This window comes from Salmo salar, chromosome 02, assembly GCF_965601325.2.
Source record: "Salmo salar chromosome 02, fSalSal1, whole genome shotgun sequence".
Taxonomy (NCBI): domain Eukaryota; kingdom Metazoa; phylum Chordata; class Actinopteri; order Salmoniformes; family Salmonidae; genus Salmo; species Salmo salar.
The window spans coordinates 47,307,836-47,379,924 of record NC_138292.1 but is presented as its reverse complement, the minus strand read 5'-3'; the positions used below and the strand labels follow the sequence as shown (position 1 = coordinate 47,379,924).

Below are 72,089 nucleotides of genomic sequence, written 5' to 3'. Positions count from 1 at the left end.
ATCCATGTGTAATATCTGCATACGAACATTGTAATTACAAGGTGTTACACTTCATTTTAACTAGCTAAATCCTGTGTATCTTGAGGGGTACTCACTCGTAATCATTATATACCTACAAAATATGTTACCCATCCTGACAATCTAATCGTCAGCTTCTGAAAGGGCCATCCAAGTGAGAAAATAAACGTACTAACACATTAGAGTACATATCTGTAATATCTGCATAAGTACAAGGTCGTCACTAGTTTTAAAACAGGATTTAGCTATTTGAAGTTAAGTGTAACTTTAAAGTTACTTATAAGCAATTTCTATATAATTACTTACCAAGTAAAATACCTACAAATATGAGCTTCTCCTTTAGTCAACTTTATTGCAACATGTAAAAAGACTACATTTCTTAGAAAATAACAAGGATTTTTATTGTTATGTTAATCAGATTAAACAAAGACATAGGCCTACTCAATAACATAAAAATAACTATTCTAGTGGTGGTGAGTAGTAGTCTCAATAACTACTTTAGAAAAACGGGACTGTCTTTTTCTTCCCTTTTTAACATTACAAGTAACAATCGAAATCGACAACTCTGTCTCTGTCTTCATCTGTTTCTTTGTTGTAAGCATTTCCCATCCTGACTTCTGAGACCTTGTGGGAATCTGTGATAGAAAAGAAGAATGTAGCTATGACAATTAACATTACCCTATACTAGTTATCATCATCATGATTTCTATAGTTTAGGCCTGCTACCTAGCTAGTTGTTGTGTTATTCAGCCAGCAATAATAGTGCTTGCTAACACTAATATATTAGCTAGTGTTTAGCTACATTGAAAAGGAACTAATGTTACTCATAGTGTGTTGACACAAGTGGCTAGCTAGCTAGCTAGCTAATGTTAACATGCTGGGTGTGTCTCACGTAATACCCTTGGGGTAGGCTGGACAATGGAACAAGTAAAAATTCACCCAAGGGTGAAAAACTGCCGAAGAACGTTGGCTGAGCTGGAATACTAGTGCGAGGCCATAGCAAATTAATTGAAACAAACTTTCGCTAAGCCTATTCTGACTGAAGTGATGCTTAGAATTCCATTTTCCGTAAATGGCAACAAAAATGTATTCCTTTATATTTTACCACTACAATCTGTACTTAGGATAAAACGGAAAAATAGCAACTCTTGTAGAAAGCAAACATCCGCACCTCGATACTGTCAAGTGTGCTTACATTTGCGTAATGAGGAAGTAGGAAAACAATTGCACCTTCTGACTATTTACGGTTGTAACGGGTGTCGTAAGGAGTGGACCAAAATGCAGCGGGTATATTTATCACCTTCTTTACTTTATTAAAGAGAAGACACTTAATGCAATCGCTATGTCAGATTTTAAAATAGCTTTTCGGCGAAAGCACATTTTGCAATATTCTGAGTACATAGCTCAGCCATCACGGCTAGCTATTTTGACACCCGCCAAGTTCGGGGCTCACTAAACTCAGAATTACTATTAGAAAAATTTGATTACCTTTGCTGATCTTCATCAGAATGCACTCCCAGACTGCTACTTCCACAAGAAATGTCAAACGCTGTTTAAAATCAATTTTTATGGTATTTTTCTCGTACAATAGCGATAATATTCCAACCGGACAATAGTGTATTCATTCAAAGAGGAAAAGAAAAAACAGCGTGGTCTCTTGAACGCGCATATCTAATCTCTTAGTCACCAGGCAGACCACTGACAAACTGAGCTACAAAACTCTGCCCAGAGACAGGAGACGCTTCAATCTGCTTTCTGAAGGCTTTAGAGAGCCAATGGAAGCCTTAGCCTCTCTAGGGTAGGTGGCACCAAATCGTCCCACCTACGTAACAGCCAGTCTAATCCCGTGGCGCGATATTCAAATACCTTAAAAATGCTATTACTTCAATTTCTCAAACATATAACTATTTTACACCATTTTAACCTCTATGGGCTAGGTGGGACGCTAGCGTGCCACCCGTGGTGCACTCCATCAACAGCAGGTGCATTTCAAGAGCGGCAAATTTGAATCCAAATAAATGTCAAAATTCAAATTTTTCAAACATACAACTATTTTACACCCTTTGAAAGATAAACATCTCCTTAACCTCTATGGGCTAGGTGGGACGCTAGCGTGCCACCCGTGGTGCACTCCATCAACAGCAGGTGCATTTCAAGAGCGGCAAATTTGAATCCAAATAAATGTCAAAATTCAAATTTTTCAAAAATACAACTATTTTACACCATTTGAAAGATAAACATCTGCTTAATCTAACCACGTTTTACGATTTCAAAAAGGTTTTACGGCGAAAGCATAAATTTAGAGTATGTTAGGACAGTACATTTACAAGAGTTGTGTGTAATGTTTTGTCAAGTCAAAGACAGGGTCACCAAAACCATAAAACCAGCTAAAATGATGCACTAACCTTTTACAATCTCCATCAGATGACACTCCTAGGACATTATGTTAGACAATGCATGCATTTTTAGTTCTATCAAGTTCATATTTATATCCAAAAACAGCGTTTTACTATGGCATTGATGTTGAGGAAATCGTTTCCCTCCAATAACCGGCAGTCAAGTCAGCGTCACAAATTAAATAATTAAAATTAGAAAACATTGGTAAAATATTATATTGTCATTTAAAGAATTATAGATTTACATCTCTTGAACGCAATCAACTTGCCAGATTTAAAAATAACCTTACTGGGAAATCACACTTTGCAATAATCTGAGCACTGCGCCCAGAAAAATACGCGTTGCGATACAGACTAGACGTCATGTTGGGGAGATCTAAAATCGAAAATACTATGTAAATAATCCATTACCTTTGATTCTCTTCATCAGATGTCACTTCCAGGTATCACAGGTCCATAACGAATGTAGTTTTGTTCAAAAAAGCTCATCATTTATGTCCAAAAATCTCCGTCTTGTTCGCACATGATCTAAGCCAGCCGGACTTCTCGTCATGAACGAGGGGAAAAAATATATTTCCGTTCGTTCAAACATGTCAAACGTTGTATAGCATAAATCATTAGGGCCTTTTTTAACCAGAACATGAATAATATTCAAGGTGGACGAATGCATACTCTTTTATAACGTATTGGAACGAGGGTACCCAACATGAACTCGCGCGCCAGGTGTCTAATGGGACATCATCGTTCCATGGCTCTTGTTCGGTCAGATCTCCCTCCAGAAGACTCAAAACACTTTGTAAAGGCTGGTGACATCTAGTGGAAGCAATAGGAAGTGCCAAAATATTCCTAAACCCCTGTGTTTTTCAATGGGATAGGTTTAAAGTCAATACAACACATCAGGTATCCACTTCCTGTCAGAAAATGTCTCAGGGTTTTGCCTGCCAAATGAGTTCTGTTATACTCACAGACACCATTCAAACAGTTTTAGAAACTTTAGAGTGTTTTCTATCCATATATAATAAGTATATGCATATTCTAGTTACTGGGTAGGATTAGTAACCAGATTAAATCGGGTACATTTTTTTTATCCAGACGTGCAAATGCTGCCCCCTAGCCCTAACAGGTTAAAGACAAGACTCTCCTTTATCTAACCACACTGTCCGATTTCAAAAAGGCTTTACAACGAAAGCAAAACATTAGATTATGTCAGCAGAGTACCCAGCCAGAAATAATCAGACACCCATTTTTCAAGCTAGCATATAATGTCACATAAACCCAAACCACAGCTAAATGCAGCACTAACCTTTGATGATCTTCATCAGATGACAACCCTAGGACATTATGTTATACAATACATGCATGTTTTGTTCAATCAAGTTCATATTTATATCAAAAAACAGCTTTTTACATTAGCATGTGACGTTCAGAACTAGCATACCCCCTGCAAACGTCCGGGGAATTTACTAACAATTTACTAAATTACTCACGATAAACGTTCACAAAAAGCATAACAATTATTTTAAGAATTATAGATACAGACCTCCTCTATGCACTCGATATGTCCGATTTTAAAATAGCTTTTTGGTGAAAGCACATTTTGCAATATTCTAAGTACATAGCCCAGCCATCACGGGCTAGCTATTTAGACACCCAGCAAGTTTAGCCTTCACCAAAATCAGATTTACTATAACAAAAATGTTATTACCTTTGCTGTTCTTCGTCAGAATGCACTCCCAGGACTTCTACTTCAATAACAAATGTTGGTTTCGTCCCAAATAATCCATTGTTATATCCAAATAGCGGCGTTTTGTTCGTGCGTTCAAGACACTATCCGAAAGGGTAAAGAAGGGTGACGAGCATTTCGTGACAAAAAATGTCTAAATATTCCATTACCGTACTTCGAAGCATGTCAACCGCTGTTTAAAATCAATTTTTATGCCATTTTTCGCGTAAAAAAGCGATAATATTCCGACCGGGAATCTGCATTTAGGTAAACAGACGAAAGAAAATAAAGCATGGGGTCGACTCGGGCACGAGCCTAAGCCCATTGTCCTCTGATCGGCCACTTGCCAAAAGCGATAATGTGTTTCAGCCAGAGGCTGCCTCGATATCATTCAGCTTTTTCCCAGGCTCTGAGAGCCTATGGGAGCCGTAGGAAGTGTCACGTTACAGCAAAGATTCCCAGTCTTCAATAAAAAGAGCCAAGATGAACAACAACTTGTCAGACAGGCCATTTCCTGTTCAGAATCCTCTCAGGTTTTTGCCTGCCATATGAGTTCTGTTATACTCACAGACACCATTCAAACAGTTTTAGAAACTTTAGGGTGTTTTACTTAGGGCTAGTAGAAGTTCTGGGAGTGCATTCTGACGAAGAACACCAAAGGTAATAACATTTTTCTTATAGTAAATCTGACTTTGGTGAGTGCTAAACTTGCTGGGTGTCTAAATAGCTAGCCCTGTGATGCCGGGCTATCTACTCAGAATATTGCAAAATGTGCTTTCACCAAAAAGCTATTTTAAAATCGGACATATCGAGTGCATAGAGGAGCTCTGTATCTATAATTCTTAAAATAATTGTTATGCTTTTTGTGAACAATTTAGTAAATTCACCGGAAGTTTGCGGGGAGTATGCTAGTTCTGAACGTCACATGCTAATGTAAAAAGCTGGTTTTTGATATAAATATGAACTTGATTGAACAAAACATGCATGTATTGTATAACATAATGTCCTAGGTGTGTCATCTGATGAAGATCAAAGGTTAGTGCTGCATTTAGCTGTCTTCTGGGTTTTTGTGACATTATATGCTAGCTTGAAAAATGGGTGTCTGATTATTTCTGGCTGGGTACTCTGCTGACAATCTAATGTTTTGCTTTTGTTGTAAAGCCTTTTTGAAATCGGACAGTGTGGTTAGATTAACGAGAGTCTTGTCTTTAAAATGGTGTAAAATAGTCATATGTTTGAGAAATTGAAGTAATAGCATTTCTAAGGTATTTTAATAACGCGCCACAGGATTCCACTGGCTGTTACGTAGGTGGGACGATTTCGTCCCGCCGGCCCTAGAGAAGTTAATGACAAATCCAATACAACACATTACTGAGTACCACCGGTCCTGGCAACCGTCATTACGCACATTTGTCATCAATTATTACGCGCACTTGCGCTTCCTCATGAGGGACACCTGGACTCCAGCAGGGAAACTCCTTCCCGTGCCTCAGCATCCCTGGTGTCATCTATCCATTGACTTTGTCCCTGGTCTTCCCTCCTCTGACAGTTTCAACACCATTTTGGTGGTTGTGGATTGATTTTCCAAATCCTGTTGTTTCATCCCTCTCTCTGGTCTCCCTACTGCTCTCCAGGTCGCTGAGGCACTATTCCAGCAGGTTTTCTGGCATTTTGGCCTTCTGGAGGACATCGTCTCTGACCGTGGCCCCCAATTCATATCACGGGTATGGAGAGCCTTTATGGAGAAGCTCGGGGTCACTGTCAGCCTCACTTCCGGGTATAGGCCTCAGTCTAAGGGGAGAGGATGAACCAAGAGCTAGGGAGGTTCCTGAGGAGTCACTTCCAGGACCGGAAGGGAGAGTGGGCCCGATTCCATCCATGGCAGAGTACGCCCAGTATTCGTTATGTCACTCCTCCACCGTGCTGACTCCCTTCCAGTGTGTCCTGGGTTTTCAACCAGCCATGGCTACGTGGACCCCAGGCCAGACCGAAGCTCCTGCGGTGGAGAAGTGTGGAGCGACGCTCACGTGAGACTCCAGTGCGCCATCCACTGTCAGAAGGAGCAGGCAGACTGCCACCGCAGTGAGACAACCGTGTTCCATCCTGGGGATTCTGTCTGGCTCTCTGCCAGGAACCTCCCACTCCGCCTTCCCAGCAAGAAGCTGAGCCCCCAGTTTGTGGGGCCGTTCAAGGTTCTCCGCAGGGTCAACGAGGTGACGTATAGGTTACAGCTTCCCAGTGAGTACTGTATCTCGCCTTCTTTTAATGTCTCCCTTCTCAGGCCGGTGGTTCCTGGTCCCCTGGCTGATGCTGTCCCCCACGACACCCCTCTGCCCCCCCTGGATGTATCGAGAGAGGTACCGTCTATGCCGTAAGATCCCTATTGGACTCCCTATTAGATGTCGTTGGGATCGGCTACAGTACCTGGTGGACTGGGAGGGGTGAGACACGGTGTTGGGTTCCGTTAGAGGACATTCTGGATCCCAACATCATCCGTGATTTCCATCTTTGCCGCCTGAACCGGCCCGCTCCTCGTCCTCGGGGCCGTCCCTTTGGCCGGCATCGTCCTGTGGCTGGAGCCATGCGTCAGGGGGGTTACTGTCACATCTACTCCCGCTCCTCCCCTCCGGCGTTCGACGTAGCTGGTTTACCAACCATCGGTCCTGGCAACCATCATTACGCACACCTGCGCTTCGAGGCACTCCTGGACTCCATGACCTCCCCTTTATCTGGCACTACCTTAGGTTCATTCCCCAGGCAGTATTGTTTCTGTGTTTCATGTCAAGACGCTACTCCTATGTTGTATCGTTACATGTTCTTTGTTGTATTAAACGTACCACCTGCTTCTCGACTCCCAGCGTCTACGTTACAACTCTCCATATTTTCAAGCATAGTGGTGGATCACATCAAATTTTATTGGTCACATGCAGATGTTATTTCGAGTGTAGTGAAATGTGAGTAACAAAATGCTTGTGCGTCATGTTATGGGTTTGCCTGTTATCATTAAGTACTGGGGAGTTTAGGATAAAAAATATAAATGGTTTGGAGCTAAGCACAGGCAAAATCCTAGAGAAAAACCTGGTTTAGTCTGCTTTCCACCAGACACTGGGAGATGAATTCACCTTTCATATCAAATCAGATTTTATTAGTCACATAAATATATTTAGCAGATGCTTGTGTTTAAAGATCCAACGGTGCAGTAATATCTAACAATACACACATGTAAAAGCATGGAATTAAGTAATATATACATTTTAGGATGAGCAATGCCGGGATGTAAATATATACAGTTGAATTCGGAAGTTTACATGCACTTAGGTTGGAGTCATTAAAATTCGTTTTTCATCCACTCCACAAATGTATTGTTAACAAACCATAGTTTTGGCAAGTCGGTTAGGACATCTACTTTGTGCATGACACAAGTAATTTTTCCAACAATTGTTTACAGACAGATTATTTCACTTATAATTCACGATATCACAATTCCAGTGGGTCAGAAGTTTACATACACTAAGTTGACTGTGCCTTTAAACAGCTTGGAATATTCCATAAAATGATGTCATGGCTTCTGATAAACTAATTGACATAATTTGAGTCAATTGGAGGTGTACCTCTGGATGTATTTCAAGGCCTACCTTCAAACTCAGTGCCTCTTTGCTTGACATCATGGGAAAATCAAAGAAATCAGCAAAGACCTCAGAAAAAAATTGTAGACCTCCACAAGTCTGGTTCATCCTTGGGAGCAATTTCCAAACGCCTGAAGGTACCACGTTCATCTGTACAAACAATAGTACACAAGTATAAACACCATAGGACCACGCTGCCGTCATACCACTCAGGAAGAACACGTCTCCTTCCTGAGCGGTATGACGGCTGCGTGGTCCTATGGTGTTTATACTTGCGTACTATTGTTTGTACAGATGAACGATTATTTACAACGTTTTAGAATTTGGCTGTAATGTAACAATGTGGAAAAAGTCAAGGGGTCTGAATACTTTCCGAATGCACTGTATTATTGATCGATTGACTACGACTTTTTCAATCATCCAGTAGTGCTATTTGCAGAGTTAGCACCAGGTAAATGTTACAATTCTTCAGACATTCCTGAACCTGCAACCAAAAACAAGCGACATATGGACAGTATCAAAACAAATGATCCAATTAGATTTTTTATTTAACCTTTATTTAACTTTGCAAGTTAGTTAAAAACAAATTCCTATTTACAATAATGGCCTACCCCGGCCAAACCCTCACCTAACCCGGATGATGCTGGGCCAATTGTGCACCGCCCTATGGGACTCCCGATCAAGGCCAGTTGTGATACAGCCCTGGATCGAACAAGGGTCTGTAGTGATGCCTCTAGCACTGCGATGCAGTGTCTTAGACTGCTGCGCCACTTGGGAGCCCTAATGATTCGGTCTCTTCGAAGCAAAATCTGCAGAGCTGGGATGGTTGCATCCCCCATTTATTTATTTATTTATTTATTTATTTATTTATATATATATATATATATATATATATATATATATACACAGAAACATTCTATTCGTTGCAAGAATTTTGTATAATTTAAATTCTAAACTCTAAGTTTTGAAATCCGCACCGTTTTTGTGTATCAATTCATAAACAATGTGCCATGGAATCGGTACAACAAAAATCTCTTCCCAACTATTTTGCGATCTATGCCACACAGCGGTCAATTTTTGGGTTATTAAATGAAACTGGTATACTTTTTTATTCATCACAATTTTCCTTAACCAATTTTGGTCTTTAATGCAGGGCCAACAGACATGTTCCTTACTTAATCCCATTTTCACTTGCCTCATCCATTTTTGCGGTAAAGCTGCAATTATTTAGTTGCAGTTTTGAGTAGAGCAAACATTTCCATACATTTTTGTTAGCTGCATCTGTGATATAACTCCATCAGTCCTATTTATGACATAATTTACAATGATTATACTGTTTGAAAACCCCCCAAAATATTGTATATCTGTATATTAGTATATTTGAGTTTAACCATAATATTTTTTCTGTCTTTTCTGGTGGATTAAACTGAAATTGCAAACAACTTTCTATGGCTTGTTTTAAAAATAGCTATATTTTAGAATGGATTTCATTTTCAAATAACTGAAAGTGAGAGGTAATCTGAATAAAGGGAAAAAGTCCATTCTTGAACATTGGGTGAGACATTCTTACTAATCTGCTAGAGAGCCAGTTTGGATTTAAGTATAACTTTTTATGACTGAAGCCATTAGTGCGCGGTCTAATGCGTTAATATTTAATTTCTGCTCTCCGAATTCATATTCATTATATAAATAGGCCCATTTAATTTTGTCTGGCTTGCCATTCCAAATAAAATTGCCAGGGGTTTTTGCTCCAGCTTGAGCTGTACCTGGCCACCGTTAGACCTGCTCCCACGGGGAGGAGAGCGTGAGTGCCCTCGTTTCCTGCCTGACAGGCAGAGCTCTGGAGTGGGCTAATGCAGTCTGGAACGGTCCAGACTCGGCGAGGGACCACTACCCGGAGTTCACCCGCCGCTTTCGGGCCGTGTTCGACCACCCTCCGGAAGGAAGATCGGCGGGTGAACGGCTGTTCCACCTCAGGCAGGAGACGAGGAGTGCCCAGGACTTCGCGCTGGACTTCAGGACCTTGGCTGCTGGGGCGGGGTGGAATGACAGGGCCCTCATAGACCACTACCGCTGCAGTCTCCGGGCGGACGTCCGCAGGGAGCTGGCCTGTCGGGACACAGCTCTGTCCCTGGACGAACTGATAGATATGTCCATACGACTGGACAACTTGCTGGCTGCCCGCGGGCGTTCGGAGAGGGTCCTGCCCGTTCCACCCCCGTGCACCCCCGCCCCTACCCCTATGGAGGTAGGGGGGGCCGTGCCAAGGGGCACCGGAGGAGGTGGCTCCTCCTGCACCAGCTGTGGTCGGAGAGGACACACGGCCGACCGGTGCCGGAGGAGCCAGTCTGGGAGTCGAGATGGTAGGCAGAACACTTCTCGGTTACCTCAGGTGAGTCAGCACCAGATTCACCCAGAACCCCCTGTTGGTCATGTGTTTTTACCTGTTTTGTTTACTAAATTTTTTCCCTCTTCCCAGCATAGGGCGCTAGTCGATTCAGGCGCAGCTGGGAATTTTATGGACCGTGGACTTGCCATTAAGCTGGGCATTCCGCGGGTGCCGATAGATTCTCCTTTCCCCGTGCACTCCCTAGATAGCCGACCATTAGGGTCAGGGCTAGTCAGGGAGTCTACGGTGCCACTGGACATGGTAACGCTGGGGAATCATAAGGAACGCATTCGTTTTTTCCTTATTGACTCGCCTGCGTTTCCGGTGGTGCTGGGGGTCCCCTGGCTGGCTGGTCACAATCCCCGTATTTCGTGGAAACAGGGGGTTCTCCAGGGGTGGTCAGAGGAGTGTTCAGGTAGGTGTCTAGGAGTTTCCATAGGTGCCACGTCGGTGGAGAGTCCAGACCAGGTGTCCACCGTGCGCATTCCCCCCGAATACGCCGATTTGGCGATCGCTTTTTGTAAAAAGAGGGCGACTAAATTACCACCTCATCGACAGGGGGATTGTGCGATAGATCTCCAGGTTAACGCTGCGCTTCCCAGGAGTCACGTGTACCCCTTGTCACAGGAGGAGACGGCGGCTATGGAGACATATGTCACGGAATCCCTGGGACAGGGGTACATTCGGCCCTCCATCTCACCCGCTTCCTCGAGTTTCTTTTTTGTGAAGAAAAAGGAGGGAGGTCTGCGTCCGTGCATTGATTACCGAGGTCTAAACGCTATTACGGTGGGGTTTAGTTACCCACTACCTCTCATCGCTACGGCGGTGGAATCATTTCACGGAGCGCAGTTCTTCACAAAACTGGATCTCAGGAGCGCGTATAACCTGGTGCGTATCAAGAAGGGAGACGAGTGGAAAACCGCCTTTAGTACCACATCGGGCCATTATGAGTACCTCGTCATGCCGTATGGGTTGAAAAATGGTCCAGCCGTCTTTCAATCCTTTGTTGACGAGATTCTCAGGGACCTGCACGGGCAGGGCGTGATTGTATATATCGATGACATTCTGATATATTCCGCCACCCGCTCTGCGCATGTGTCCCTGGTGCGCAAGGTGCTTGGTAGACTGCTGAAGCATGACCTATATGTTAAGGCTGAGAAGTGTGAGTTTTCCAAACGAGCCGTCTCCTTTCTGGGTTATCGCATTTCCACCACGGGGGTCGTGATGGAGTGTGACCGCGTTAAGGCCGTGCGTAATTGGCCGACTCCAACCACGGTGAAGGAGGTGCAGCGGTTTTTAGGCTTTGCCAATTACTACCGGAGGTTTATCCGGGGTTTTGGCCAGGTAGCGGCTCCCATTACCTCACTGCTGAAGGGGGGGCCGGTGCGTTTGCGATGGTCGACGGAGGCGGACGGAGCCTTCAAGAAATTGAAGACGCTGTTCACCGACGCACCCGTGTTGGCGCACCCGGACCCGTCTTTAGCGTTCGTAGTGGAGGTGGACGCATCCGAGGCTGGGGTGGGTGCCGTGCTATCACAGCGCTCGGGTGCGCCATTGAAACTCCGCCCCTGCGCTTTCTTTTCGAAGAAGCTCAGTTCGGCGGAGCGTAACTACGATGTGGGGGACAGGGAGTTGCTAGCAGTGGTTAAAGCTTTGAGGGTGTGGCGGCACTGGCTTGAGGGGGCTAAACACCCCTTTCTCATCTGGACCGACCACCGAAACCTGGAGTACATCCGGGCAGCGAGGAGACTGAATCCACGTCAGGCGAGGTGGGCCATGTTCTTCGCCCGGTTTAGGTTTACCATCTCCTATAGACCGGGTTCCCTAAATACTAAGGCCGACGCGCTGTCCCGTCTCTATGACACGGAGGACCGGCCCATCGATCCAACTCCCATCATTCCAGCGTCTAGGCTGGTGGCACCTGTGGTATGGGAGGTGGACGCGGACATCGAGCGGGCATTGGTGTTGGAACCTGCGCCTGCGCAGGTGCCCGTGGGGCGCATGTATGTGCCGCTCGGTGTTCGTGATCGTTTGATTCGGTGGGCGCACACGCTACCTACTGCGGGTCATCCTGGTGAGGCGAGGACAGTGGGGAGTCTAAGGGGGAAGTACTGGTGGCCCACCTTAGCTAAGGACGTGAGGGCCTATGTCTCTTCCTGTTCGGTGTGTGCCCAGAGTAAGGCTCCTAGGCATCTACCAAGAGGGAAGTTACAGCCCCTCCCCGTTCCACAACGACCATGGTCGCACCTGTCCATTGACTTCCTGACAGATCTTCCCCCCTCTCAGGGGAACACGGCGATTCTGGTGGTTGTGGATCGGTTCTCTAAGTCCTGCCGTCTCCTCCCATTGCCCGGTCTCCCTACGGCCCTGCAGACTGCGGAGGCCCTATTTACCCACGTCTTCCGGCACTACGGGGTGCCGGAGGACATTGTCTCTGATCGAGGTTCCCAGTTCACATCCAGGGTCTGGAGAGCGTTTATGGAGCGGCTGGGGGTCTCGGTCAGTTTGACCTCCGGTTATCACCCCGAGAGCAATGGGCAGGCGGAGAGGGTGAACCAGGAGGTGGGCAGGTTCCTGAGGTCGTATTGCCAGGACCGGCCAGGGGAGTGGGCGAGGTATATTCCCTGGGCTGAGTTAGCCCAGAACTCACTTCGCCACTCCTCTACTAACATATCACCCTTTCAGTGTGTGTTAGGTTACCAGCCGGTCCTGGCACCATGGCACCGGAGTCAGACCGAGGCTCCTGCGGTGGAGGACTGGGTCCAGCACTCCAAGGAGACCTGGAGAGCCGTCCAGGACTCACTAAAGGAGGCCAGTGCGCGGCAGAAGAGGAGTGCTGACCGCCACCGCAGTGAGGCGCCCGTGTTCGCACCGGGAGACAGGGTCTGGCTCTCGACCCGGAACCTGCCCCTCCGCGTGCCCTGCCGGAAGCTGGGGCCGCAGTGTGTGGGGCCCTTCAAAGTCCTGAGGAGGATAAACGAGGTGTGTTATCGGTTGCAACTCCCTTCCTATTACCGTATTAACCCCTCGTTTCATGTGTCTCTCCTCAGGCTGGTGGTAGCTGGTCCCCTTCACGAAGATGAGGTGCCGGAGGTCCCTCCGCCCCCTCTGGACATCGGGGGGTCCCCGGCGTACAGCGTAAGGGCCATTCTGGACTCGCGACGCCGGGCGAGGGGCCTACAGTACCTCGTGGACTGGGAGGGGTACGGCCCGGAGGAGAGGTGCTGGGTGCCGGCGGCGGACGTCCTGGACCCATCTATGTTGAGGGAGTTCCACCACCTCCGTCCGGATCGCCCTGCCCCTCGCCCTCCGGGTCGACCTCGAGGCCGGTGTCGGCGCGCTGCGGGAGCCGCGCGTCAGGAGGGGGGTACTGTCACGATTCCCACCGACGGTGGCGCCCCCTCCTGCTCGGGTGGCGCTCGGCGGTCGTCGTCACCGGCCTATTAGCTGCCACCGATTCCCTTTTGCTTTTCCCTTTTTTTATTTTGTGACACCTGTGGTCAATTAGCCATTAAAGGGGCTATTTAGTTTAGCTGGCCCGCTCCTGTTCGTGCGGGATTAATGATTGTTTCTTGTGTGACGGCTTGTGTTCATGTCGACGTTGTTGTACGCCGCATGTATTTTCTCCCCTGTGTGTGGGAACATTTGTTTTTTTTGGTGAGTGTATATTAAAAACACCACTACCCTGTGTTCGCTGGTTCCTGCGCCTCATTCCTCCTCCACAATTACCAAGCCTTAACAGAATCCCGCACCACGATAGAAGGCATGGAATCAGCGGGAGCAGCGGCCACTCCTCTGCCCTCGATGGAGGAACGCGTACTCCACCACACGACAGTCCTCCATTGCATCGGATCGGCAATGGACCAGATGATGGAGAGGATGGACAGATGGGAGAGAAGTGGTATCCTCTCTCCACCTCCACCTGCCCCGATACAGCCATCTTCGCCTCCCATGACGTCTGGCTCTGGCACGCTTCGTCTGGCGCTCCCGAGGGAGTACGATGGGGCGGCGGCTGGGTGCCAGGGGTTTTTGCTCCAGCTTGAGCTGTACCTGGCCACCGTTAGACCTGCTCCCACGGGGGAGGAGAGCGTGAGTGCCCTCGTTTCCTGCCTGACAGGCAGAGCTCTGGAGTGGGCTAATGCAGTCTGGAACGGTCCAGACTCGGCGAGGGACCACTACCCGGAGTTCACCCGCCGCTTTCGGGCCGTGTTCGACCACCCTCCGGAAGGAAGATCGGCGGGTGAACGGCTGTTCCACCTCAGGCAGGAGACGAGGAGTGCCCAGGACTTCGCGCTGGACTTCAGGACCTTGGCTGCTGGGGCGGGGTGGAATGACAGGGCCCTCATAGACCACTACCGCTGCAGTCTCCGGGCGGACGTCCGCAGGGAGCTGGCCTGTCGGGACACAGCTCTGTCCCTGGACGAACTGATAGATATGTCCATACGACTGGACAACTTGCTGGCTGCCCGCGGGCGTTCGGAGAGGGTCCTGCCCGTTCCACCCCCGTGCACCCCCGCCCCTACCCCTATGGAGGTAGGGGGGGCCGTGCCAAGGGGCACCGGAGGAGGTGGCTCCTCCTGCACCAGCTGTGGTCGGAGAGGACACACGGCCGACCGGTGCCGGAGGAGCCAGTCTGGGAGTCGAGATGGTAGGCAGAACACTTCTCGGTTACCTCAGGTGAGTCAGCACCAGATTCACCCAGAACCCCCTGTTGGTCATGTGTTTTTACCTGTTTTGTTTACTAAATTTTTTCCCTCTTCCCAGCATAGGGCGCTAGTCGATTCAGGCGCAGCTGGGAATTTTATGGACCGTGGACTTGCCATTAAGCTGGGCATTCCGCGGGTGCCGATAGATTCTCCTTTCCCCGTGCACTCCCTAGATAGCCGACCATTAGGGTCAGGGCTAGTCAGGGAGTCTACGGTGCCACTGGACATGGTAACGCTGGGGAATCATAAGGAACGCATTCGTTTTTTCCTTATTGACTCGCCTGCGTTTCCGGTGGTGCTGGGGGTCCCCTGGCTGGCTGGTCACAATCCCCGTATTTCGTGGAAACAGGGGGTTCTCCAGGGGTGGTCAGAGGAGTGTTCAGGTAGGTGTCTAGGAGTTTCCATAGGTGCCACGTCGGTGGAGAGTCCAGACCAGGTGTCCACCGTGCGCATTCCCCCCGAATACGCCGATTTGGCGATCGCTTTTTGTAAAAAGAGGGCGACTAAATTACCACCTCATCGACAGGGGGATTGTGCGATAGATCTCCAGGTTAACGCTGCGCTTCCCAGGAGTCACGTGTACCCCTTGTCACAGGAGGAGACGGCGGCTATGGAGACATATGTCACGGAATCCCTGGGACAGGGGTACATTCGGCCCTCCATCTCACCCGCTTCCTCGAGTTTCTTTTTTGTGAAGAAAAAGGAGGGAGGTCTGCGTCCGTGCATTGATTACCGAGGTCTAAACGCTATTACGGTGGGGTTTAGTTACCCACTACCTCTCATCGCTACGGCGGTGGAATCATTTCACGGAGCGCAGTTCTTCACAAAACTGGATCTCAGGAGCGCGTATAACCTGGTGCGTATCAAGAAGGGAGACGAGTGGAAAACCGCCTTTAGTACCACATCGGGCCATTATGAGTACCTCGTCATGCCGTATGGGTTGAAAAATGGTCCAGCCGTCTTTCAATCCTTTGTTGACGAGATTCTCAGGGACCTGCACGGGCAGGGCGTGATTGTATATATCGATGACATTCTGATATATTCCGCCACCCGCTCTGCGCATGTGTCCCTGGTGCGCAAGGTGCTTGGTAGACTGCTGAAGCATGACCTATATGTTAAGGCTGAGAAGTGTGAGTTTTCCAAACGAGCCGTCTCCTTTCTGGGTTATCGCATTTCCACCACGGGGGTCGTGATGGAGTGTGACCGCGTTAAGGCCGTGCGTAATTGGCCGACTCCAACCACGGTGAAGGAGGTGCAGCGGTTTTTAGGCTTTGCCAATTACTACCGGAGGTTTATCCGGGGTTTTGGCCAGGTAGCGGCTCCCATTACCTCACTGCTGAAGGGGGGGCCGGTGCGTTTGCGATGGTCGACGGAGGCGGACGGAGCCTTCAAGAAATTGAAGACGCTGTTCACCGACGCACCCGTGTTGGCGCACCCGGACCCGTCTTTAGCGTTCGTAGTGGAGGTGGACGCATCCGAGGCTGGGGTGGGTGCCGTGCTATCACAGCGCTCGGGTGCGCCATTGAAACTCCGCCCCTGCGCTTTCTTTTCGAAGAAGCTCAGTTCGGCGGAGCGTAACTACGATGTGGGGGACAGGGAGTTGCTAGCAGTGGTTAAAGCTTTGAGGGTGTGGCGGCACTGGCTTGAGGGGGCTAAACACCCCTTTCTCATCTGGACCGACCACCGAAACCTGGAGTACATCCGGGCAGCGAGGAGACTGAATCCACGTCAGGCGAGGTGGGCCATGTTCTTCGCCCGGTTTAGGTTTACCATCTCCTATAGACCGGGTTCCCTAAATACTAAGGCCGACGCGCTGTCCCGTCTCTATGACACGGAGGACCGGCCCATCGATCCAACTCCCATCATTCCAGCGTCTAGGCTGGTGGCACCTGTGGTATGGGAGGTGGACGCGGACATCGAGCGGGCATTGGTGTTGGAACCTGCGCCTGCGCAGGTGCCCGTGGGGCGCATGTATGTGCCGCTCGGTGTTCGTGATCGTTTGATTCGGTGGGCGCACACGCTACCTACTGCGGGTCATCCTGGTGAGGCGAGGACAGTGGGGAGTCTAAGGGGGAAGTACTGGTGGCCCACCTTAGCTAAGGACGTGAGGGCCTATGTCTCTTCCTGTTCGGTGTGTGCCCAGAGTAAGGCTCCTAGGCATCTACCAAGAGGGAAGTTACAGCCCCTCCCCGTTCCACAACGACCATGGTCGCACCTGTCCATTGACTTCCTGACAGATCTTCCCCCCTCTCAGGGGAACACGGCGATTCTGGTGGTTGTGGATCGGTTCTCTAAGTCCTGCCGTCTCCTCCCATTGCCCGGTCTCCCTACGGCCCTGCAGACTGCGGAGGCCCTATTTACCCACGTCTTCCGGCACTACGGGGTGCCGGAGGACATTGTCTCTGATCGAGGTTCCCAGTTCACATCCAGGGTCTGGAGAGCGTTTATGGAGCGGCTGGGGGTCTCGGTCAGTTTGACCTCCGGTTATCACCCCGAGAGCAATGGGCAGGCGGAGAGGGTGAACCAGGAGGTGGGCAGGTTCCTGAGGTCGTATTGCCAGGACCGGCCAGGGGAGTGGGCGAGGTATATTCCCTGGGCTGAGTTAGCCCAGAACTCACTTCGCCACTCCTCTACTAACATATCACCCTTTCAGTGTGTGTTAGGTTACCAGCCGGTCCTGGCACCATGGCACCGGAGTCAGACCGAGGCTCCTGCGGTGGAGGACTGGGTCCAGCACTCCAAGGAGACCTGGAGAGCCGTCCAGGACTCACTAAAGGAGGCCAGTGCGCGGCAGAAGAGGAGTGCTGACCGCCACCGCAGTGAGGCGCCCGTGTTCGCACCGGGAGACAGGGTCTGGCTCTCGACCCGGAACCTGCCCCTCCGCGTGCCCTGCCGGAAGCTGGGGCCGCAGTGTGTGGGGCCCTTCAAAGTCCTGAGGAGGATAAACGAGGTGTGTTATCGGTTGCAACTCCCTTCCTATTACCGTATTAACCCCTCGTTTCATGTGTCTCTCCTCAGGCTGGTGGTAGCTGGTCCCCTTCACGAAGATGAGGTGCCGGAGGTCCCTCCGCCCCCTCTGGACATCGGGGGGTCCCCGGCGTACAGCGTAAGGGCCATTCTGGACTCGCGACGCCGGGCGAGGGGCCTACAGTACCTCGTGGACTGGGAGGGGTACGGCCCGGAGGAGAGGTGCTGGGTGCCGGCGGCGGACGTCCTGGACCCATCTATGTTGAGGGAGTTCCACCACCTCCGTCCGGATCGCCCTGCCCCTCGCCCTCCGGGTCGACCTCGAGGCCGGTGTCGGCGCGCTGCGGGAGCCGCGCGTCAGGAGGGGGGTACTGTCACGATTCCCACCGACGGTGGCGCCCCCTCCTGCTCGGGTGGCGCTCGGCGGTCGTCGTCACCGGCCTATTAGCTGCCACCGATTCCCTTTTGCTTTTCCCTTTTTTTATTTTGTGACACCTGTGGTCAATTAGCCATTAAAGGGGCTATTTAGTTTAGCTGGCCCGCTCCTGTTCGTGCGGGATTAATGATTGTTTCTTGTGTGACGGCTTGTGTTCATGTCGACGTTGTTGTACGCCGCATGTATTTTCTCCCCTGTGTGTGGGAACATTTGTTTTTTTTGGTGAGTGTATATTAAAAACACCACTACCCTGTGTTCGCTGGTTCCTGCGCCTCATTCCTCCTCCACAATTACCAAGCCTTAACAGAATCCCGCACCAAAATAGAAGGCATGGAATCAGCGGGAGCAGCGGCCACTCCTCTGCCCTCGATGGAGGAACGCGTACTCCACCACACGACAGTCCTCCATTGCATCGGATCGGCAATGGACCAGATGATGGAGAGGATGGACAGATGGGAGAGAAGTGGTATCCTCTCTCCACCTCCACCTGCCCCGATACAGCCATCTTCGCCTCCCATGACGTCTGGCTCTGGCACGCTTCGTCTGGCGCTCCCGAGGGAGTACGATGGGGCGGCGGCTGGGTGCCAGGGGTTTTTGCTCCAGCTTGAGCTGTACCTGGCCACCGTTAGACCTGCTCCCACGGGGGAGGAGAGCGTGAGTGCCCTCGTTTCCTGCCTGACAGGCAGAGCTCTGGAGTGGGCTAATGCAGTCTGGAACGGTCCAGACTCGGCGAGGGACCACTACCCGGAGTTCACCCGCCGCTTTCGGGCCGTGTTCGACCACCCTCCGGAAGGAAGATCGGCGGGTGAACGGCTGTTCCACCTCAGGCAGGAGACGAGGAGTGCCCAGGACTTCGCGCTGGACTTCAGGACCTTGGCTGCTGGGGCGGGGTGGAATGACAGGGCCCTCATAGACCACTACCGCTGCAGTCTCCGGGCGGACGTCCGCAGGGAGCTGGCCTGTCGGGACACAGCTCTGTCCCTGGACGAACTGATAGATATGTCCATACGACTGGACAACTTGCTGGCTGCCCGCGGGCGTTCGGAGAGGGTCCTGCCCGTTCCACCCCCGTGCACCCCCGCCCCTACCCCTATGGAGGTAGGGGGGGCCGTGCCAAGGGGCACCGGAGGAGGTGGCTCCTCCTGCACCAGCTGTGGTCGGAGAGGACACACGGCCGACCGGTGCCGGAGGAGCCAGTCTGGGAGTCGAGATGGTAGGCAGAACACTTCTCGGTTACCTCAGGTGAGTCAGCACCAGATTCACCCAGAACCCCCTGTTGGTCATGTGTTTTTACCTGTTTTGTTTACTAAATTTTTTCCCTCTTCCCAGCATAGGGCGCTAGTCGATTCAGGCGCAGCTGGGAATTTTATGGACCGTGGACTTGCCATTAAGCTGGGCATTCCGCGGGTGCCGATAGATTCTCCTTTCCCCGTGCACTCCCTAGATAGCCGACCATTAGGGTCAGGGCTAGTCAGGGAGTCTACGGTGCCACTGGACATGGTAACGCTGGGGAATCATAAGGAACGCATTCGTTTTTTCCTTATTGACTCGCCTGCGTTTCCGGTGGTGCTGGGGGTCCCCTGGCTGGCTGGTCACAATCCCCGTATTTCGTGGAAACAGGGGGTTCTCCAGGGGTGGTCAGAGGAGTGTTCAGGTAGGTGTCTAGGAGTTTCCATAGGTGCCACGTCGGTGGAGAGTCCAGACCAGGTGTCCACCGTGCGCATTCCCCCCGAATACGCCGATTTGGCGATCGCTTTTTGTAAAAAGAGGGCGACTAAATTACCACCTCATCGACAGGGGGATTGTGCGATAGATCTCCAGGTTAACGCTGCGCTTCCCAGGAGTCACGTGTACCCCTTGTCACAGGAGGAGACGGCGGCTATGGAGACATATGTCACGGAATCCCTGGGACAGGGGTACATTCGGCCCTCCATCTCACCCGCTTCCTCGAGTTTCTTTTTTGTGAAGAAAAAGGAGGGAGGTCTGCGTCCGTGCATTGATTACCGAGGTCTAAACGCTATTACGGTGGGGTTTAGTTACCCACTACCTCTCATCGCTACGGCGGTGGAATCATTTCACGGAGCGCAGTTCTTCACAAAACTGGATCTCAGGAGCGCGTATAACCTGGTGCGTATCAAGAAGGGAGACGAGTGGAAAACCGCCTTTAGTACCACATCGGGCCATTATGAGTACCTCGTCATGCCGTATGGGTTGAAAAATGGTCCAGCCGTCTTTCAATCCTTTGTTGACGAGATTCTCAGGGACCTGCACGGGCAGGGCGTGATTGTATATATCGATGACATTCTGATATATTCCGCCACCCGCTCTGCGCATGTGTCCCTGGTGCGCAAGGTGCTTGGTAGACTGCTGAAGCATGACCTATATGTTAAGGCTGAGAAGTGTGAGTTTTCCAAACGAGCCGTCTCCTTTCTGGGTTATCGCATTTCCACCACGGGGGTCGTGATGGAGTGTGACCGCGTTAAGGCCGTGCGTAATTGGCCGACTCCAACCACGGTGAAGGAGGTGCAGCGGTTTTTAGGCTTTGCCAATTACTACCGGAGGTTTATCCGGGGTTTTGGCCAGGTAGCGGCTCCCATTACCTCACTGCTGAAGGGGGGGCCGGTGCGTTTGCGATGGTCGACGGAGGCGGACGGAGCCTTCAAGAAATTGAAGACGCTGTTCACCGACGCACCCGTGTTGGCGCACCCGGACCCGTCTTTAGCGTTCGTAGTGGAGGTGGACGCATCCGAGGCTGGGGTGGGTGCCGTGCTATCACAGCGCTCGGGTGCGCCATTGAAACTCCGCCCCTGCGCTTTCTTTTCGAAGAAGCTCAGTTCGGCGGAGCGTAACTACGATGTGGGGGACAGGGAGTTGCTAGCAGTGGTTAAAGCTTTGAGGGTGTGGCGGCACTGGCTTGAGGGGGCTAAACACCCCTTTCTCATCTGGACCGACCACCGAAACCTGGAGTACATCCGGGCAGCGAGGAGACTGAATCCACGTCAGGCGAGGTGGGCCATGTTCTTCGCCCGGTTTAGGTTTACCATCTCCTATAGACCGGGTTCCCTAAATACTAAGGCCGACGCGCTGTCCCGTCTCTATGACACGGAGGACCGGCCCATCGATCCAACTCCCATCATTCCAGCGTCTAGGCTGGTGGCACCTGTGGTATGGGAGGTGGACGCGGACATCGAGCGGGCATTGGTGTTGGAACCTGCGCCTGCGCAGGTGCCCGTGGGGCGCATGTATGTGCCGCTCGGTGTTCGTGATCGTTTGATTCGGTGGGCGCACACGCTACCTACTGCGGGTCATCCTGGTGAGGCGAGGACAGTGGGGAGTCTAAGGGGGAAGTACTGGTGGCCCACCTTAGCTAAGGACGTGAGGGCCTATGTCTCTTCCTGTTCGGTGTGTGCCCAGAGTAAGGCTCCTAGGCATCTACCAAGAGGGAAGTTACAGCCCCTCCCCGTTCCACAACGACCATGGTCGCACCTGTCCATTGACTTCCTGACAGATCTTCCCCCCTCTCAGGGGAACACGGCGATTCTGGTGGTTGTGGATCGGTTCTCTAAGTCCTGCCGTCTCCTCCCATTGCCCGGTCTCCCTACGGCCCTGCAGACTGCGGAGGCCCTATTTACCCACGTCTTCCGGCACTACGGGGTGCCGGAGGACATTGTCTCTGATCGAGGTTCCCAGTTCACATCCAGGGTCTGGAGAGCGTTTATGGAGCGGCTGGGGGTCTCGGTCAGTTTGACCTCCGGTTATCACCCCGAGAGCAATGGGCAGGCGGAGAGGGTGAACCAGGAGGTGGGCAGGTTCCTGAGGTCGTATTGCCAGGACCGGCCAGGGGAGTGGGCGAGGTATATTCCCTGGGCTGAGTTAGCCCAGAACTCACTTCGCCACTCCTCTACTAACATATCACCCTTTCAGTGTGTGTTAGGTTACCAGCCGGTCCTGGCACCATGGCACCGGAGTCAGACCGAGGCTCCTGCGGTGGAGGACTGGGTCCAGCACTCCAAGGAGACCTGGAGAGCCGTCCAGGACTCACTAAAGGAGGCCAGTGCGCGGCAGAAGAGGAGTGCTGACCGCCACCGCAGTGAGGCGCCCGTGTTCGCACCGGGAGACAGGGTCTGGCTCTCGACCCGGAACCTGCCCCTCCGCGTGCCCTGCCGGAAGCTGGGGCCGCAGTGTGTGGGGCCCTTCAAAGTCCTGAGGAGGATAAACGAGGTGTGTTATCGGTTGCAACTCCCTTCCTATTACCGTATTAACCCCTCGTTTCATGTGTCTCTCCTCAGGCTGGTGGTAGCTGGTCCCCTTCACGAAGATGAGGTGCCGGAGGTCCCTCCGCCCCCTCTGGACATCGGGGGGTCCCCGGCGTACAGCGTAAGGGCCATTCTGGACTCGCGACGCCGGGCGAGGGGCCTACAGTACCTCGTGGACTGGGAGGGGTACGGCCCGGAGGAGAGGTGCTGGGTGCCGGCGGCGGACGTCCTGGACCCATCTATGTTGAGGGAGTTCCACCACCTCCGTCCGGATCGCCCTGCCCCTCGCCCTCCGGGTCGACCTCGAGGCCGGTGTCGGCGCGCTGCGGGAGCCGCGCGTCAGGAGGGGGGTACTGTCACGATTCCCACCGACGGTGGCGCCCCCTCCTGCTCGGGTGGCGCTCGGCGGTCGTCGTCACCGGCCTATTAGCTGCCACCGATTCCCTTTTGCTTTTCCCTTTTTTTATTTTGTGACACCTGTGGTCAATTAGCCATTAAAGGGGCTATTTAGTTTAGCTGGCCCGCTCCTGTTCGTGCGGGATTAATGATTGTTTCTTGTGTGACGGCTTGTGTTCATGTCGACGTTGTTGTACGCCGCATGTATTTTCTCCCCTGTGTGTGGGAACATTTGTTTTTTTTGGTGAGTGTATATTAAAAACACCACTACCCTGTGTTCGCTGGTTCCTGCGCCTCATTCCTCCTCCACAATTACCAAGCCTTAACAATCTGATTTTAATAGCTAACATTTCAATGACCATAATAAATAGATATACTGATAGTGGACAACCTTGTTTTACTCCTCTTGATAGTTTAAAACTTTCTAAGAAGAAGCCATTTAAAAAAAATCCACCTAGGTTTATTACATATAACTCTAGACCATTGTAGGAGAGATTCTCCAAAATTAAAATTTTCCAGGCATTTACAGTATATATACATTTCAGTTTATCAAAAGCCTTTTCAAAGTCAGCTATGAATACCAGGCCTGGTCTCACAGATTTTTCAGTGTTCTATTGTTTCCAGTACTTGTCATATATTATCCAATGTATCGTCCACGTAAGAAACCTTTCTGATTATTAATAGTATTAAGTATTAATAATATGAGTATTAATGAGTATTAATAATATCCAAGAATACCTTTTTAAATCTATGTACTATGCATTTTGCTAGAATTTCTGCATCCCAACACTGAAGTGTAAAGGGCCTTAAATTGTTTACATAGATTGGATCTTTATCTTTACAACTTGGGTCCTGTTCAGTAATAATGAAAGCAGACCTTGTTGAGTGTCTGATAATCAAGTTGTTTTTATAGGAGTAGTTAAAACATGCTAATAACAGTCCTCTGAGTACAGTGGTTCCTGAATTAAAAGTTTTGAGAATATGCAGCAGGACATAGAGGTAATTGTAACACTTTGGGCTTCGTGGGTGTGGAGTCAGGCGCAGGAAGCAGGAAAATGGTTGGTACAATATGTAATTTCATAAGTACTGAAAACCGAGGAAATATGTCCAAACACAACAGGGCGTAACAATAACCCCGAAGTCCAAAATACATGTACCACAAAACATATAAAGTGACGACACGTAACAAGCCCGCACACAGAACAGGTGGAGAGGCGGGCTTAAATAATAAAACTAATTACTAATGGGAAACAGGTGTAACTCATAAAGACATAACTAACAGAAAAACTAAAAAGGGATCGATGGCAGCTAGTAGGCCGGTGACGACGACCGCCACCCGAACAGGGAGAGGAACCGCCCTCGGCAGTAGTCGTGACAGTAATTTGTGGTTTAGTATGTTACCCTGCGTCACTGCTTCATTGCTCCAGATCACCGCAAGGGGGAGTTAGAGCACTGATTACGCTTTTGTGTCGCAAGGCACTAATGTGTCTCTAACTGACAACGAATGGGCGATATAAACCAAATAGAAACTGATAATTGTGCACGACTTCAAAATTGAAATTCAATGAACTGAACGATGAGGATGAAGAAGGTGATTGAATTTAGAAACTAAAATGTTCAATTATATTCCATGATATTCTTAAGATATATGTGTTGACTGAATATAAACAAGGGATGTCTGCTAAATAATCAAGTTGATGGCGCAGTCATATAGCCTCAGCACCTACATAAAGCTGAGTGACTCACTCATTCATGGCTTTGGATAAAAATAAATAAGTACCAACATTCTTTCTGATTGTCTTTAACCTCTCTAGGGTAGGTGGGACGAAATCGTCCCGCACTATTCAACAGCCAGTGACACATCAGAGCGGCAAATTTAAAACCACAAAATGTCATAATTCAAAGTTCTCAAACATAGGACTATTTTACACCATTTGAAAGACAAGACTCTCGTTAACCTGTTGGGGGTAGGGGGCAGTATTGACACGGCCGGATAAAAAACGTACCCGATTTAATCTGGTTACTACTCCTGCCCAGTAACTAGAATATGCATATAATTATTGGCTTTGGATAGAAAACACCCTAACGTTTCTAAAACTGTTTGAATGGTGTCTGTGAGTATAACAGAACTCATATGGCAGGCAAAAACCTGAGAGGATTCTGAACAGGAAATGGCCTGTCTGACAAGTTGTTGTTCATCTTGGCTCTTTTTATTGAAGACTGGGAATCTTTGCTGTAACGTGACACTTCCTACGGCTCCCATAGGCTCTCAGAGCCAAGGGAAAAAGCTGAATGATATCGAGGCAGCCTCTGGCTGAAACACATTATCGCTTTTGGCAAGTGGCCGATCAGAGGACAATGGGCTTAGGCGCGTGCCCGAGTCGACCCCATGCTTTATTTTCTTTCGTCTGTTTACCTAAATGCAGATTCCCGGTCGGAATATTATCGCTTTTTTACGAGAAAAATGGCATAAAAATGGATTTTAAACAGCGGTTGACATGCTTCGAAGTACGGTATTGGAATATTTAGAATTTTTTTTGTCACGAAATGCGCCATGCTCGTCACCCTTGTTTACCCTTTCGGATAGTGTCTTGAACGCACAAACAAAACGCTGCTATTTGGATATAACAATGGATTATTTGGGACCAAACCAACATATGTTATTGAAGTAGAAGCCCTGGGAGTGCATTCTGACGAAGAACACCAATGGTAATAACATTTTTCTTATAGTAAATCTGACTTTGGTGAGTGCTAAACTTGCTTGGTGTCTAAATAGCTAGCCCTGTGATGCCGGGCTAGCTACTTAGAATATTGCAAAATGTGCTTTCACCGAAAAGCTATTTTAAAATTGGACATATCGAGTGCATAGAGGAGTTCTGTATCTATAATTCTTAAAATATTTGTTATGCTTTTTGTGAACGTTTATCGTGAGTAATTTAGTAAATTCACCGAAAGTTTGCGGGGAGTATGCTAGTTCTGAACGTCACATGCTAATGTAAAAAAGCTGGTTTTTGATATAAATATGAACTTGATTGAACAAAAGATACAAATTGTATGACAATGTCCTAGGTGTGTCATCTGATGAAGATCATCAAAGGTTAGTGCTGCATTTAGCTGTCTTCTGGGTTTTTGTGACATTATATGCTAGCTTGAAAAATGGGTGTCTGATTATTTCTGGCTGGGTACTCTGCTGACATAATCTAATGTTTTGCTTTCATTGTAAAGCCTTTTTGAAATCGGACAGTGTGGTTAGATTAACGAGAGTCTTGTCTTTAAATAGCTGTAAAATAGTCATATGTTTGAGAAATTGAAGTAATAGCATTTCTAAGGTATTTGAATAACGCGCCACAGGATTCCACTGGCTGTTACGTAGGTGGGACGATTTCGTCCCGCCGGCCCTAGAGAAGTTAATCTAACCACATTGTCCGATTTCAAAAAGGCTTTACAGCGAAAGCAAAACATTAGATTAATATAGGAGAGTACATAGCCAGAAATAACCACACAGCCATTTTTCAAGCAAGCATATATGTCACAAAAACCAAAAACACAGCTAAATGCAGCACTAACCTTTGATGATCTTCATCAGATGACAATCCTAGGACATTATGTTATACAATACATGCATGTTTTGTTCAATCAAGTTCATATTTATATCAAAAACCAGCTTTTTACATTAGCATGTGATGTTCAGAACTAGCAACTAGCATACACACCGCAAACTTCCGGTGAATTTACTTAATTACTCAGCATAAAACGTTCACAAAATACATAACAATTATTTTAAGAATTATAGATACAGAACTCCTTTATGCAATCGCGGTGTCAGATTTTAAAATAGCTTTTCGGCGAAAGCACATTTTGTAATATTCTGAGTAGATAGCCCGGCCATCACGGCTAGCTAATTTGACACCCACCAAGTTTGGCCCTCACCAAACTCAGATTTACTATAAGAAAAATTGGATTACCTTTGCTGTTCTTCGTCAGAATGCACTCCCAGGACTTCTACTTTAACAACAAATGTTGTTTTGGTTCGAAATAATCCATAGTTATATTGAAATAGCTCCGTTTTGTTCGTGCGTTCAGGTCACAATCCGAAGGGTGACGCGCAAGCGCATTTCGTGACAAAAACATTCTAAATATTAAAGGACACCAATAATAATAAGAGACTTGCTTGGGCCAAGAAACACGACCAATGGATATTAGACTGGTGGAAATCTGTCCTTTGGTCTGATGAGTTTGTTTCCAACCACCAAGTCTTTGTGAGACACGGAGTAGGTGAACGGATGATCTCCGCACCTCTGGTTCCCACCGTGAAACATGGAGGAGGAGGTGTGACGGTGTGGGTGTGCTTTGCTGGTGACACTGCCAGTGGTTTATTTAGAATTCAAGGCACACTTAACCAGCATGGCTACCACAGCATTCTGCAGCGATACGCCATCCCATCTGGTTTGCGCTTAGTGGGATTATCATTTGTTTTTCAACAGGACAATGACCCAAAACACCTCCAGGCTGTGTAAGGGCTATTTGACCAAGATGGAGATTGATGGAGTGCTGCATCAGATGACCTGGCCTCCACAATTACCTGACCTCAACCCAATTGAGATGGTTTGGGATGAGTTGGACCGCAGAGTGAAGGAAAAGCAGCCAACAAGTGCTCAGCATATGTTGGAAAATCATTCCTCATGAAGCTGGTTGAGAGAATGCCAAGAGTGTACAAAACTATAATCAATGCAAAGGGTGGCTACTTTGAAGAATCTAAAATATATAATATATTTGGATTTGTTTAACACTTTTTTGGTTACTACATGATTCTATATGTGTTATTTCATAGTTTTGATGTCTTCATTATTATTCTACAATGTAGAAAATAGTAAAAATAAAGAAAAACCCTTGAGTGAGTAGGTCTGTCCAAAATTTTGACAGGTACAGTGTATATATATAATATCTTAATTTATTTCCACAATTAACAAATAATACACATATTAATGTAAGCTGTTCATTAGTAGGATTGTCACCTATAACCAGGCAATTATTATTTTTGCAAAGAATTATTGTGTTTCATCCAGTATTGATCCTAACATCATTACCCCATAGCAACAGATGTGGGACACACACACACATACATACAAACTCAAGAGAAGACTTGATATGCAAATGCATATACAGTTGTAGCTGTTTGAGAAGGCATGCAACAGTTTTGCAAGAATGGGGAGATTTGATTAACCACTGTCAAGTCCTAGCTAATGGAGCTCAGATACACCCCCCTACCCTGAAACACACACATGCTGGTCCCCCGCTGTGACCATTTTCCCAAGCATCTCTGTGCAGTCAGACCTTTTAATTATTTTATGCCACCAGGGCCACAATAATTTGCCCCCTCTCTGATTGTTAGAGTGTGAGCCCCTCCCCATGGGTTACTGCAGCTAGTGTTGCCAGCACTGCCTCTACCTGGGTGAAGGCACCCCACCGAAATTCCCACCGGCTAGGTACGAGGTCATCAAGGTCCTCATTAGCAGCTTTGAGAAATTCCACCCATCCAGGGGCTTTGGCTTTGTTAGACCAGCCCTGCCAGGCAGGCTGAGACTCCCGAGGAGGCAGTGCTGCCATAGTTGGTCTCTGACCATGTTTATCTTTCTGTCTTGGCTGCGTATAGGCTACTTGCAGTAGTGTATAAACTTAACCGCATGCTAGCATGCCTAAACTTAACTTCGTCCGAACCACTTGCGCATTCGTGTAAATACTACTGGTTTTACAAATCGTGAGTGTGACAGTTTCTCGGGCTGTTGCGATTTGGACAATGTTACTGTTTCTTGTGAGATCCAGTTGCAATGGACAGTTTTCTAGCAGAGGTTACATGAGATCTCTTTCCGTACAGTATGATCTGATATGTATGAATGAGTTAAATTTGGCATGCTCTGACAGCGTGCCTTTTCATCCGCAGTATAATCTAATTGCCACTGATTAAATAATGTGGGACATAACATCTGCCGTGTCTGGACAATTCACATATTTATCCTTAATATTCCTTATCACTTCTTTTAGGCCCATGTTTTCAAACTGAGGGTGAATGGATTTTAAACCAAAGGACAGGTAGTCAAGCTGACTGTTTTGATGTGTGAGACCCTACTGTACATGAAGATCAGTCATGGGTAATACGTATTAATAAAGACTTGGTTTATTGACAATGAGAAAGGACTATGCTGGAGCAGCTTATTGGATAATAATTGTATGTAAGAGCTGAGGACTTTGAAAAATGTAAGTGGCCATTGTGGTGTTCAAATCCTGATAATAGGGTTTAGTAGTTATACAAAAGGTGAAGGTGGGGTAGATTGAATTTTTTACAGGTGTTCATTGTGTGAGTTTTTGGATATTACCTGATTGACATATCTTTGGTAGGGAGTATTCACTGTTCTACTTGCTCGAGTCTCTGATGACTCTGAGGTCTAAATGCTGAATATCCCTCTGCTACTGTGAAATGTAAACTAATCAGGAAGCATGTGTGTTTAACCAGCAGACAGAATTGAACAGTACACACAAACATGCGCCTCTGTGTGTGTATGTTTTGTGTGGGTGTTACCGCTGAAGGGACAGGAAGAGAGCTCATTAGGTTTCTTGGGCCAAAACACTGAGGATATTTCGTCGAATCAGCACAAAGCAGGGAGGCTCTTATGGAGGCAAATTCACCTGCTTGTTATCTTTCAATTAAAAGACAAAGCTCCGCAAACAAAAGGAGTGACGCTCTGTGGGCACGACGAGTCCTCTCCGTCCTCCGGCTTAGGTTACATCACAGCAAAGAGGTACTCCCTATGCCTCGTTGTTCTACTCTCTCCCTCTCTTCTCCTTCCCCTGCACTCGTGGTGTGATGGGTTTCCCAGCCCTAGTTTTGATCTGCGGATGCACATGTTATCATTGTGACTCCCCTGGACGTTGGGTTCAGACTAAATATTTTAGCAGAAATCATGTGACAGGTCTTGTAGGCCTCCGACCGGCTCTCAGGATTAAGGACAGAGGTTATGGCCTAGAGTGGTGAAGTGGTTCAGCTTTGACCATCAGGCTCACAAAGTTTGGCAGGGTGAGGTTTTGATGCAATTCATTGGGTGGGGGAAGAAAACATTTTAATATCATCCTAACACCCAAACTACTTATATATTATGATTTCTATAAGCATAAACATGAGTTTATCAGTGTCTTACTCTGGTACAAATTCGTAGATTATCGAATCTCTCAAATACGTAATAAAAAGAGCAACAGACGTATAACCATGGCAGAAAATAAAAGGGGAGAAGGGACCTTGACAAACAGGTCTGAGACCGTTAGACAAGACATCTAAGATGGGACAATATGTACCCACACATAGGGGGTCAAGGCTCAGATTCCTTGTCAAAGACATATAGAAAGTTACTTTTCATAGATTCCCTCAGCAAGTGTAACATCTAATCGTATAGTGGATTAAGCATATATGAGATGTGGCTATAATGCTGATGATACAATGTGCTTACAGTGAGCATTGAGTTTGAAATGGACATGAGAGAGAGAGGAGAGCGAGAACAAGGGTTGACTTCTAGCAAATAATTACTCCCAAGCATGTGAACAGAGCGAAATGTACCTTTTCTTGCTATTGACACGTTTTGAGTGCAAATATGTTCTTGTCTGCTGTAAAATCATATTATTTCACTAATAAATGATGAGTCAAATGACTCCACAGTGTCCTCTACAGGTTAACAGTTTCAGTTCAATGAACAGAGGGTGAAAAAACATTAGCACCTGTGACTTGCCGGTCAAACCATAATCATCCCATAGAAGAGTAAATAAAACTTCACTTTTATTGAGATTCTATTTGGGTGACAAGTAATATAGCCTATTCAGACCAAATTCACATGTAACCATCACAGACAAGCACATATAATGACAACTCCCATTCACAGGAAATATAGGGGAAATTTGAGGGAAGGCAGACATGTCAAGAATATGTGTATTAGAATGAATGCAATATGCTATGGTGCCAGATACACCCTTTTTATATCGATTACATATCCTATAGGATATATCTAAACCCATGCTTCATGGGTAAATCTGTGTGTGAGTGTTTGTAAATGGTATGCATGTGGAGTATTTCCATTCGCCTCACCCTTCGCTCATTAACCATTGGTCACAAAACCTTTCTATGCTCTACAATAGTCATTTGAATGTCAGTCATACTTTGAATAACTGTACTTTCCCATAGTTGGAAATATACTATTACGTCTATTTGTTCTGTCTCCACAAATCTAAATATGATATTTTTTAAAGGTTACTTTTAAAACACTACAAACTTATCCATATATGGGAAACACTTTGCTTTGTGTATGGGTATGTGGACAGAGTTGCTATACTCTCATTAACTCGATATTTAAACTCATTTAGAAGCCTCAGGAAGCTAATCAACACAACAAGGTCCTCAGCCCTGGGGCTGTCCTCGATATGGATCCTGTCTTACGTGAGAAAGAAAGGAGAAAAGACAACAACGAGTGAGGTGAGGGATTGGAGAGGTCAGAAACCATGGAAACTATGTGGAGTGCCTCCACTAAAGCAGTGTTCGAGAGAGAGAGCAGTGACCCATCGCTGTGATGGCGTAATACTGGTACAATGTTATAGTGAATGGGGAACATGCACGCTTCTACTGGGCCACAAAGGGATGGAGTTGGTGCAGGGGAGATGGGATTTAGAGGATATGGATATTATGTGTGTATTTTGAGATTGAGTGTGTCTTAGTGAGAGTATGTTTTGGGGGGCAGTATTGGGGAAAGCGGGACTGTGTGTGTGAGAACTGAAGCAAGAGAGGATGGAGGTTCTCTGTATCTCTCTCTCTGTGTGTGTGTGTGTGTGTGTGTGTGTGTGTGTGTGTGTGTGTGTGTGTGTGTGTGTGTGTGTGTGTGTGTGTGTGTGTGTGTGTGTGTGTGTGTGAGATATCCCATCCGTACAGACTCATGCAGTCCCCCTATTAAATTAATTCCTTGTGTAACAAATATGTAGCAGGCATTCCATCTTCCCTACGCATAAAGATCAATTATCGAATATGTATGACTTGTTCTCTTCTGATTTACATGACAGATGAAAGAGGATGAATACCAAAAACAATTGTGCTTTTGGAATGCTTAAATGCTGAAACAAGACCTCCAATATCAAACAATATGTCCACGCAAGTCAAGAATCTGACATGTTTCAGTTGATTGTGTTGGCTCAGCCATGCCTAGCTAAGAGCTTCCTAAAGCGCACCTGAACACAAGTGTCTTCCTCACTTGGGAACATATAATGACATTTTCTAAAGTTTGACTTACTTTCTAATAAGGATAATTTCTTGCAACTTTCAGCACCTAGAACGTGCTATGATAATGAGGCTATGGAATGAGCCTTTTATGATTCCTGAACTCAGCATCATGTGTGTGGTACACCAAAAGCAAACCACTATACAGCCCAGGCAAGTCCCTCTCCACTCTTTCATACCTGAACATCCTCACCTACTGTACTCTGTATCCTTTTAGAGATCCAGGCATCTCTAATGTCCAATATAGGCTACAATCTCTGTTTAACTGATCAACTAAAAACATGTGTGCACCACCACCTCCAAGCGCTGGAAGTTAACTTTAGGTGCAAAAGCGATTCCTGCAATAGTATAGGCCTGGCCTGCTTCTAATTGGGTATTTTCACATTGTTTATGGTAACTCTTGCCAATACTTTAACATACAAAAACCTTTGGTTGAAAAATAAGAAGCATGTCAATTCCAATATTTCAACAAAATGGTAAATGGCTATCACAATGATGAATGATTCAAAAGCTGCAAAGAAAAAAGGCCACAAGAGACCATTAAATGCACCAACAACACAACTAACTATTGGCCATTTAATACTTACCATTTTAAACGTGTCATGTATTATATTTTTCATAAAAATTGTGACTTAAAGCACTCACCAAATCGCACAATGTGAACATCTCTGTTAAATATTTGATGGGAGCGCGCCCACCACCCCTCGCCACCAACCAGTAACGCCCACATTGGGGATCTAACCAATGAGCGCAAACGACGTCCTACAGTCGACACGTCCGATTGCTAAACGCAATAGCTGACGATCGTGGAACAGTAAACGCGCTACAACGAGCGAGAAACAGAGGTGTATGACAAGATCTCCTTATTCTGCGCCTGGACGTCCAAACCCAAAGTCAGAGTAAAACACATTTAAAAAAGCAAGACAAAGGAAAGGGAGACCGTTTCAGTGCGTTTCAAGGAGGATCGCTAACGGATCACTTTGCATAGGCAAACGCTCACCCTCACTTACTGTGATCAATGTTGTTATAACTCAGCCGCCGCTTTCACACAGTTAAGTTGCTTTCAGAAGTTGGTGAAAGTTTTCATCCTGGTGAGCAGATAGTAGGACGGTGATGTTACGTCCATTATGGGGTTTCTAATGTGGATGTAGAATAGAAATCTTGGAAGTCTCCGGATGACCGACGCATTTTGGATGTTACCATTCTTTGGGGCTATTCTCTGAGATTCCTTAGAGGCGGTTGCAATCCCCCAAAAAAAGGATTCCTCTCAGGTGGCACATCTGCTATGTTTGGATGGATTTGATTTTACTATAACCAAGTTATCAAGAAATTGTTGCGTTTTTTTGTGTTTTTTCTTTATTATTGTGTCTGATCCAAACGACAGCTGAAATTTTAGTACAACTGTACCACTCACCCTCGGAATTACAATCATGAACATTGGCAGTTTTGTACAATTATTATTTGCAGCGCTGCTTCAGCTTCATTTTTATGCAGTTAAGGTGAGAATTATATTTAAATCGGAGGGGCATCAGATGCGTTTGAATTAGGAATACAATGCTGTTCATGTTTCATTAATGAGGGGATCGCCCTTATCGCTCAACCTCGTCACTTGCTGCTAGGTGTGTAGGCCACTTACAATGTATTCACTTTCTGTAAATCATAGGCCTAATGAGAGATTTTATGTCACATTTGAATTGTTAATCCTGACGTTTGACATACATTTTGGTCCTTTTGGGAAAAAGTGCCATAGGCCTATTCCAATTAACGCTGTCTTTTCTATTATAATTAGGCTATTATTTGTATTATCATTATAACTTTTGAAAATGCACAATGCACCCGGCATTAATGTCAACAAAATAGTAGGCTAGGCAAAATCGGAATTTTGAGTGACGTAAAAGTGAAACGAGTTGCCTCATTACACTAACATCATCCAAAATCACTATTGTCGTGATTTAATTCAATTGGATTCCTATTGAATAAAATTACGACAACATAATGTCACTACACCCACTGGCCACACACTGGTTGAACCAACGTCGTTTCCATTGAACCAACGTGTAATAGAGGTAGAATTGATGTGTGTGTCCAGCGAGTTGATTCCAATATTGGCAATGTATTTGCTCTCGTTTGTAGGCTAGTCTACTGTAATGAAAAGCAAAGTCCAGACGTCCTGTCTATTGAGAGCGCAAGGACTAGTGCAAACCTGTTGGCCCCTAACCGAATAGCCTAGCTGGCTCGCAGAAAGTATAAAGTGTCAACGTGTATTTCACTCCCTACTTAAGGCTAATAATAGCCCGTTTATATTAAACTTAGGCCTTGTTAATAACAAATATTCGCTAAAAAATCTTTACGATAACCTGTAAACGCTAACAACGGGCAACCCATCTCAGTCGTTCATCTATAAAATGACATAGGCTTCTTTCTCACGCAATATTGAAGAGCTATTGCAACAGTCAACGTCCGGTGATAACGTGACTTGAAGCACTGCTGTGATGCCATTTTCCCTCTGCACTTGCCCATAGGCGGGAAAATATTCAATGAAGTCGGCTAGCTGTCATAATAAGGAGGGAATGTATTGGAGTTCTTGCTGTATAATAAGCTAATGGCTTAAGGACATACCAAAAAAATTATTGTGCATGCAGTTACATTATGGAAATGATGTATACATAATTCAGGGAGGCAACACTGCATTGCCTTTTTTTACAACGTGATGCATAGCCTGCCATATAAAAGAATGTGCATGACATAGGCTAAGACGTCAAGCTTGCTCTAATGGGCTTACCTGTTTTTTTTTTTTACAGACAGCCCACATACCCAAGGACGGGGAGAAGAGTAAAAATTATGGTAAGTGCTGAATGTACAAATGTATTACAAGTGCAATATTTTATTCTCAGTGTTTTACCCTTATTGGGGGATTTGGTGTGTGAATAGCCACCTAGTGGACATATTCTGAATCGGAATTTTCACAGAAAATACTTTTTCAAGTTTAGGCCTTCAATGAAAATACGTTTTTGACAAATTGGCTATTGCACATAACAAAATATTTACATTGTAGCAATGCTCCCTCTCTATCAGTGAGAGAAGATGGGTATCATATAGGACCCCATGGTGCTATTATGAAGTCTTAGTGGTGAGTCCCTGAGTGAAAGGCGTTACTTGGGACTTTGGAATTACAGTAAAAGTGTGTCTGATCTAAATAGGCTGGTATATGTTAACAGACAAGATTACTGCATGAATTCAAGGCCACTGCTGAATTCATGTTTTATTTAGCCTTTTTCTTCCTCTTCTGTGTGATTTGGTCACATGGCAAACATATGGTCAGATTGTACGCATGGTTATGTTTGTTTATTGACAGTGACAGAGTGTGTTTCACTTGTTAGCTGTGTTCAAGGTTAGCCATGTTGGTCAATAGTGGACACAGACAGGTTACTCACTGTCATACATCAGGGACTGGCCATCAGCAGAGAAAACACAGGAATTGAATTGTGGTTGTTTGTTATTCACAGCACAAGGGCAGCGACTCCCTTCCTCTTCTCTGACACCTGTTAGCGGCTTCTGACCTTCACTCCCCCCCCCCTCACACACACACACACACACCCCACACACACACACACACACACACTCACATTAAAACAAATGTTGCCTAGGTACTAGAACTCTGCTAGACAGAGTGTGAAGCAGCAGCTGTGCAGAGAGAGACTGTGGGGCTCCGCAGAGCCAGAACAGCACAGGGAGACGTGTTGGGCTGGTGACCTTGGGCTGTAGACGGAGACACTCCTGTCTATGGCAGCGAGCCAGACAGACAGACAAGACAGCCTTTCTCCCCCTACAGGCTGGCCTGGCCAGGGCCTGGGCTTCTCCTCTGAGAGCAGGTGCTGGGAGGGATAAAGGGAGGTATGGACACCGCATCTGCTGACAAGGCAAGTCATCCATGGGCTAGCAGCAGCGGTGCATGGTTTGAGAAGGAGTAACCGATCCCGCTACGACAGGCAGGCAGTGGTGTCTCAGGATGTTGTTGTAGCATTAGGTGGGAACTGACCAGGCCGACTGATTAAGGGGCGGGCTGCCGGGGGTCACATGTCAGAGGTGAACCCTGGCACCGCACATCCTGAGGTCATGGGCTGCTTGGATGACCTGGGGGTCAGGAGGGGGACGGTGTCGCTGGGAAACCAGTCCATAGGATGGAGGGTGGGGGATTATTCTGGGATGGAGATGGCTAGGGTTAGTCAGCATCTGATGAATTGTGGGTTGTATGTACAGTTGAAGTCGGAGGTTTACATACACTTTAGTTTGGAGTCATTAAAACTCGTTTTTCAACCACTCCAAAAAAAAATTGTTAACAAACTATAGTTTTGGCAAATCAGTTAGGACATCTACTTTGTGCATGACACAGGTAATAATTGTTTGCAGACAGATTATTTCATAATTCACTGTATCACAATTCCAGTGGGTCAGAAGTTTACATACACTAAGTTGACTGTGCCTTTAAACAGCTTGGGAAATTCCACAAAATTATGTCATGGCTTTAGAAGCTTCTGATAGGCTAATTGACATAATTTGAGTCAGTTGAAGGTGTACCTGTGTATGTATTTCATGGCCTACCTTCAAACGCAGTGCCTCTTTGCTTGACATCATGGGAAAATCAAAAGAAATCAGCCAAGACCTCAGAAAGAAGTTGTAGACCTCCACAAGTCTGGTTCATCCTCCGGAGCAATTTCCAAACACCTGAAGTTACCACGTTCATCTGTACAAACAATAGTACGCAAGTATAAACACCATGGGACGACGCAGCTGTCATACCGCTCAGGAAGGAGACGCGTTCTGTCTCCTAGAGATGAACATGCTTTGGTGCGAAAAGTTGAAATCAATCCCAGAACAACAGCAAAGGACCTTGTGAAGATGCTGGAGGAAACAGGTACAAAAGTATCTATATCCACTGTTAAACAAGTCCTATATCGACATAACCTGAAAGGCCGCTCAGCAAGGAAGAAGCCACTGCTCCAGAACCGCCATAAAAAAGCCAGACTACGGTTTGCAATTGCACATGGGGACAAAGATTGTATTTTTCGGAGAAATGTCTTCTGGTCTGATGAAACAAAAATAGAACTGTTTGGCCATAATGACCATCATTATGTTTGGAGGAAAAAGGGGGAGGCTTGCAAGCTGAAGAACACGATCCCAACCGTGAAGCACAGGAGTGGCAGTATCATGTTGTTGGGGTGCTTTGTTGCAGGAGGGACTGGTGCACTTCACAAAATAGATGGCATCATGAGGAAAGAAAATTATGTGGATATATTGAAGCAACATCTTAAGACATCAGTCAGGAAGTCAAAGCTTGGTCACAAATGGGTCTTCCACATGGAAAATGACCCCAAGCATACTTCCAAAGTTGTGGCAAAATGGCTTAAGGACAACGAAGTCAAGATATTGGAGTGGCCATCACAAATCCCTGACCTCAATCCTATAGAAAATTTGTGGGAAGAACTGAAAAAGTGTGTGTGAGCGAGGAGGCCTACAAACCTGACTCAGTTACACCAGCTCTGTCAGGAGGAATGGGCCAAAATTCACCCAACTTATTGTTGGAAGCTTGTGGAAGGCTACCTGAAACATTTGACCCAAGTTAAACAATTTCAAGGCAATGCTACCGAATACTAATTGAGTGTATGTAAACTTCTGACCCACTGGGAATGTGATGAAAGAAATAAAAGCTAAAATAAATCATTCTCTCCACTATTATTCTGATATTTCACATTCTTAAAATAAACTGGTGATCCTAACTGACCTAAGACAGGGAATTGTTACTAGGATTAAATGTTAGGAATTGTGAAAAACTGAGTTTAAATGTATTTGTCTAAGGTGTATGTAAACTTCTGACTTCAACTGTATATGGCATCTGTGAGTGCGTTTGTATCGTGTAGCTTAAACGTGTGGATGTGTTGTAATTGTACTTGTGTGTGGCTTTGAATCTGTTGTGGGCACATGAGCAGGTTTGACATTATTTTGCTGGGGGACATTAAGATCCTTGTCAGCACAATAGTCTGCTTTGTTACGTTTGAAGCCATATATATGTGGCTTTGTTTATCTGCTAAGCTGGCTTTAGCAATGGGAACCACTCAGGAAACGAATGCCTGTACCTTTTGACGACCACAAAGGCACACAAGTACTCTCTTCCACTGCCAAACGGAACCAGAGCAGATGGGATATTCTAGGAAGTAGAGGAGGCATGGAGAGTTAGGATAAAGGAGAAAAAGGGACACAACTGGGGAATGAGCGAGGAAAGGAGGATGAAAGAGAATGCATTGGAGAGTTTTACTAAGTGGAGAGGATGGATGTGCTGTTCTTTACAGTGTAGCAGTTTTGTGGTAGGTTTGCCACTGATGTTACTGTCTTCTCCTCAAGGAATCTTACTGTTACTGACAGTTATCTACGGCACAGTGAGGATGAGAAAGAAGCAGTACTGATGTTCTCCCTCTGCTCTTCCTCCTGCAGTGGTCCCGTTCATGGACGTGTATAACAAGAGCATGTGTCGGACACGGGAGATGCTGGTGGACATCTTCCAGGAGTATCCAGATGAGATTGAGCACACCTACATCCCCTCGTGTGTGGTGCTCATGCGCTGCGCCGGATGCTGCAACGACGAGGCGCTCGAGTGTGTCACCACGGAAACAAAAAATGTTACCATGGAGGTAAGCGCCAACTCCAACTCTCGCCGGGACCGGTGAACAGGGGATTTGTTCACCCCTCTCTCTCTCATTCCATCTCTCTCATATCACTTATAACCCCCTCTCTCTTCCATTGCTTTTCTCACTGGTTCTCTCTGTCTCTCTCGCTCGCTTTGCGTCTCTCACTGTCCCATGGGAAAAGTGAAGCAGCAGGGGCCTGGCATGTCAGCGATTTTGTTTACCCTTGCGAACCCTGTTTACGCCCCTGTTTATGAGGTTGAAGTCTCTCTTGGCCACGGTCAGGAGTCAGGACTTACTGTTGGCATGAGCCTAGGGTGGAAAGGAATAAGCTATAGGAATGTGATACAGCGCATGCCTGGCTATGGTGTCGCCCTGTCTTCACCGACCGGTTAGCTAGTGGCCAGACTGTGACCACTTTGTCAATGGTCAGAGCAATCACTCACTAAGAATCTCTGAGGTAGTAATGTTGCGGCAGAGGAATTTTGTTTGGGCGGGGGGGATTGACCCAAGTAAGAGACTACAAACCCTTTTTCAATGTGAATTTTAATGTTTAATATCTTATGTTTCTCTACAGGTAATACAGGTGAAACAGAGAGTATCGCAACATCATTTTCTGTTAAGTTTCACAGAACATCGAAAGTGTGAATGCAGGTAAGAATATTTCTCAGGCCTATAATGATTTCAGGCTTCAATGTTTTTTTGCTTACTGGTTAAAGGTCCAATGCAGCTGTTTTTATCTCAATATCAAATCATTTCTGGGTAATAATTAAGTACCTTACTGTGATTATTTTTCAATTAAAATGTTAAACTGAAAACTAGCTGTTATTGGTGGAGAGATTTGGAAATCTCTTTCTTATTGGTCTATTAACTAATTATTTAGGCCAAAACTCCATCCCACCAAATCAGGCTGACATTTCAGTCGGTCTTTTCAAACAGCTCTTACATTAAAAGGGCATTATCATAATTTTCACTATTTTACAGTATTATTCTAACCTCATAGTGTGGAAATATGTATAAAACATAGGAAATCATGTTTTTGACTGCACTGGGCCTTTAATATAAAGCTAAATGTTTTGTTCTCTATTTTCCTCTTAATTTCAGACCAAAGCCAGAAGTTAAAGCAAAGAAAGAAAAGTAAGTACATGTTTTGCGTTGTTATTGAGTTATTTGTGGGATGAGGGGAGGGAGCTTTCTGTGTTCCGTTTGACTCCCACTCTGATATTCAAACGGTCGAAACAGCTCTATCTGCCAGTCCCAAAATATCTCAATATATTGATTGACCAGTTTCCCAACCAATCATCATCCCTTTCTCACAGACGTTGTAACTTAACACAGAAGGCTGGGGCCTAATCCTCCCGAACCAATAAGTATTCAGTATTCCTCATGTTGTTTGGCCACTGTACATGCAGATGAGAAGCAGCCAGCTGGACACTGTGGTAGCAGCGACCATGTGGGGTAGCACTAACGCTAATGCTAATAGTAACGGTGAAGCTGCAGTATCTTTTACCCCTGCTGCACTGAGAAGTCAGCAGCTGCCCTACTTTGCTGATAGGATTGAGTCGATCATTTTAAAGAGTGGTGAGAGGAAGTGTTAGGGTGCCTTCTCTACTAGTGATTGGGATCATCAGCACCTCATAGGCTCCTACACCGCACCACATAGCCCTGTCTCTCTTTTTTACATAGTGATGGAGGGGAGGTAGAGGCCTAGTTCTCCGTGTTCCCTTCACGCCTTGTGGGAGTTAGAGGACTAGCAGCACACCTTATGGAAAAAACAGCCTCTCTCCTCTGTCTTTGCTGATAAGAGAAGTGATTTTTTTTTTTTACGGGGTTTGTTTCATTTTGTCTTCCTGCCAGGCTCTCTTTGTTTTATGGCGGTCGGTTTAGTGCTTTACTGTGCGGCTGTAACAGTTGGGTTGAGGTAGTTAGCTAGCGCCAGACCACCCGCAACTGGCCGGGCTGTCCAGCAGCCTTCTTCTTAGTTTCAGTTGCTCAAGCCTGACCCTCGGCCCTCGTGGCTACTTCCACAGTGTAATCATTGCAACAGGTGTCATTCAGTTAAACCATTTTTATTTTTAGAATTGTAAATAGTGGATGAGCCTGGAGACGGAGACGCAGTGGACGTGGTTAGTTACAGGCAGTGTGGAGGGAGGGAAACCGACTGACTGTCAGTGTTGATGCAAGTGTGTGTGTGTGTGTGTGTGTGTGTGTGTGTGTGTGTGTGTGTGTGTGTGTATATGTCTTAGCCACCTCAGCTGCAGCTGGCACGTCAGAGGATGTCCCTTGTTTTAATTGGATAAGAACCACGCAGGGTTAAAGCCCCATGGATCAGTGGAGGAGAGATGGGATCATGTTAGCTACCTGAGAGGGCTAAATCAAATCCGTTTGTAATGGGGCTGAGCTGAGCCTTGTCCTCGCGTTGTGCCACACACACCTCTGCTTGTCACCCAGCACGTAGGCAGACAGCTCACCCCAGCCAGGCCAGGGTAGGGTGCAGGAAAAAGACTGCCTATTCATGAGCTCAGACACACCCTTACTCTTTCACTCAAATGCATACTGTACATAATACTCTAGACCAACACTTGGGGCTCTATTTTAACAAACCTAACTCAATTATAAATCTAAGGGCAGGCGGTAGCGCTGTAGGTTCAAGGGTGTGTCAGAAATATTTGAGCTATTTTCACTATTACAATTATCTGCGCACTTGATGGTGTTGGCGCGAAAGGGCTGGGTGTTGATGAAGAAACTAGTTGTGGGTGTCGAGGCTTGGCCCCTCACTGGCCAATCAGAACGTGCTCCATGGCGAAATATGTTGTTGCTCAAAGTTGTGTATTTACAGTATTTTATGTTTTGACTTGGAATAAACGCCAATTCCAATGAGTGTCCGTTATGTTTTTTTAAAATGGCTTACAGAAACGAAGTAACAAAATGGAGACCTATCTTTGCTAAATACCTTAACTTTATCCCATTTGCAGTCCACATTGTTCTAAGTAATTGCAAGGCTTAAATAGCATTCCCATATAGGATAGGGGCTAGGCCTACTGTAAATTGCATTATAGCTGAGCACAGACATGACAAACATTGTCAATAAGCAATATTAAATTAATTATTGATAAGGCCTACAAAGAGAACGAATAGTTCTAATCAAATTCTAAACAAAACAAATAAAACCAGTAACATTAAAAGAAAAACAAGCAATCTTCTTATTTTTTTTTTAAACAACAACAATAAATAATTGTAACATGTAATGATATCATCAAATTGGCATGATAAAAAGAAACGCATTGCTGTTGAACCAGCCTGTTGTAGGCCTAAGGGAGGGGTTGGGTTTTGAACATATGAAACGGAAAACAGACAATTGTTACAGATACCTTCTAAATACGCGGTTCACCGGTATTCAACGAGGTTCTCATCTTTCGGTTCATGATGGGCATGACACGTGGCTTACATCATGGAGGAGGGTTTACACACATCCAAAATGGGACCGCATGACAAAAATAATGTGGGCCTACCTACAATGCATAGATCAAATGTATTTATAAAGCCCTTCTTACATCAGCTGATATCTCAAAGTGCTGTACAGAAACCCAGGTTAAAACAAACAGCAAGCAATGCAGGTGTAGAAGCACGGTGGCTAGGAAGAACACCCTAGAAAGGCCAAAACCTAGGAAGAAACCTAGAGAGGAACCAGGCTATGAGGGGTGGCCAGTCCTCTTCTGGCTGTGCCGGGTGGAGATTATATTATTCTAGATAAAAAGGGAATGTCAGCTCACTGTTTTACTCCTCTCAAACTTAATATTTGAATAAAGCTTTGGTGATTTAAGATTTATTTCCAAGCGGTGTCAGGAGCCAAACCCTGTATCGACAGTCTTGGGGGGGGAAAGCCTTCATTGAGAGGAGGGGAGGCTATACTTTGAGTCTATGTATGCGGATGACTCAACACTATTCACGTCAGCTACTACAGTGACTGAAATTACTGCAACACTCAACAAAGAGCTGTAGTTAGTTTCAGAGTGGGTGGCAAGGATTCTTTTTTCCTAAAACTTAAAGCATTGTATTTGGACAAAACACTCCCTAAACCCTAAACCTCAACTAAATCTTGTAATAAATAATGTGGGAATTGAGATGACTAAACTGCTTGGAGTAACCCTAGATTGTAAACTGTCATGGTCAAAACGTATTGCTGCTGTAGTAGCTAAGATGGGGAGAAGTCTGTCTATAATAAAGCAATCCTCTGCCTTCTTAACAACACTATCAACAAGGCAGGTCTTACAGGCCCTAGTTTTGTCGCACCTTGACTACTGTTCAGTCGTGTGGTCAGGTGCCACAAAAAAGGACTTAGGAAAATTGCAATTGGCTCAGAACAGGGCAGCACGGCTGGCCATTGGATGTACACAAAGAGCTAATAATAATAATATGCATGTCAATCTCTCCTGTCTCAAAGTGGAGGATAGATTGACTTCATCACTACTTTTGTTTATGACATGTTGAATGCACCGAGCTGTCTGTCTAAACTACTGGCACACAGCTTGGACACCCATGCATACCCCACAAGACATGCCACAAGAGGTCTCTTCACTGTCCCCAAGTCCAGAACAGACTATGGGAGGCACACGGTACTAAACTCAGCAAAAAAATAAATGTCCTCTCACTGTCAACTGCGTTTGCTGAAAATAAACTTAGCATGTGTAAATATTTGTATGAACATAAGATTCAACAACTGAAACATAAACTGAACAAGTTCCACAGACATGTGACTAACAGAAATGGAATGATGTGTCCCTGAACAAAGGTGGAGGTCAAAAGTAACAGTCAGTATCTGGTGTGGCCACCAGCTGCATTAAGTACTGCAGTGCAACTCCTCCTCATGGACTGCACCAGATTTTCCAGTTCTTGCTGTGAGATATTACCCCACTCTTCCACCAAGCACATGCAAGTTCCCGGACATTTCTGTGGTGAATGGCCCTAGCCCTCACCCTCCGATCCAACAGGTCCCAGACGTGCTCAATGGGATTGAGATCCGGGCTCTTCGCTGGCCATGGCAGAACACTGACATTCCTGTCTTGAAGGAAATCACACACAGAACGAGCAGTATGGCTGGTGGCATTGTCATGCTGGAGGGTCATGTCAGGATGAGCCTGCAGGAAGGTTACCACATGAGTGAGGAGGATGTCTTCCCTGTAATGCACAGCGTTGAGATTGCCTGCAATGACAACAAGCTCAGTCCGATGATGCTGTGACACACTGCCCCAGACCATGATGGACCCTCCACCTCCAAATCGATCCCGCTACAGAGTACAGGCCTTGGTGTAACACTCATCCGACCATCACCCCTGGTGAGACAAAACCGCGACTCGTCAGTGAAGAGCACTTTTTGCCAGTCCTGTCTGGTCCAGCGACGGTGGGTTTGTGCCCATAGGCAACGTTGTTGCCGGTGATGTCTGGTGAGGACCTGCCTTACAACAGGCCTACAAGCCCTCAGTCCATCCTCTCTCATCCTATTGTGGACAGTCTGAGCACTGATAGAGGAATTGTGCATTCCTGGTGTAACTCGGGCAGTTGTTGTTGCCATCCTGTACCTGTCCCGCAGGTGTGATGTTCGGATGTACCGATCCTGTGCAGATGTTGTTACACGTGGTCTGCCACTGCGAGGACGATCAGCTGTCCATCCTGTCTCCCTGTAGCGCTGTCTTAGGCGTCTCACAGTACGGACATTGCAATTTAATGCCCTGGTCACATCTGCTGTCCTCATTCCTCCTTGCAGCTTGCCTAAGGCACGTTCACACAGATGAGCAGGGACCCTGGGCATCTTTCGTTTGGTGTTTTTCAGAGTCAGTAGAAAGACCTCTCTAGTGTCCTAAGTTTTCAGAACTGAGACCTTAATTGCCTACCGTCTGTAAGTTGTTAGTGCCTTCACGACCTTTCCACAAGTGCATGTTCATTAATTGTTTTTTTGCTGAGTTTACATAGAGCCATGACTACATGGAACTCTATTCCATATCAAGTAACTCATGCCAGCAGTAAAACTAGATTTAAAAAAACGGATAAAAAAACACCTTATGGAACAGCAGGGACTGTGAAGCAACACAAACATTGGCACAAACACATGCATACACACACACGATAACATACTGTGTGTGTACTAATACATACACATGGTTGTAGTACTGTAGATATGTGGTAGTGGTGGAGTAGGGGCCTCAGGGCACACAGTGTGTTGTGAAATCTGTGAATGTATTGTAATGTTTTTTAAATTGTATAAACTGCCTTAATTTTGCTGGACCCCAGCAAAGTATACAGGCACCAAAAGCACATTAGGCTACTATTGTTCCATATGGGCAGTGTGCTTCACGGCTGTATAGGCTGAGTTTCCGCTGTCAACATTCATGCCATAACCAACTGTGTTACCACTAAAACCAGCTTTTGGTTGGTCTTAAATATCCCTATCAGCACTGTCTGAAATTAGCACTTTGGATCATGTTTTTAAGGACACGCCTAAAATATTTCCACCCCTCCGATCTGAGTGCAAACGTGCTGATATAAGACAGGTAAATGACCGAATTTGGCGTTAGGGCCGGAAAATGTCTACGCAATTTTTTTTTACATGGCGAAATTGTAAACTAACGTGCATTTCACATTAGTGCCGCCTTAACGCCAGCCGAAAATAGAGCCCTTGATATGCATAGACTGATTTACACAGGCAACAGTGGATGCATTTACATTGACACACGCATTTACATTGAGACACACACACGTTCAAAAAGGGATCGATCCCACTGCATATTAGGAGACTAGATTAGAAGGGAGATGCCTGACTTAATTGATTGTCTCCTCTTTGGCCTAACCTCTATTGATTGAACTCTGTATGAGTGTCCCTGCCTCCACATAGGTGTCTTTTCTCTTTTGCCCTGTTCTCTATTTTCCAGCGGCAATGACCAAAAGAGAAAGAGAAAGAAAGAGAGAGACACTGGCATGATGAGCTCTGAGGCCTCTTCTGTGGCGTGTCTGCAAATGGGCACTATGTCTCTCTTGATGGTTGGTTGATTTTGGAGGACCTTGTTTTTATTTTGTAAAATGCAAACCTCTTAGTTTGGCATGAGGAGGCTCCATTTTTATTTTAAAGAAACCTTTTTTTGTCTGGCGTATACACCACTTAAGTCCATGGCGAGGGCAGTAATGTGAAGTTGAAGTGAGTGAGAACTGTCAGGTAATGATGATGTCAGAATGAAGCACTAATCCATGGCAGCAGAGTCAATGCCATGTTTAGTCTACACGCTGCTAGGAGTTTGCTCTTTTTCTCTGTTGCCTTTTGTTTTAGCAGATAGGTGGATGGACCAACACTGTCGTCTTCAATTTCTACCACTATAGTGCCAATTGGTTTGGTTACTTTAAGTACATTTACATTTTAGTCATTTAGCAGACTCTTATCCAGAGCAACTTACAGTAGTGAATGTATACTATTCATACATTTCATTATGCTTTTCTTTTTTTTTTTGTACTGGCCCCCCGTGGGAATCGAACCCACAACCCTGGCGTTGCACACACCATGCTGGCGTTGCAAACACCATGCTCTACCAACTGAGCCACAGAATGCCTAGACAGGCTTGGCTCAGTGTGTTTGGTTAGAGTTATTGTAGCCTTGAGTGGTACACCGAAAGGGCTGCTTTAGGTTGCTTTGTTCCTGCTTTTAGACGGGAAGGTCTAGAACATGGCGCAGACGTGATCTGACCTCAGATAGCTAGTAGAAATACGGCCAACTGCGTCGTCTGAGACAAAGCGTAGCTTAATCTCGTCTGGTGCATCGCAGCTCTCCCCTATCTCTGTCCTTGGTTTGTCTATGGTGTGTGCCCCCCTATCTCACATGTTCACCTCCATAAAAGATACTGCATCTTTAAGCACCAGCGATGGCATCTACTGTGAAATTAATATGATTTAGATTGTCTTTGATCTGTATTTTATAATCCTTACATTGTGCTTGAGCCTGCACTTGCTCAGCCCAACCATCGTCCTAATGTCATCCTAACATCCCATTAAGTTGTGGCGCTCATGTGAGCATGTCTGTAGGGTAATTGTAGTGGGAAATATAGGCAGATTGTGGGAGGGATGGGTTTTTAAAGATGGCTGCTCCCTTGTGAGCATGTCATTGGGTGGATTGGGAAGCAAATGCTATGTGTTCTGTGTTTCTGCTGTGGCCTTTATCTGTCTGTGGGTTGGGGATGGTGCATGAGTGTCTGTCTGCACCCTTTTTCTGCTGGATACGCTCTATAGCTTAGACCTCTCTCTTTCTCCCTTTTTGCTTCCCTTTCAGCCACTGTGAGCCTTGCTCAGAGAGAAGAAAGCGCTTGTTTGTGCAGGACCCTCTGACCTGTAAATGCTCCTGTAAATTCACACAATTAGACTGCAAGTCCAGACAACTTGAGTTAAACGAAAGAACTTGCAGGTTTGTTTACGAAATATTATGATAAACAACGTGACTTGATCTCTACTCCGTTCACCCACATCTACATCCATCCACCTTTTTGCACTTCTGTCATTTGCTCGATTTTTTTTCTCCTGCTGAGAAATGCATGCTTCTCACTTTCTTATAGAATGTTTTTGTTTGTATAGAGAATTGTGTGGGACTGTTTGCTTGTAAGTGTGTTTGTATTGTCTGTCATGCGTAATATTCTGATACTGTTCTTAACATCATCCTTGATGTTAGAACTGTGACTCTATTATTGTGCGTTAGTATATTTGTATATTTGATCTAGCTAGTATAGTGTATTCCCTTTGCATGGTAGACACTTAAACTAGACAATACGCAAAAAACAGAGCCTTTCTCGCTTTAGATTTCCTTTAAATTAATGCAGTATATATATATATATACTAAATTCTAGCACCAAGCAAGATGTGTGTAGGGGGTTGGGTTTTACGTGTGTGCGACAGTCCGCACCATATTGGGTCAGTCTGTAGTAATGCCCATTTATTCAGACCCACACTTATCATCCTACTTATCTCCCAACATAGTCTCCTTATCTCTTTCCCATCGCTACATGGATATATATATATAACCACCTGCGTAGGAGGGGAATTTTCGCATCCATTGTTGTTTTTAAACTTCTACCAGTCTTGATCACACAAATAGAAAGACATGTTTATAAGTCAGCACAGTACAGGACTCAAGACAGAACTAACTCATGCACGACACTAACACTCAAAGGGAAAGTGTTTCCCTTGGTTCCTAACTATGAACGAACAGGCTCTTAATTGAGTGAATGTAGAGCTGGTGTCCATGCTGCTCGTTTCTAATGGTCCTACTCATAACTCCTACAAGGTGTAGCCCTAAACTCAATTACTAATCGGTGATTAAAACTGCTTCCGGTGAAACTCCCACAAGGCCTTGTGTTGGTGACATCCCTTGACACTACTATATACATCCCTGACCTTTGAACCTTAGGGGCCCCCCACACGGTTTGCTGGATTTAGAGAGCCACACATGAGTGGGGTGACCAGCAACATGATTCTAATTGGTCAGGGGAGGAAGAGGGAGGGCCTGCAGGAGTTTTCCACATTTGGGGTGATGTGATTGGCTCCAGGCTACACCCCTGCTGGGAGGATGATTTGTTGCCCATCTTCTAACCTACTGTCTGTCATGTCTTGTCATCCACAGATGTGACAAACCAAGGAGATGAGGAGAGGGGGACAATGAAATGAAGGAATATTTTCTTGGCACGGCACTTTGAAACCTGAGGACGCATTCCCTGGATGGACTGAAAATTACAATGAAAGAAGGAGCAAGAGCGAACGATGGAGAGAGACTGAGATAACAACATGCTGTTGTATATTTCTAATATATATATATATATATATATATATATATATATATATATATATATATATATATATATTCTAAAAGGACAATGACATTGTGTATTGCTGCTATAAAAAAAATGAGACATTATAAAGTGAACGAATGCGCCACTGTCTGGCGTGTGAATTGGACAAATTGTTTAGTTGCCAGGGTGTTTGGGCCTGCACGTGGATAGGACTGAGTTTTTGTCAGAATACATTTTATTTTATGTAACACTTCACTGGATGTTGGTCTGCTGTGGATATGAGTATCTTAAATATATCTATATAAAAAACTAAGAGAAATAGTGACCATAACTTCACTGAGAGGTACAACGGGAACATGTTTCTCCTCAGACCTCTGAAGGTCTAGAGAACTGTCAGAAAGCAGAACTACTTCCTCTATGGGGTTATGTTTTTGTCACTGCTGTATCTACTGATACCAGATAGGACTCGGTGTGAGAATAATTCTAAAGGGATATTAAACGTAGGTATGCATGGAGACGAGAGAATACTGAACTTGATTCCGTCTTCCGCTTAGGAACAGTGGCATTCAACTCACCACTGTCAAAATCAATAATCTCTATTTGCTTTGTTTGTCTTCATTTGTTTTCCAAAGAAATAATTGCACACACATTAAAGAATAGTCCATTATAGAAAAAATAACGATCTGTATATACTTACATAATATCCCTTTGTCTAGTACAGTACATCTAATTTATAATGCTAGAATATTTTCAGTATTCTGTGCATTTAATTTATATATTTATATTCAGTGTTATGGTTGATATTGATTTTACTTCTTCACCTGGCAATGTTATCACCAATCTGTTTGGCCATGGAAAACATGGAAAACTGTAGATGTATTTCTTTTAAAAAAGAACAGAAAGATTAACTTCAACATTCCTGAAAATGAGATACTGTATGATTTGTTGGGCTAGAGAGGCTGGTAGCATGTGTCTTGACTTTGTTACAAACAAACCCTGCCACAAACATGCTTGTGAAAAAGATGCACAGCCAACGTTGCAGTTTCAGGCTGTTGTCGGACATGTGTTTTTGCACTTGAGTGCCTGAAGACACGTCATGAGGAGGACTGAGGGCGTCTCCCTGACCTTGGTCAGGTCAGCTTGGGAAAACTCCACACTGAGAGACTAAGACTCTGGCCAGCCCACTTTAGCCAGAACAGGACTTGGCCTAGTCGGGAACCAGGAGCATTAGGAGACGATGCTCTCTGCCCTTTGATGAAAAAAGAAACATTCTATTTGTATTTCTGTGTCAGAACTGCTTTTTTGTTTGTTGTATCATGTACAGACACATTTGTAGTATATTTTCCCATTAATATATTTATTGGTGCTGTAAAATTATCAGTTTTACAATAGTAACATATTTTTTTGTTTTTAGTGTAACTATTAACTATATTTATTTAGAAAATATATTGTTTTTTATTAAACAGAAAATGCCGTTCTCTTTGGAAGCCTCTTTTTAACTGTTTTGAAATCACCTCTGACATTTTGATCAATCTAAAATAATTTGATCAAGTAACAATATAACAAAATCCTACTTTATTTATCATTCCTAAGCCAATTGATAAGGCATCATAAAAGTACAAGACTACAATAAAATACATGCAGTGCAACATACAGGTATCTGCTAAAATAAAGGAAACACCAACATTTTAATTTCTTTTACCAGGCAAAGCAGTTAAGAACAAATTCTTTTTTCAATGACGGCCTAGGAACAGTGGGTTAACTGCCTTGTTCAGGGGTTGAACGACAGATTTTTACCTTGTCAGCTCTGGGATTCGATCTTGCAACCTTTCGATTTCTAGTCCAACACTCTAACCACTAGGCTACTTGCCGCCCCAAGTAAAGTGTCTTAATAGGGCATTGGGCCACCACAAGCCAGAACAGCTTCAATGCACCCTGGCATAGATTCTATAATTGTCTGAAACTCTATTGGAGGGATGCATCACCATTCTTCCATGCAAAATTCCGTCATTCGGTGTTTGGTTGATGGTGGTAGAAAACGCTGTCTCAGGTGCCGCTCCAGTATCTCCCATAAGTATTCAATTGAGTTGAGACCTGGTGACTGAGACGACCATGGCATATGGTTTACATTGTTTTTATGCTCATCAAACCATTCAGTGACCTGTGGATGGGGGCATTGTCATCCTATGGGGCATAGCCATGATATCCAAAATAATGGCCGGAATAATGGCCTGCCCAGCATGACCCTAAGCATAATGGGATGCTAACTGCTTAATTATAGGTCTCATGGTCCTTTGCATGAGTAGGTCCAACTGGTGCTTAAACCATAAAATAAACATTGAAACAAAAGTAGCCACAAAAGGTTTTGATCTATTCATACTTAACAGTACATGAATGGCAGATGTACATAAAAAAGTGGTAGATTCACTTTCACTTCGATTCAATATGTATCGCAGAGGTTCCGTGCTATAGTGTGATTGAAGGGAAAGGTCATTTCCGATTGAGCCGCATATGCAGCGTTTACCATGAATGCAGTTTTTGCAAACATTGCCTTTACATTACAATCGCGCTATAGCACTATAGCCCTTGGTTAAGTGGTCAACACCACAACACAATAACTTACAATGAACAACAAGAGGAAAATAAACTCTCTAATAATGTCAGAACCAAGCATTGACTTTGTGCCATATTTCAAATCATTTACCCAAATTGTTCACAAAGAATCTCTGAAATAGTGGAGTTTTTTTCTGTCAGGAGTGGTTTGTGATTTTTATACCGAACCTCTCTAATTAGAATCCAAAAGTACCCAATGGCTATGTGGTTATGTCATTTCATGCATTCTACCTCCACTAAGAAAAGATTAGCAGTGTCTCTCTCTTAAAATAAACCCCAGAGAGAGAGGGAGGAAGGAGGAAGGAGGGAGCCTATTGTCTTGGATTTTATTTGACATCCTTATCTTCTTCATCCTCCTCCCTCCATCTCTTCCTTCTTCCTCTTGTGTTGGACACGTCAGCATGCCTGTGTACTGTAGGTCATGAATCACGTTTAAGGTAAACAGCACCCTGGCACTAAGAAATTGCTTAGTCACGGAACAACATGGAAACACTGACCCAACCACTCCAGGAAATGCCCAATGAGGCCTGTGTTTGAATAACGTTTGAATAACCTTCAGGTAATAGCTAACCGCCAGGTTCAGGCCCATTTTCACTTTGTATACTTAAAAGGAAGTTTCAACTTGATTCCATAAAAAGTGTGGTTTCATCTATTGTTTTACAAGTGCCTCCCTCACACTAGTATTGCACCATGAGGCCTAAATGAAGGAAGTTTCATTTCCAGTGAAATGGACTTAACTGAAAAGAATGTGGAGGAATTACATGATACAGTGTAGGAGCATGTTTAATAAAGGTCCTGTCCCGTCAGCTATGCAGATTATCAATAAGGCCATGAGTGATTATTTGATCACATTTCTGTGACTGTTCAGCTCCACTTGACTGATCAGCAGCAGTGTTATCAATCGATACAGGTTTCAAATCAAATAAAATCTAATTTTATTGGTCACATACACATGGTTAGCAGATGTTATTGTGAGTGTAGTGAAATGCTTATGCTTCTAGATCCGACTGTGCAGCAGTATCTAACAGGTAATATCTAACAAAACCTAATATCTAAAGAATTCCACAACAAAACCTAATACACACAATCTAGTAAAGGAATGGGATGAGAATATATAAATATAAAATATATGGATGAGCAGTGAGGGCTAAGATGCAATAGATAGTACAGAATAGATAGTGTAGGATATAGTATACAGTTTGTGATAAGTAATGTGAGATATGTAAACATTCTTAAAGTGGCATTATTAAAGTGACTAGTGTTCCATTTATTAAAGTGGCCAATGATATCAAGTCTGTAGGTAGGCAGCCGCTTTTCTGTGCTAGTGATGGCTGTTTAACAATCTGATGGCCTTGAGATAGAAGCTGTTTTTCAATCTCTCTGTCCCAAGGTTTGAATGTAATGTGTTGGGTCTTTTTATATGGATTCAGCCACAGGTTGGTTTTCATAGCTAGCTGTTTAACACTGATACACATTCATTTTATATGATGCGTTTTATTATTATATGATGTGTTTCAGTATTTTAAACACAACACTCTGGATTGGTTTGTTGTCTTTTCACGAAAGTTATTCAGGTTCACTTGACATAGCTCAAATTATTCAGGGTCTAGTGAACCTTGCTCCGGTTGTTGAATGGACAGGTGATTACGGGAGCGTGTTATCGCGTTGTAGAGTCCCAGTAACATTGACTTGAATTGCTGCCCTTATGAGGCAGAGATCATAAACACAATGCAGTGCCAATCCAGCTGTTTGACTGACATCCAGATCACAGTTACAAATTATAGTAACGCCTAACAGAATAACCGAGATTAATAACATAAAACAAGGCTGAAACACTTCTAAATGTCAGATTTGGAGACAGAACACAAATCTTCCCCCAAAACGTTGTTGGACTAAATGCTCCGAAGAATGCTTTAATTTATTTTATTAGTGATTAGAGAGTAATGAAAAATATCGGGCCAACTTTGACCCTGTGATAACTTTAAGGGCTAGTGTTGCGCTGGACTTTAATGTGATGCTTTAGCAGCTATAAGCTGCTGTTGCTAACATTAAACCTCTACCTCTAACTTAATTTGTTTTAAATGTTTGTGTACGCGTGCTTGCATGCATGTGTGCATGCATGCATGTTGTGCATGTGTGCTCGCTTGTATGGCTGTTTGTGTGTGTGTGTGTGTGGGTGGGTGCATGTGTGTGTGCATGTGCATGCATGTGTGTTTGTGCCCGTGCGTGCTTGTATGCTTGTGTGTGTGTGTGTACATCCCATGGGGTCCTCCTGAAATAGCGTGGGGGAGGAACCCAAATGACCAAGCCTGTCAGACCGACCTGTGTGCACAGAACTATTTTGAAATGTTTTGGCAATCTAATTATGGAAATACCACTGAGAATTTGCTATTCAAAGCACACGTGCAGCACGACATGAATAAATTAGGTGGAATAAAAGTGTACCTTCTATAGCGCAACACCAGCAACCTGCTCAAAAGGTTTGTGTTGAATTAATAGAGAAGAGGTTGTATAGCTCAGACACGCCCAAATTTGCACAATTTACCCCAGGCAACACCTACACAATATGTTTAGGCAATATGCAAAATATGGAATTCGCTCAATAAAACAAATGTCAGCTAGGCAAAGCAGCGAGGCTTATGTTGACCCTGTCCGTTAAAAGTCATTGGAGTCAGGGACGGCTGCGCGCGTCAACGATTTGAATGGATGAATGGACATTGGGGAGGAAGATATGCATACCGTGGTGCTTTTCCTGATGATGCAGTTTCAGCAAATGTTTTGTATTTTCAGCATAGTAACCATCAGAATCATTTTGAAAAAATATTAGATAGCAAAAAAGGATGACAATTTTGTATATATTTATTTATTTTTGGGGCTTTTCATAACAGATTTTTTAAGTAGATTATCACAGGCTAAGCACTCCCTCCGCTGAATGAATGTCACTGTGTACTGTAGCTTTAAGAGTCTCACTGTGCTGTATTCAGTTCACACGCTGTCACTAGGACTAGGACGATGTGTCTCTGATCAGGTAATCTTGGTCTCCTGCTACAGGCGGTGGAAACTGCCCACACCACCAGATCCACACTACGTCACCAGTCTCACCCTCTACCCCACTCAGATGGTGTGTGTGTGTGTGTGTGTGTGTGTGTGTGTGTGTGTGTGTGTGTGTGTGTGTGTGTGTGTGTGTGTGTGTGTGTGTGTGTGTGTGTGTGAGGGGGGGGGGGGGGAGAGAGAGAGAGAGAGAGAGAGAGAGAAACAGAGAAAAACAGAGAGAGGTGTGTTAATGAGAGGCGTATATCTATTGGTGAGAGTGACTTTGAGGAATGGAGAGTGAGAGATGATGCAGTCATCAGCTGATTGCTGATGTCCGTTAGCTAAAGCATAGGGTAGTTCAAGTTTCAAATTATAATGTGCACAAGTACAGTCAAATCCTTTTCTTGCTACCTCTAAACCCAACAATTCAGTAAGCAATAACAATGTCTTACTAAATATAACATAAGGTTGAACAAAAATACACAATAAATAAGAAATAAGAACACGAGAGGAAAGCTACAGTGCCTTTAGAAAGTATTCATACCCCTTGACTTTGAACATTTTGTTGTTACAGCCTGAATCATATTTTTTACACATATTTAACCCCTTTTTTTGGTTAGGCACAAAAGTACCTTCAAATCACATTTTTATTCGTCACTTGCGCCGAATACAACAGGTAGACCTTACCGTAAAATGCTTACTTACAAGCCCTTATTAACCAACAACGCAGTTACGAAAATAGCGTTAAGAAAATATTTATTAATTAAACTAAAGGGAAAAAAAGTAACACAATAAAATAACAATAACGTGGCTATATACAGGGGGTACCGGTACCGAGTCGATGTGCGGGAGTCCAGGTTAGTCAAGGTAATTTGTACATGTAGGTAGGGGTAAAGTGACTATGCATAGATAATAAAGTCAGCGTGTCATTTGATTAATTGTTCAGCAGTCTTATGGCTTGGGGGTAGAAGCTGTTAAGGAGCCTTTTGAACCTAGACTTAGTACCTCTTGCCGTGCGGTAGCAGAGAGAACAGTCAAAAAACTGTGTGTCTTCCTATGACACCGCCTAGTGTATATATATATATATGTTTTATTTAACCTTTATTTAACTAGGCAAGTCAGTTAAGAACAAATTCTTATTTATAATGACAGCATACCAATAGGCAAAAGGCCTCCTGTGGAGATGGTGGCTGAGATTAAAAATGAAAAATAAATAAAATATAAATACAGGACAAAACGCACATCATGACATGAGAGACAACAAGACACTACATAAAGAGAGACCTAAGACAACAACACAGCATGGTTGCAACACAACATAACAATATGGTAGCAACACAACATGGTAGTAGCACAAAACATTGTACAAACATTATTGGGCACAGGCAACAGCACAAAGAGCATGAAGGTAGAGACAATAATACATCACACAAAGCAGCCACAACTGTCAGTAAGAGTGTCCATGATTGAGTCGTTGAATGAAGAGATTGATATAAAACTGTCCAGTTTGAGTGTGTGTTGCAGCTCGTTCCAGTCGCTAGCTGCAGCGAACTGAAAAGAGGAGTGACCCAGGGATGTGTGTGCTTTGGGGACCTTTAACAGATTGTGACTGGCAGAACGGTTGTTGTATGTGGAGAATGAGGGCTGCAGTAGATATCTCAAATAGGGGGGAGTGAGGCCTAAGAGGGTTTTATAAATAAGCATCAACCAGTATGTCTTGTGACGTATACAGAGTGCAGTATAGAGTATAGAGCGCAGTGATGTATCCTATAAGGAGCATTGGTGGCAAATCTGATGGCTGAATGGTAAAGAACATCTAGCCGCTCGAGAGCACCCTTACCCGCCGATCTATAAATTATGTCTCCGTAATCTAGCATTGGAAGGATGTTCAACTGAATCAGGGTTAGTTTGGCAGCTGGGGTGAAAGAGGAGTGATTACGATAGAGGAAACCAAGTCTAGATTTAACTTTAGCCTGCAGCGCCCTCCATTAATGGTGTCACCTTTGGGAAATATAAGCAAAACGGGCTGTGATTTTTTTTTTTTATTGTTTATCCTCTTGGCCTTTCATTTAAAATATTCACAAAAATGTAACCTTTAATTAAAGTAAAATAATTTAAAGAAAAAATAAATGATTATCATAAAACAAATATTTTTGTAAAATATATGTGTACCACAATTATTGCCACCCCTTCATTCAATACTTTGTGCAACCTCCCTTTGCCAAGTTAACAGCTCTGAGTCTTCTCCTATAATGCGTAATGAGGTTGAAGAACATATGTCAAGGGATCTGAGACCATTCTTCCATACAGAATCTCTCCAGCTCCTACATATTCCGAGGTTCATGCTTGTGGACTCTCCTCTTCAGCTCATCCCACAGGTTTTCTATGGGGATTAGGTCAGGGAACTGGGATGGCCATGTCAAAACCTTGATTCTGTGGTCAGTGAACCAACTTCAGCTCATCCCACAGGTATTCTATGGGTTTTAGGTCAGGGAACTGGAATGGCCAATGCAAAACCTTGATTCTGTGGTCAGTGAAACAATTTTGTGTTGATTTTGAGGTGTGCTTTGGATCATTGTCCTGGTGGAAGATTCAACCACGGCCCAGTCTATGATGCCATGTATCATGATAAGTTGTCCAGGGCCTTTGAAAGAAAAACAGTCCCACAACATCAAAGATCCAGCATCATACTTCACAGTGGGGATGGGGTACTTTTCTGCATGGCTATCTTTCTGTCTATGCCAAACCCACCTCTGGTGTTTGTTTCCAAAAAGCTTTATTTTGGTCTCATCTGACCATAGATCCCACTGAAAGTTCCAGTAACGTTTGGCAAACTATAGGCGCTTGAGTTTGTTGTTTGATGACAGCAAATGCTTTTTTATTGCAACCCTCCCAAACAACTTGTGGTTATGTAGGTGGTGTCTGATTGTAGTTTTGGAGACTTTCTGACCCCAAGACCCAACTAATGTCTGTAATTCTCCAGCTGTGATCCTTGTAGATTTTATTTGCCACTCTCACCGTCCTCCTAACTGTGCGTGGGGACAATGTTGACACACGTCCTCTTCCAGGGCCGATTGTTAACATCTCCAGTTGCTTTAAACGTCTTAATTAATGCCCTGAGAGTGGAAATGGGCATTTTCAACCATTGAGCTATTTTCTTATAGTAATTTCCTGATTTGTGCAGCTCAACAACCTTTTGTTCGCACATCATTATTTATTCTCGGGATGACTATGGGAACTTGGCCTGTGTGTCACCTCATATTTATACCCCAGTGAAACAGGAAGTCATGGCTTACCACTTAAGTATTCCTAATCACTCAGGTGAACTTAAAAACATAAAAAAATATGAATGGGAATATACTTTAGTTATATTTTACTCATAATAATTTCTAGGGGTGACAATAATTGTGCCACACGTTTCGGAGAAAAATATTAATTTAATTTATTACACATATATTTTTTTCAATCATTTTACTTCAATTAAATGTTCAATTTTTGTGAATATTTTCAATATAAGACCAAGAGGATAAACAGCAGCCACTTTTTTACAGCCGTTTCGCTGATATTTACCAAGGGTGCCAATATTAGTCGAGGGCACTGTAGGTCCTGGATGGCAAGAAGCTTGGTCCCAGTGATGTACTGGGCCATACGCATTACTCTCTGTAGCGCCTTGTGGTCAGATGCCGAGCAGTTGCCATACCAGGCGGTGATGCAACCAGTCAGGATGCTCTCGATGGTGCAGCTGTAGAACTTTTTGAGGATCTGGGGGCCCATGCCAAATCTTTTCAGTCTTCTGAGGGGTAAAAGGCTTTGTCGTGCCCTCTTCATGACTGTCTTGTTGTGTTTGGACCATGATAGTTTGTTGGTGATGTGAACACCAAGGAACTTGAAATTCTCGACTTGCTCCACTACAGCTCTGTCGATGTGAATGGGGCTGTGTTCGGCCCTCCTTTTCCTGTAGTCCACGATCAGCTCCATTGTCTTTCTCATGTTGAGGGAGAGGTTGTTGTCCTGGCACCACACTGCCAGGTCTCTGACCTCCTCCCATAGGCTGTCTCATCGTTGTCAGTGATCAGGCCTACCACTGTCGTGTCTTCAGCAAACTTAATGATGGTGTTGGAGTCATGCTTGGCCACGCTGTCGTGGGTGAACAGGGAGTACAGGAGGGGACTAAGCATGTACCCATGAGGGGCCCCCTTTGTTGAGGATCAGCATGGCAGATATGTTGTTGCCTACCCTTACCACCTAGGGGCGGCCCGTAAGGAAGTCCAGGATCCAGTTGCAGAGGGAGGTGTTTAGTCCCAGGGTCCTTATTTTAGTGATGAGCTTTGTGGGCACTATGGTGTTGAACGCTGCGCTGTAGTCAAGGAACAGCATTCTCACATCCTTTTGTCCAGGTGGGAAAGGGATGTGTGGAGTGCGATTGAGATTGCATCATCTGTGGATCTGTTTGAGCGGTATGCAAATTGGAGTGGGTCTCGGGTTTCCGGGAGGATGGTGTTGATGTAAGCCATGACCAGCCTTTCAAAGCACTTCATGGCTACCAATGTGAGTGCTATGGGGCGGTAGTCATTTAGGCAGGTTACCTTCGTTCGCTTTCGTGGGCACAGGGACTATGGTGGTCTGCTTGAAGCCACTTGCCAGTTGGTCCGCACATACTCTGAGTACACGTCCTGGTAATCCGTCTGGCCCCGCGGCCTTGTGAATGTTGATCTGTTTAAAGGTCTTGCTCACATCGGCTATGGAGAGGGTTATAACACAGTCATCCGGAACAGCTGGTGGTCTCATGCATGCTTCAGTGCGTAATACTGCAAGAAATGTGGCAAAGCAATTAACTTTTTGTCCTGAATGCAAAGTGTTATGTTAGGGGCAAATCCCATACAACACATTACTAGGTACCACTATCCATATTTTCAAGCAAAATCCTAGAGGAAAACCTTTAAAACTGTTTTGCCTAGTTAAATAAAGGTCAAATAAAAATGTTTAAAAAATAAATAAATAAACGATTGAGACTTACCCGGAAAGACTCACAGCTGTAATCGCTGCCAAAATTGATTTTAAGATGTATTGACTCAGGGGTATGAATACTTTTGTAAATGAAATATTTCTGTGTTTCATTTTCAATACATTTGCTAAAATAACAAAAAACATGTTTTCACTTTGTCTTTATGGGGTATTTTGTGTATCTTAAATCTTAATTTCATAAATTTTAATACAGGCTGTAACACAAAAAAAAATGTGGACTAAGTCAAGGGTTATGAACACTTTCCGAAGGTACTGTATATACACTGGGTCAGTTCCAATACCACATTTTGAGGGCGTCCTGGTAAACATGGCTGGGAGGACAGTCACACATGTTCAACTTTTACCCTTCATATGTCAGGCTGGCGCTGTCTCGCTATGAGGTTAATGTCTACCAGCTTCAAGGGCGCGCACACACCCTCACACACACACACCTCCCAGGGAGAGAGCAAGAGTGTGAAAGAGATTACAGACGGCATTTTCCATTCCGTCCCGTCTGTGTCGTGTAACTCTGCCCCTGATTTGCCTGAGTAATTATTTAAGTGGAAAGTCACTGGTTGGGAAATTGCTGGGGTTTGGTATTGCAGTGTTGCTTCTTTCAGTCTGGATGCAGATGTCTACCCTCTTTCAAATGTCAAATGACATCTCCCAAATAGCGTATAATAGCGTTATTCTATCTCACATGATGATTGTACAAGGGCCACTGTGGCAATGGTTTTCAAGTGTCACCCAGACCAGACAGTATACTCTATCTTGTTAACTACTCCCAAGCTGTCAACCACCCTCTGTGTCTGGACAGTAAAGAACCTCTGTTGACCACTGATCAGTTGTGCCCTTACTGACCCTAATTAGCTAAACCAATTTAGATTACAGTACTAGTATCCAAGAGTGCTAATGTAATCTGTTAACGTTGTTAACTATTTCTCTTTATAAAACTTTGCCCTTTGTGTCTGAGTATCTGTTTATGTGTTGGTGCCATTGATTAAAAAGATAAAGTGATGTATATTGGTTGTGAAGAATAAAATAATAGAATAGAAAGAATAATTGTGACAGATGAGGAGGCAGCCAGACAGGGTGCTAATGGTCCAGGGTGCACACACACATTGTCCGTCCTTTTTAATTTGCCCTCTCCAAATAAAGAGGACTCAAAGGCTTTTACAAATGTTAAATCTGTATAATAAGACAGTTAAAGAGTACAACCTAGTAGTCTATCTTTTTAAAAATCTTTCTTATGCTAATTTACCATCCTTGCCCTGTTTCACCCAAATTAGTCCTCTGGCTCTCCCTGGCTCGCTCTCTCTGGCTCGCTCTCTCTCTCTCTGGCTCGCTCTCTCTCTCGAGTCTCTTTCTTGAATCTCTTTCTGGAATGGCTGAAGTGCAGTGGACCCCTTACTGAGTCAGAATGCCTGAGAATTATAGGCCGCTCAGCTACTTCATTTCTATTCCCAGCATGCCCCAGGGGCTCTGAGGGAAACATCCAGTGGGAAGACCAATAAAAAGCAGGGTGCACTATGGCAAAGTGACTTCATCCCACAGTAAAGCATACTGTGATAGATGGCGCATGGTAAGATTATGGGGAGGCCACTGTGGGGGGTCAGGCTGATGTGACCGGTGTCTTTCATGACTGGTGTTCCTTTGCTGCTATCTATCTGTCTGTCTGTGGCTTAGTTCCCCTAGAACATCAACACGTCTGATGTATTTATGCTCATGAGAAGTATGAGGCTAGGGCCTGAACAGTGTTGCTGTAAATGTTTGAGCATTATGGCTACCTGTGTATTCCCATTGGAACTGCTGTGTGAATACATGTGAGAGGAGAGGTGTTTAAGGGGTTAGCGTGGCGGGGAGGTGGGTGTCTTCTATCCGCTGACGTGAACACTCTCATCTTATGTCAAGATCTCTGCTGGAGTTGTTTTTACACTTAACCCAGTTCCGTTTTTTGTGTGAGCAATTTTACACAATGCCTTTGCAATTTCACACTTACATACAGATAAAGTTGCCACAAGTTACCACATAGAAATACATGGATGTATGTAGATCCTCTCTGTGGGTGGGTGTTTTTGTGTGTGTGTGTGTGTGTGTGTGTGTGTGTGTGTGTGTGTGTGTGTGTGTGTGTGTGTGTGTGTGTGTGTGTGTGTGTGTGTGGCTTTGCGTGCATGCGTGTCTGTGTGCACTCACACTCGTGTGTCTGTGCGCACACGCATTTGTGTTCACCTGCTTTCACGTGTGTGTGTGTATGTGTGTGCGTGCGTGTACATGCACGATTGTGTCTGCATGTGCATATAGATGGGGGTAGGTGTACATTCCAATGGGAGACTCAGGTGACAGGCAGCAAGCCCAGACTTGTTGTTGCATTCCAGACTCCTGCTTCAGGAAACAATCTCCTCTGAGAATCCCGTGGGGATTTCCACTGAAAAGAGTAATACAAAAATAATGTGTTGGGACAGGGCTCAATGTAGCGAGTGAATGGAAAAAGTGTAGTATAAATACAGTAGTATGGGGAAAAAACTGTAGTATATACTATAGTAATTACTGTAGTGTTTTTGCGGACTGAAGTATACTGTAGTATTTACTGTAGTGTTTATTTTATTTATGGGTTTTTTTTATTTCACCTTTATTTAACCAGGTGGCCTACCTGGTTAAATAAAGGTGAAATAAAAAAAGTTGAGAACAAGTTCTCATTTACAACTGCGACCTGGCCAAGATAAAGCAAAGCAGTGCGACAAAAACAACAACATGGAGTTACACATAAACAAACGTACAGTCAATAACACAAAAGAAAATAAAACAGAAAAATCTATGTACAGTGTGTGCAAATGTTTATGCTTTATTATCTTTGACATAGCAGTGAGGACTTTGTCCTTGGGGAAACCTACTGGGCAAAATATTCAAAGAGTATTTAGGTAGGTAGGACTGTAGACTGAATGGACACATCAGAGCTTCTGCTCGTTTTTTATATCCTGTAGGGAGCACAATATATGGTCTATACTTGGCATGTAGGTTTCTCACTTATGGGTGGCACAAATTGGGATATATAGATGGGAATGGGCATGGTACACTACAGAGTTGCAAAGATAAAGCCAAATTTCAGACTGGCCAATAAAAAGAAAAGATTAAGATGGGCAAAAGAACACAGACACTGGACAGAGGAACTCTGCCTAGAAGGCCAGCATCCCGGAGTCGCCTCTTCACTGTTGACGTTGAGACTGGTGTTTTGCTGGTACTATTTAATTAAGTTGCCAGTTGAGAACTTGTGAGGCGTCTGTTTCTCAAACTAGCCACTCTAATGTACTTGTCCTCTTGCTCAGAATAGACTTACGAGTTTCAGAATAAAGTTTTTTGTTTCTGGCCATTTTGAGCCAGAAACACCCACATATGCTGATGCTCCAGATACTCAACTAGTCTAAAGAATGCCAGTTTTAGTGCTTCTTTAATCAGAACAGTAGTCATTTATAACATTAACAATGTCTACACTGTATTTCTGATCATTTTGATGTTATTTTAATGGACAAAAAATGTGCTCTTCTTTAAAAAACAATGACATTTCTAAGTGACCCCAAACTTTTGAACGGTAGTGTATATGCAAATGAAATACTGTAGTATATACTATAGTAATTACTGTAGGGTTTTTGCGGACTGTAGTGTTTTTGTAAACATTACTATAGTATTTACTGTTGTGTTTTTATGCTATGTAGTATACTTCTAGTATTTACTATAGTATTATACAGTATACTACATCATTTTATAGTAAGTACTACTGTACACATGATTGAGGTATACTACAGCGTATACTATAGTATTCTTCAGTATACTACAGTTTGCTACAGAATTCTATAGTAAGAATATAGTATTCTATAGTAAACTGTAGTATTTGTTCATGTGGTGCTGTTCACATACAGTATTGACACACGTCCTGGTTTGCTCTCTGTAGTTATTGGGACTGGCTGGCTGTAAGTGACTGTACTACAAATACACACGGCGAAAATAGCCATTAGCACAAAGTTTCCTCACAAAGACCCTTTGCACTGGACTTCCGAAACAGACCCTAAGACTTAGGACACTCTCCTTTGGCTAAGCCCAAGGAAAGTCACCATCTAAGTTAGCTAGCTAGTTAACTAACAAGCTAGACTGTTGGTTTATAAAAGTCAAAGAAAGCTACAAAAACACTAAGAAGCTAACAATGGGCATAATAGCACTGTAATAAAAGTAAATGTTTGCACAAATGTGAATCTTAATGATGACTAGTTTTGCCAGTAAGTTAGTCATTCATTTATTTACCGCTTCCCATTTTGGTCACATTTACATTGGCTTAGTGCTGGATTCAATCTGCATCACGCAAGTATCGTGGAAGATATGCAGCGTTTACTGTGAATGCAGTCTCTGCGAATGGGGGAACATTGCCTTTAAATATAAATTGAGCTATAACATAGATCTTCTGCGATACATCTGCGATACAGATTGAATCCAGCCCTATTATAGCAATAAACTACTTCTAGGCTTGCCTAAACACACCTACCCACATAGAAAACAGATGAACGGACAGTCAGACAGAGACAGACAAACAGACAGAATCACGTGCATGCAGGCATGGTTGTTTAGAAATAGAAAGTAAGAATGCATGACTCCAACAACATCCTCTGCCAGAAATGTGACTGATTCTCACCTCTGTGTGTCTGTCTCCCTGTCATGCCACTACCAACTAGCCTACAGCAGTTAAATCCATCTTCTAAAATGTAAATAATCAGTCCATAATAATGACAACAACTCTAGAGCCACCCCTCATCTGAAAGTGACTAAATACCGTCAGCTCTGTAAATGATGTCATGATGATCACGCCACCGATAACAACATTGAAATCAAACCCAGTTTACAGTTATGACTCTGGAATCAAATGGACCTCACTGATCAACCCATTCAAGGTGTCATTGACACCACACACCAACGCTTACTGGAAACATTATAACCCTCAAGAAACGCCCCTAATTGCAGTCTGCAGTTACACCATATTGCTTATAGCAAGCACCTGAACTCTTTCACCGCATGGGTTTATAGTTAATAATTTGCAAGCTATTCCAGGTTATATACTATACATCTTCTGCCCAGAAGGTTTAGTGATACTACAGTATCATGCAGGTCCAATTAGATAGGTTTATCATTTTTAATCACCAACCAATTAAATAGTATGAGTAATTAGGTAGTTATAATCCCAGAGTCACGGACAGGCTTTATCTGTTCTTGGTTTCTGGTTGCTTTTCTCTGGCGATAACATACTGAACTCCATCGTAGGCATTCCTCTATCCTCCCTCCTTCGGATACATTTGAAATTATGCAGTATATTTTTGTTGTTGTTGCAGAAACACTCAGCGACCTTGTGGTTAGACAGTCTATCCTGAAATTGGAAGGTTAGGGGTTCGATCCCAGGTCGAGGCATACCAAATATGCTTGTACTGTACATAAAGCTGTCTTATGCTACAGAAACAGAAGAAGGCTACTTACTTCTCTATGGATGACCATTTCATAATTTGTCCTTGGTGACCTGTCTTTTGCGCTCTGTGTTATCTCGGGTGGTTACTGTAATTGTGTGGACTCCATCAAACTCACTCTGCGAAATTAGGTTTTACATCTATCATTGCAAACCGCCACACCAGACATATAAAAGTCAAAACATTGACACATTGGACTGGTCTCCTGACTCATGGTATTCTTGTAGGCGTGTCTGGCCTGGTGCATGTCTCTCTCTCTCTCTCTCTCACCTTTAGAAAAACCAATAAAATCTTCCCATGTGTCACACATGTGTATTGGATCAAACAGCCGGCTATGCAAACAAGTGGTGATACACAAACAGAGCCTCCGTAATGAAGAACAGCCATTGCGTAATAGGGTAAAAGTCAGTGAGAACACGTGTAAGCAGGAGCAAGTGATGATGACAGGGCAGAAGAGGAGTTACAAGGCTAGATATGGGCTGATAACACTGCATAAATACTGGCAATGACTTCATGAATCAGGCCCATAGATTTAAGATAGACATCTGTCCCATTATGGCATCTGTGAGAACATGGGCAACGCCATTGAGGCCATCTCCATTTAGAATTTAGGATTTTCTTCTTGTACTACTTTTATGAATTGGCAAACAAACTGAAAGGGTGCACACTGCCACCTAGATTGTGTTGTTTGAACAGGTATAAAGCCAAGGTTGGCGATGTACTGCCACCTGCAGTTATGGAATGTTTCCTCACGAGTATAATTCATTGGCTGATCCCTCCTGGTGACCTGGATGGAATTACGTGATCCTTCCTTAACCCATATGAAGTCCCACCCAGTTGACTACTTCAAAATGGTGAAAGTCCTCAATGGCGCTGCCCATGCTAAAACGGGCTTTTGGGCACTAGAGTCCTCTATCCATCTCTATGATCAATTCCCACTCCACAACAAGCAAACAAATGATATGCCCATTACCATGCTTCATATTCATGACTCCCATGCTACTCAATACACCCAAAAAGTTATGTCATAATACACTCTTAGAAAAAAGATGTTTCAAAAGGGTTTTTCGGCTGTCCCCAACTGGCGGCCCGCAGCCGAATTTGGCCTGCGGATTTGGCCCCCCAATTTGGCCCCCTAAGTTTATTGAGCTCAAAAAAAGAATCGATTTTTGAGACAAAAAAGACCGTCAAAATCAGTTACAAGTGATTTTAATTTTGTAAATTTGTTCTCAAGTATTCCCACGCATAAAAGAGACATATGTGATCGTATACAAATAATAATAATTAATAATAATTTATTGGATTTATATAGCGCTTTTCTACCAAACGAGGTACTCAAAGGTACTCATTTGTCGACTTCTGTAACCGTAAAATCCTTGGTTTCATGCATGTTAACATCAGAAGCCTCCTCCCTAAGTTTGTTTTACTCACTGCTTTAGCGCACTTCGCCAACCCTGATGTCCTTGCCGTGTCTGAATCCTGGCTTAGGAAGGCCACCAAAAATTCTGAGATTTCCATCCCCAACTACAACGTTTTCCGTCAAGATAGAAAAAGGGGGAGAAGTTGCAATCTACTGCAGAGATAGCCTGCAAAGTTTTGTCATACTTTCCAGGTTTATGCCCAAACAGTTCGAGCTTCTACTTTTAAAAATGAATCTCTCCAGAAATAAGTCTCTCACTTTTTCCACCTGTTATAGACCGCCCCCCCCCCCCCCCCCCCCCCCCAGCTCCCAGCTGTGCCCTGGACACCATATGTGAATTGATTGCCTCCCATCTATCTTCAGAGTATGTTATGTTAGGTGACCTAAATTGGGATATGCTTAACACCCCGGCAGTCCTACAATCTAAACTAGATGCCCTCAATCTCACACAAATGATCAAGGAACCCACCAGGTACAACACTAAATCTGTAAACATGGGCACCCTCATAGATATTATCCTGACCAACTTGCCCTCCAAATACACCTCTGCTGTTTTCAATCAGGATCTCAGTGATCACTGCCTCATTGCTTGCATCCACTATGGGTCAAACGTCCACCCCTCATCACTGTCAAATGCCCACTAAAACACTTCTGCAAGCAGGCCTTTCTAATCGAACTGGCCAGGTATCCTGGAAGGTTATTGACCTCATCCCGTCAGTAGAGGATGCCTGGTCGTTCTTTAAAAGGAATATCTTCACCATCTTACATAAGCATCTCACTTTCAAAAAATGTAGAACTAAGAACAGATAAAGCCCTTGGTTCACGCCAGATTTGACTGCCCTCGACCAGCACAAAAACATCCTGTGGCGGACTGCATTAGCATAGAATAGCCTCCGTGATATGCAACTTTTCAGAGAAGTTAGGAACCAATATACACAGGCAGTTAGGAAAGCAAAGGCTAGTTTTTTCAAACAGAAATTTGCATCCTGTAGCTCTAACTCCAAAAAGTTTTGGGACACTGTAAAGTCCGTGGAAAATAAGAGCACCGCGCCTTCCAGCTGCCCACTGCACTGAGGCTAGGAAACACTGTCACCACCGATAAATCCACGATAATCGAGAATTTCAACAAGCATTTCTTTACGGCTGGCCATACTTTCCTCCTGGCTACCCCAACCCCGGCCAACAGCTCCGCACCCCCCGCAGCTACTTGCCCAAGCCTCCCCAGCTTCTCCTTCACCTAAATTCAGATAGCAGATGTTCTGAAAGAGCTGTGAAACCTGGACCCATAAAAATCAGCTGGGCTAGACAATCTGGACCCTCTCTTTCTAAAATTATCCGCCGCCATTGTTGCAACCCCTATCACCAGTCTGCTCAACCTCTCTTTCGTTATGTCCGAGATCCCTAAAGATTGGAAATCTGCCGCGGTTATTACCCCTCTTCAAAGGGGGTGACACTCTAGACCCAAACGGTTACAAACCTATATCCATCCTGCCCTGCCTTTCTAACGTCTTCAAAAGCCAAGTTAATAAACAGATCACTGACCATTTAGAATCACACCGTACCTTCTCCGCTGTGCAATATCATAACCGCCATTGATAAAAGACAGTACTGTGCAGCCGTCTTCATCGACCTGGCCAAGGCTTTCGACTCTGTCAATCACCATATTCTTATCGGCAGACTCAACAGCCTTGGTTTCTGACTGCCTCGCCTGGTTCACCAACTACTTCTCAGATAAAGTTCAGTGTGTCAAATCGGAGGGCTTGTTGTCCGGACCTCTGGCAGTCTCTATGGGGGTACCACAGGGTTCAATTCTCAGGCTGTTAATTGAAATTCATTACCTCATGAAGCTGGTTGAGAGAATGCCAAGAGTGTGCAAAGCTGTCATCAAGGCAAAGGGTAGCTATTTTGAAGATTGAGTTGTTGTTCTAAAAGTTTTGACCGGTAGTGTATGTCGGATCTTAATTTGACCAGTATTGTTGAGGAAAAATAACCTGCAGCAAAAGGATTTGATGTTAAGTCTATAATGTTGCTTGATCTGTGGTTAGGCTATTAGCTGGCTACATTGAAAAGTCTAATATTGTTAATATAACCATGTGTTCATGCGGGTTTTCAGTGAATTTATGTAATCACGACACTCATCTGCATTTCCTGCGGCTCAGGAAGATTCTCAGCTACGACAGAGTGATCAATTTAAGATCCCACATCTGTATTACTATGAAGCTGCTGCTGCATCTTTTACAGGGCAATGAAAGCATTGCACTCGACAGTGCTGTGACCCAGTGTATCAAGGAGCGATCAGCTACCCCGGTCTGCTCGGCTGCTTGCCCTATAGCCCAGACAGCTCTGCCAATCTGTCCCCACATGGATGCCGTGGATCAACCTGATAACAAACAGTCAGATGGTTAGTCACCGTAATCCAGAGATGAGATACCCCATGGACCTGAGCGCCAGCAGATGACGTGAGCGGGACCTTCATCACTCAGGCGTCCTGTCTGATCCCTGATAAGACACGAGAGAGAGAGAGAGAGAGAGAGAGAGAGAGAGAGAGAGAGAGAGAGAGAGAGAGAGAGAGAGAGAGAGAGAGAGTACTAAATTGTCATTCTTGAGTAAAAGCAAAGATACTGTACCTTAATAGAAAATGACTCAAGTAAAAGTCACCCAGTAAAATACTACTTGAGTAAAAGTCTAAAAGTATGTGGTTTTAAATACACTAAAGTATCAAAAGTAAATGTAATTGCTAAAATATACTTAAGTAGCAAAAGTAAAAAGTATAAATAATTTCTTATTCCTTAGATCAAGCCAACCAGACGGCACAATTTTCTTGTTTTTTACATTTATGGATAGCCGGGGGCACACTCCAACACTCAGACATCATTTACAAATTAAGCATTTGTCTTTAGTGAGTCCGCCAGATCAGAGGCAGTGTGGATGACCAGGGCTGTTCTCTTGATAAGCGTATGAATTGGACCATTTCCCTGCGCTGCTAAGCATTCAAAAGGTTACGAGTACTTTTGGGTGTCAGGAAAAATGTATGGAGTAAAAAGTATATTATTTTCTTTAGGAATGTAGTGAAGTAAAAGAAAAAATTGTCAAAAACATAAACTATAACGTAAAGTACAGATACTCAAAAAAACAACTTAAGTAGTACTTTACACAACTGGGAAAGACATATGAGACATAATGTGGGGGGGAAAAATATAATCTCAGTCTATAACTCTACTACTGAAAGTGATGGGGAAGGGGGATAGAGAGAGACAGAGAGATAGAAAGAGGGGAAAGGGAATACCTAGTTAGTTGCACAACTGAATGCATTCAACCAAAATATGTCTTCCCAATTAAACCAAATCCATCTGAACATTGATGCGGGAAGTAGTTTGGGGGTGGGGGTGCTGCGATTTTTTTGCCAAGGCGGGGGGGGGGGGGGGGGGGGCAAAAAATTATAATCTGCCTGCGCTGAAGAATTCTATATCGGTCTGCTAATACAGGACTAGTAGAGGCCAAGCGCACTACTTTTGTGATTTTAAAAAAAAAAGGGTTTACAAGCCTTTGTAACTTGAATCTGATAATTATCTGTACAAAACAATTAATCTGATTATTCTTGTGGAATATAAAAATAAAATGCTTGATATATGTTTTCCAGTTTCTTGAAATACTTTGCAAATGCAACTTATTTATATGTTAAAACTGAAATGGTCATTTCCATTTTAATAGATGCTCTTACCCAAAGCAACGTACAGTAGTATACATTTTATTTTTTTAATATGGGTCCCCTGTGGGAATCAAACCCACAACTGTAGCATTGCAAGCACCATGCTCTACCAACTGAGCCACATCCATCACATCACATCATCACAAACCACTTAATGTCTCAATGTACTCCACTACTGTATTGTACATTGTTTTTCTTCATGGTGATGAAAAGTCCACCGGTACATACCTAGATGACCAGTAATGTACATTTATTGTTAAAACGGCCAGCTCATCTTCTTTCCAAGACCCCAACTTTCTTTTGGTTTTCCTATTGGAATAATGTCATGCCAATCATAATTTTTTTTGCCAATTAACAGCCTTCTTTCCTGGGACTTAGGGTAATACCCGACCAGGCAGGGCCTCAGACAGTCTATAGTAGTGATGGGCATTCCGGCTCTTTTCAGTGAGCCGGCTCGTTTGGCTCAGCTCACCAAAAAGAGCCGAATCTTTTGGCTCCCAAACGGCTCTTTAAAAAAATATGTTTTGTATTTTTTCACGTCAAACAGTTTGCGATAGTTTGACTATGATTGGTGTTAAAACAATTCAAATTAAATTATTAAATGAAATCATACCTTAACCACAATGTATTTAAAAATGCATTGGTTTGTTATTAAAAAAAAGAATGCTATTACACATGTGCATTTAAAGTATAACTTTTTAATGTATATAAACAAAGTGCATATAAATCTAACAATTCAAAACGAATACAATCTGATGATATCAAAGAAAAATAAATAACAATGTGCAAAACTGCAGCATCCCACTTAAAACATTAAACTGGTCCCTCTTTTCTCTCTCTTCTTTATTGCCAGGTTATAACCAGCAGCACACAGCAATGCTGACCATATTTTGCTTTTATCAGCGATTTGCATTCAGAAATGCAAGTTGGCTCAGTTGAGGGGCTGATGCGGTTTCTTCTCTCAGTAATTATTTGTCCCATTTTGGAGAAGACCCTTTCAGAGGGAAAGGATGTGGGCACTATGCAGAGTGGGGGGGTCTTCATTAAACCCTTGAACTGGAACTACTGCCTCCTCGTGTTCTGAACGGACACCCTGTGGTGGTTGCTACCGGCCTAAAATCCAGCACTTACGTTTTTTCTATCCTTTTTTATTGGTCCTTCGAATTCATTAACAACCCATATTTTACATTTATATTAAGTGGTTTGTAAGGATGGTACATTAATACTGCAAAAAAGTGTTTGTTTTCCATGTTATTTGATAAAGAACAATATTTAATTTGATGTTGATGTTTTGTGTCTTTGCCCATAACTTTGCACCTTTTGATTTAAATCGGGTTTTTTTCTGGATTATATTAGAATGAAAATAGCTGAAAAAGGGACAGGGCAACAACTCTTACAATTCCAACTATTGTATCCTGAAAGATACTGTTCTTAATTATACAACTACCTTTTGCCAAAGCTGAGATGCTGAAATTCTTTTTTTTTTGCTGGTGTTACAGACATCTATATAGGTCCGCTAATACTATTATTCAACTTTTTTTTTTACCTACTTCCCACAGCTATGCATCTGAATCAGAGCAGAGAGAGGGAGAGAGCCACCTGGGTTATTGGACGTTTACATAAACAAGAACTGTGATAAGTTTGTGTCAATTTCTGCGGCTATCAGTCATGATAAGCTTTAGTGATTTACGGGTTGAGGCATAAGCCTAAACTTTAGGGCCTCAACTGTATGCCCGCGAAATAGCCTACACGACAGTTGCCAAATGCTTTTGGGAAGGGGCATGAAAAGTTAATGTCATCCACCAGAGGCAAAAAGGACAATGCCGCAGTTTAATTCAATAAGAGAAGTTGCGAAAGAGAAAAGTTCAAAATGGAGAGTTGAAAATAAAGAGAATGGAGGAACAGAAAAGTAATGTTTGGTAAAGTGGTAAAAGAGGATAATAGCAGTGCCGGCTATATTATGTGTGAAGATTGTGAGGCGCTATACAAATTCAAAAGTCACAAGATGGGGACTTCAAATAGGCATATGGCACCTCAAGGGAAAAGTCTACTGTTCAGATGGGTTAAATGGAAACGGAAATCTGGACACTGACTGTAGGT

General features: G+C 44.5%; 1 protein-coding gene across 2 annotated transcripts; it reads left to right on the top strand.

The window, feature by feature from the left end:
- Nucleotides 1-33,004: 33,004 nt before the first annotated feature.
- On the top strand, nt 33,005-50,192 carry LOC106584182 (vascular endothelial growth factor A-A). 2 transcript variants are annotated; one of them, XM_014169146.3, is made up of 7 exons: nt 33,005-33,716; nt 35,019-35,061; nt 38,707-38,903; nt 39,475-39,551; nt 40,002-40,034; nt 47,206-47,337; nt 48,547-50,192. In XM_014169146.3, the coding sequence occupies exons 1-7, from the start codon at nt 33,648-33,650 to the stop codon at nt 48,566-48,568; spliced, it is 573 nt and encodes a 190-aa protein (XP_014024621.1). In that variant the 5' UTR covers nt 33,005-33,647; the 3' UTR covers nt 48,569-50,192. The 2 variants fall into 2 exon arrangements, with proteins under 2 accessions (XP_014024621.1, XP_014024642.1); XM_014169167.3 differs by lacking the exon at nt 47,206-47,337 and having other exon boundaries at nt 33,006-33,716.
- Nucleotides 50,193-72,089: the final 21,897 nt, after the last annotated feature.

Coding starts and splice junctions, on each gene's coding strand:
- LOC106584182 (XM_014169146.3), top strand. CDS start 33,648: ATGAACATTGGCAGTTTTGTACAATTATTATTTGCAGCGCTGCTTCAG. Junction 35,062..38,706: donor GGAGAAGAGTAAAAATTATG/GTAAGTGCTGAA, acceptor TTCCTCCTGCAG/TGGTCCCGTTCATGGACGTG. Junction 39,552..40,001: donor CATCGAAAGTGTGAATGCAG/GTAAGAATATTT, acceptor TCTTAATTTCAG/ACCAAAGCCAGAAGTTAAAG.